Genomic DNA, 72,089 nt, shown 5'->3' with positions numbered 1-72,089 from the left:
CATTAGCCCAGCAAGATGCATGCACAAAATCCTATTGGAGGATAATGCCAAACCAGTGGTTCAACCACAAAGGCGGCTAAATCCAGCCATGAAGGAGGTGGTGCAGAAAGAGGTCACTAAATTACTAGAGGCTGGAATTATTTATCCTATTTCTGATAGCCCCTGGGTGAGCCCTGTCCAAGTTGTCCCCAAGAAGGGAGGCATCACTACAAGACTTTAACATATTTGTGGGTATTTTTTAAGGGGAGTTTTGAAAACCTCCACAGTATATTTTATATGTGACATTTTAATAAACCTCCACAGATTAACAATAAACTCCACTGTTATAATTACCACATAATTAAAACTCCTTAAAAATCCAATAAAACACTGAAGAGAGGGAACGGAAGAGTGAGAGCTCAGAGAAACCCTAAGCTCGCTATAGGCATCTCTACCGCCATCTCCACCGCCGCCTCCGCCGCCGCCTCCGCCGCTATTGCCGCCATCGCTGCCACTAGAGTTCATCTCTTTTCTGCTTCTACCATAAAGCTACTGAGATCGAGCCAAGGCTCCTCCTTCATCAGCGCGTTTACAGATCTAATCGCAACAAGCATTTGAGATCAAGAGAAAGTGCCTCTTCGGTCAATGACGCTCGTGTTCTCCATCGGCATTCTATCCCTTCTGTACGCTCTTCTTTCCACTCATTCTCAATTTGATGGTTCTCCTTCTCTTTTTCCTTGTTTTTTGTTTTTCATTCGCAGATTCTGAATGCTTTGTTATGTGATATAACATTCCATGAGTTTTATTATCTCTTAATGGATAATATTATTTCAAATTCTCAAGCACTCCAAGTGTTTGATGAATTGTTTATTCTCTTAATTGAAATCCTGATAAATTAATTTGCTAATTTTTGAAATTTTATTTTGTGACACTCTTTTATTTTGATACATTTGAAATCCTGATAAATTGATTTTATTTAGAAATAGCTATGTTGCATGAGGTGTTTGTTAAATCTCAAATTGGCTATTTCTATGATCACATAAACTGCACCTCCTCTGCTGAATGAAGAAAATTATCACATGATGCTTAGGTTTTTCCCCAAGACAACTGTGGATGTTTTTGCATTGGTGCTGGAATTTGGAGGCAGTAAGCTTTCATTTCATAATGTATTTCTGTTCAGAAATAGCTATGTACTACTTTTCTTTCTAATCCTGCTCATACTCATCAATTGCAAAACATTTTATATATCAATCACTATAATAATCAACACTACAGAAGAAAGAAAAAAATATAATGTGCTTCAATATTGTATGCTTTTTTGGTGAGCCTCCTTGAAAGTTGGGCCTTCCATTTCGATGCTTGCAGATTTTAAGCCAGGCTGAAGAATCATTTTGTTTCAGCAATGGCAAGTCCTTTATTTTTACTTCAGCTAAATGTTTGTAGTAATTTATTGAATCTTCTTGTGCCATTTTATATAAACACAATGAACAACACATTTCTCATTATATATCGTGTTTGTGTTTTCATTTATTATTCCATTTCCAAACAGCAATTTAATTTCATGTCGCCAGATGCATTGACAGAAGATCAAGTTGCTGAATTCCGAGAAGCTTTTAGCTTCATTGACAAGGACCATGACGGTGTGTATATTTTTCTTTTTTATCCCAAACTCTTTCTTGGATTAAAGAGTTTCGTTTGTTTTTTAAACTGATTTGAATGAAAGTGTATGTATATAGGATTTATTAGCGTGGATGAATTGGCAACCATTATTAAATCATTGGAAGGTAATCCAACAAAAGAAGAAATCCAACATATGATTAGTGAAGTTGATATTGACGGGAGTGGGAGCATAGGTTTTGAAGAGTTCATCAATATCATGGCTACAAAAATGAAGGTAAACATGCCTAATCTGTCTTGGAATTTGGAAACTAAAATTGGTTACTTAATGTTGGATGGATATGGCAGGAAAATTTGGCTGAGGAGCTAAAAGAAGAATTCTATTTAAATTTTATAAATAACTATTTGCTCCTCGTCAAGAAGGATCAACAGGGACACAGGGAAGCAAGTTTAACAAAAACGAGGCTCTCCATAGAATGGTTCAAGTTTAGCTTTTATAGAGCAAGTCAGCAAGGCAAGATCATTATTTTACACACTTCATGAACTTACAGCAAATTCCAAATTAAAGCACTACCACAGGTCCTAAATAAGTGTCCAAATCCAAAATTTCACCTTAAACAGAATCTAGAAAAGTACTGTAAAGCAGCTATTAATTATTCTGGCCTCCTTCTCCTGCATATACAAGGCCAAGAAGGTAGAACATCCTAATTCATAACGTAAATAGTTGATCAATTATGAAGTGCATGTAGAAGTCAATTTCCCCAAGTCTTTTGGTTTTTAAGTTACAACTATCATTCTGATGTAGTTTGCTTAAAAAATAAACTGATCCAAAATCTTTATTGACCACAGAAAATCAACTCAGTTATTATAGTAATGTGATCTTTTTTCTTTTTCACCAGTCTCAGACATTGAATCCCTCAGAACGGAGGCACTGTTTATGAGACTCGATCCTTCGAACCAATTTTTTTTCTTTTTCTTTTTCTGTATCCTAATATTTGAATTTTATTGCATGCAGGTGGCGAAAGTAAATATTAGTGCTGGTGGAACAACTCCTTTACACATTGCAGCTGATTATATTACAATGCTATAATTAAAAGTTTGATTGGTAAGATTTGTCATTGCTAGTTGGTTTGATATTATGCCTGTGTTTGGATTAGCTTATTTTGTGTTCATAACAGTTTATAAGCAAAGTTTTACTAGAGATTTGGGTGAAGAATATTGTTGCACAACTAAAATTATCTGCCAAAAATTTTATCACAACTAAAATTTTATCTTTTTTTTAAGGGTTTGAAGACAAAGGGTGTGAAGTAAGTCCTGTCTCATACCTAAGAGCCGATTTTGTAGAACCCAATGCATTGGTTTGTGTTGGCAAGTATCTGAGTCAATTGTTGCTTGATTTGAATAATTTCATAATGCAGAAAATTGAACTTGCTTTCGTTTGGGGATGAAGCTGAAGAAGAAGAAAAGGAATTGGCATTGGTGAAGTAAAAGATTAAGAGCAGTCATGATGTCTTGAATGATCCCTGTCTTTTGAAGGAAGAACTCCCAACAATGAAATGGTAATATGACCTTTGCTTCCGTTTTCGTTTTTCTTCTCAAGTAGAAGTATTGGTTGATAAATTCCACATACTAATAAGTTGCTGAATATTGTTTTATTTGTTTATACTTTATGGAACTGCTTATGGAACTAAAATCTGTACTACATCGTGATACGAATAATCTCACATGAAAGTCTATATTTTTACAAGAACCTAATGGTGTAAATGCTATATCAAATAACCACAAATATAATATTAGTTGTTTTTATGTTGCAGAGTAAAGCAAGGGATTTGCAGTTAACTGTAAGAGATGCACTAAAAACCAAGAAGGAAAAGCCTCGGAAAGAGTTAGAAACTCCTTTACACATTATGCTAAAACACTGTTGGACTCTCCTTGTAGTGTATTTGTTGGAATAAATGAAGTCTCAGCTCAAAATTGCTGCCGTTGTTGCTATTAGCTAGCTCTGGACTCATTCCATGGTTAGTGCCACCATTGACATTTATACATTTTTTTAGTTTAGTATCATAACTACTTGTAGAGCAATTGGTAATTGACTCTGATTGATGTCACTATACTAGAAGGATAACTTAATATTAATGATATTTAAGCATTTGTATTTGATATAGTAAGAAGTGTATTGTTTTAGAGATTACTAGAGACTTTTATATAATTAGATGATATTAAAATTGTTGTTTTATTTTACTTTTAAAGAAAAACAGTAATAGTTGTGTAGAACAATACCATATGCAATTATGTTTGGAACTCTTGACATTGAGAATTTTTTTGATATATAGAGTTATGTCTTATATTGAGAAATTGTTATAAAAGATTTAGTTTTTAAATTTTGATATTAAAAAATAAATTTTTAATTTGCTAGTATGTAAATGAGATGAGATTAATGAATGATGTGAAATTAAAAATAAATAAATAATTACAGAATTTGTGGGGGTTTGAAAATCTCACAAAATAGTTAATTTTTTTAATTAAAAAATCAATTTGTGGGGGTTTTAAACTGCCACAAAAGTGATTTAAAATCGCCACAAAAATCCAATATTAAACCCCCACTAAACACACACACAAAACCTCCACTAAATAGATTGTGGAGGTTTTTAAAAACCCTCACAAAAGACCTCGTGGCACCTCAAATTTTGGGGGTTTTAGAAACCTCCACAAATCATTTGGTGGGGGTTATAAACCTCCACAAATAAGAGAAAAAACTGTCACAAATAAACAAATACCTTGTAGTGCATGACAGTGGTTCATAATGAAAAAAATGAACTGGTTCCTACAAGAACAGTTACAGGGTGGCGTATGTGTATTGACTACAGAAGGCTCAATACAGCCACCAGAAAGGATCATTTTCTTTTACCATTCATAGACCAAATGCTAGAAAGACTAGCTGGTCATGATTATTACTGCTTTTTGGATGGCTATTCAGGTTACAACCAAATTGCAGTAGATCCTCAAGACCAAGAGAAAACAGCATTCACCTGTCCTTCTGGCGTGTTTGCCTACAGAAGAATGTCTTTTGGTCTGTGTAATGCTCCTGCAACTTTTCAGAGATGCATGTTATCCATCTTCTCTGATATGGTGGAGAAATTCCTGGAAGTCTTCATGGATGACTTCTCAGTATATGGAGACTCATTCAGCTCATGTCTTAACCACCTAGCACTTGTCCTGAAAAGGTGCCAAGAGACTAACCTGGTTTTAAATTGGGAGAAATGTCACTTTATGGTGACTGAAGGAATTGTCCTTGGGCACAAAATTTTAAGCAAGGGAATAGAGGTGGATAAGGCAAAGGTAGAGGTAATTGAAAAATTACCACCACCTGTCAATGTTAAGGCAATCAGAAGCTTTCTGGGACATGCAGGATTCTACAGAAGGTTTATAAAGGATTTTTCGAAAATTGCAAAACCTCTGAGCAACCTACTAGCTGCTGACACACCATTTGTGTTTGACACACAGTGTCTGCAGGCATTTGAGACCCTGAAAGCCAAGTTGGTCACAGCACCAGTCATCTCTGCACCAGACTGGACATTGCCATTCGAACTAATGTGTGATGCCAGTGACCATGCCATTGGTGCAGTGTTGGGACAGAGGCATAACAAGCTTCTGCACGTCATTTATTATGCCAGCCGTATTCTAAATGATGCACAGAAGAATTACACAACCACAGAAAAAGAGTTACTTGCAGTGGTCTATCCCATTGACAAGTTTAGATCCTATCTAGTGGGATCAAAGGTGATTGTGTACACTGACCATGCTGCTCTTAAGTACTTACTCACAAAGCATGATTCAAAACCCAGGCTCATAAGATGGGTGTTGCTTCTGCAATAGTTTGATATAGAAATAAGAGACAGAAAAGGGACAGAGAACCAAGTAGCTGATCATCTGTCCCGAATAGAACCAGTAGCTGGGGCGTCCCTCCCTTCTACTGAGATCTCTGAGACTTTTCCAGATGAGCAACTCTTTGCCATTCAGGAAGCTCCATGGTTTGCAGATATTACAAATTACAAAGCTGTGAGGTTCATACCCCAGGAGTACAGCAGGGTGCAAAGAAAGAAATTAATTTCAGATGCCAAGTACTACCTATGGGATGAGCCATATCTCTTTAAGAGATGTGCAGACGGAATGATCCGCAGATGTGTACCCAGAGAGGAAGCACAAAGGATCCTATGGCACTACCATGGATCACAGTATGGGGGACATTTTGGAAGTGAGCGAACAGCCACTAAGGTCCTCCAATGTGGCTTCTACTGGCCTACTCTCTATAGAGATGCCCGAGAGTTTGTGCGTAACTGTGACAGCTGCCAAAGAGCTGGTAACTTGCCTCACGGATACGCCATGCCTCAACAAAGGATCTTAGAGATTGAATTGTTTGATGTATGGGGGATTGACTTCATGGGTCCGTTCTCACCATCATACTCAAACACTTACATTCTGGTGGCAGTGGACTATGTATCTAAGTGGGTAGAAGCAATTGCTACACCCACTAATGATACTAAGACCGTGCTGAAATTCCTCTAGAAACACATCTTCAGCAGATTTGGTGTTCCCAGAGTCCTAATCAGTGATGGGGGTACTCATTTCTGCAATAAACAGCTCTACTCTGCTATGGTCCGATATGGAATTAGCCACAAAGTGGCAACCCCGTATCATCCACAGACAAATGGGCAAGCTGAAGTCTCTAACAGAGAGCTAAAAAGAATCCTAGAACGGACTGTAATTGCCCGTAGAAAGAATTGGGCAAAGAGCTTGGATGATGCTCTGTAGGCATACAGAACAGCATTCAAGACTCCAATAGGAACCTCTCCATACCAACTTGTGTATGGCAAGGCCTGTCATCTGCCTGTGGAACTGGAACATAAAGCCTACTGGGCAACCAGATTCCTAAACCTGGACGCTAAGTTAGCTGGTGAAAAAAGATTACTCCAGCTAAATGAGCTAGATGAATTTAGACTCAGTGCCTTTGAAAATGCAAAAATTTATAAGGAAAAGGCAAAGAAATGGCATGACAAGAAGTTGTCATCCAGAGTCTTTGAGCTAGGACAAAAAGTTCTGCTCTTCAACTCTAGGCTCAGACTGTTCCCAGGAAAACTTAAATCCCGGTGGAGGGGTCCGTATGTGATTACAGGAGTGTCACCATATGGATATGTTGAGCTTCAGGATACTGATTCTGACAAAAAGTTCATTGTTAATGGACAGAGGATCAATCATTATCTTGAAAGCAACCTTGAGCAAGAATGCTCAAAACTGAGGCTTGAGTGATTCTCAGTGAAGGTCCAGCTAAAGACAATAAAGAAGCGCTTGCTGGGAGGCAACCCAGTCATTAGCAGGTTATCTGTTTTGTTTAATCAAAGTTTGATACATATTCTCAAAGGGCAATCATCAAAATTGAAGGAATTCACAGAGTTACAGAAGGATTCAGTGCAAAATGCAAAGAAAAGGAGCTTGCTGGCGAAAAAATGCCAGTAAGGGGTACTTTGGGCGTTAAACGCCAGAATGGGCACCATTCTGAGCGTTTAACGCCAGTAAAGGTGCTATTTTGGGCGTTAAACGCCAGAATGGGCGCCATTCTAACGCCAGGTGTGCAACATCCTGGGCGTTTAGCAAAACGCCCAGTGATAAAGGGGTTTCTGGCGTTTAACACCAGCCAGGGTACCTGGCTGGGCGTTAAACGCCCAAATTGGCCAACATTTGGGCGTTAAACGCCAGAATGGATACCATTCTGGGCGTTTAACGCCATAAAGGTGGGAGACAGAGATTTTGCTTTCCACTTCAAATTTTTTCAAACTTTCCTGTTTTGATCCATAATTTCCTACATAAATACATTTCAAACTTTCATCATTCACCTTCAAATTTTCAAAATTACATTCATTCTTCAAATCTCTTTCAAATCCTTTCCAAATCTTCTTCAAAAAACTCAAATATCTCTCAATTTCTTTCCATATCTTCTCAAATCTCCTTCAAAATTTTCGAACTCTCTCTCCCTTCCTTATAAATATATGTTCGGCCACACCCCTCTTCCCCACCATTCGAATTTGCTCTCTTCCTCTCTCTCCTCTTTCCTTTCTTTTGCTTGAGGACAAGCAAACCTCTAAGTTTGGTGTGTTTTTCCGTGATCACTAAGTTAAGGCTCATCAAGGTCATGGCCCCCAAAGGAAAACAAACCAATTCAAGAGGCAAGAAAGAGAATACTCCAAAAGACATTTGGAGTCAAGAGAAGTTCTTAACCAAAGAACATGCAGACCATTACCACAAAATAATGGGTCTAAGGTCAGTGATCCCGGAAGTTAAATTTGATCTGAAAGAAGATGAATATCCGGAGATCCAGGAGCAAATTCGAAATAGAGGATGAGAAGTTCTAACCAACCCTGAGACAAAGGTTAGGAGAAATATGGTTCAGGAATTCTACTCAAATCTGTGGCTGACAGATAAGCAGAGAATGACTAGAACCACTTTTCATACCTACAGAACCATGGTCAGAGGGAGAATTATTTACTTCCATCTGGACAAAATAAGAGAGGTCTTCAAATTACCTCAACTACAAGATGATCCTGAATCCTTTAATAGGAGAATGGTGAGAGTAGATAAGGGGTTGGATCAAGTTCTAGAGGACATATGCCTCCCTGGAACCAAGTGGATGACCAATTCAAAAGGTGTCCCAAACCAACTCAAGAGGGGAGATCTCAAACCAGTTGCAAGAGGCTGGTTGGACTTCATAGGGCGTTCTATCTTGCCCACTAGTAACCGTTCTGAGGTTACTATCAAGAGAGCAGTGATGATTCATTGTATTATGCTGGGAAAAGAAGTGGAGATCCATCATCTGATTGCTTGTGAGATTTACACAATTGCAAACAAGAACTCTACTGAAGCCAAACTGGCTTACCCAAGCTTAATCTCTTTGCTATGTAAAGATGCTGGGGTGAAAATGGGAGTAGATGAATTCATCCCAATTGAGCACCCAATCACCAAGAGGTCAATGGAAGGACAAATGCAAGATAACTCTATCAAAAGGAAGGCGCAGGAGTTCCTCCCTGAACTTCCTGAAATTGACTACTGGACTCGTCTAGAAGCATCTGTTGCCAAGCTGCAAGAAGCTATGGAACAAATTAAGGAAGAACAGCAGAATCAAAACTGCATGCTCTGCAAATTGCTGAAGGAACAAGAGAAGCAGGGGCGTGAGCTACAGGAGTTGAAGCGCCAAAAGCTCTCCCTTGAAGGGTCAAATACCCCACAAGTTGAGGGAGCATCCACTTCTCAAAATCAAGGTTGTTGAGTCCTAACTCTGTGATAACCTCTATCATTAGGAGTCTATTTAAATTTTTGCTTTCTATTATTATTAGTCTTATCTTATATCTATTTTTGAGTCTTGTTCTTAATTCATGATTAATAAAAATTTAAGGTTCATGTCTTAAAGCTATGAATGTCCTATGAATCCATCACCTCTCTTAAATGAAAAATGCTTTAATCACAAAAGAACAAGAAGTACAGGATTTTGAATTCATCTTTGAAACTAGTTGAATTAGTTTGATGTGGTGACAATACTTTTTATTTTTTGAATGAATGCTTGAACAGTGCATATGTCTTTTGAATTTGTTGTTTTAAGAATGTTAAAGTTGTTGGCTCTTGAAAGAATGATGAAAAAGGAGAAATGTTATTGAGGATCTGAAAAATCATCAATTTGATTCTTGAAGCAAGAAAAAGCAGTGAACACAAAAAAAACGAAAAAAAAAGAGAGAAGAGGAGAAAGAAAAAGAAAAAGAAATAATAAATTTGTGATCCAAGGCAAAAAGAGTGTGCTTAAGAACCCTGGACACCTCTAATTGGGGACTCTAGCAAAGCTGAGTCACAATCTGAAAAGGTTCACCCAATTATGTGTCTGTGGCATGTATGTATCCGGTGGTAATACTGGAAGACAGAGTGCTTTGGGCCACGGCCAAGACTCATAAAGTAGCTATGTTCAAGAATCATCATACTTAACTAGGAGAATCAATAACACTATCTGAGTTCTGAGTTCCTATAGATGCCAATCATTCTAAATTTCAAAGGATAAAGTGAGATGCCAAAACTGTTCAGAAGCAAAAAGCTACTAGTCCCGCTCATCTAATTGGAGCTAAGTTTCTTTGATAATTTGGAGTCTATAGTATATTCTCTTCTTTTTATTCTATTTTGATTTTCAGTTGCTTGGGGACAAGCAACAATTTAAGTTTGGTGTTGTGATGAGCGGATAATTTATACGCTTTTTGGCATTGTTTTTAGTATGTTTTTAGTATATTTTAGTTAGTTTTTATTACATTTTCATTAGTCTTTAGTTAAAATTCACTTTTCTGGGCTTTACTATGAGTTTGTGTGTTTTTCTGTGATTTCAGGTATTTTCTGGCTGAAATTGAGGGACCTGAGCAAAAATCTGATTTAGAGGCTGAAAAGGACTGCAGATGCTGTTGGATTCTGACCTCCCTACACTCGAAGTGGATTTTCTGGAGCTACAGAAGCCCAATTGGTGCGCTCTCAATTGCATTGGAAAGTAGACATCCTGGACTTTCCAGCAATGTATAATAGTCTATACTTTGTCCGAGATTTGATGGCCCAAACTGGCGTTGAAAATCAGCTTTAGAAATCCCGGCGTTAAACGCCGGAACTGGCACAAAAATTGGAGTTAAACGCCCAAACTGGCATAAAAGCTGGCGTTTAACTCCAAAAAAAGTCTCTACACATAAAAGCTTCAATGCTCAGCCCAAGCACACACCAAGTAGACCCCGGAAGTGGATTTTTACGTCATTTACTCATTTCTGTATACCCTAGGTTATTAGTTCACTATTAATAGGACCTTTTGATATTGTATCTGTACCTCATGACACTTTACACGTTTCTCATTGTATCTTCTATAGCATGAGTATCTAAACCCCATGGTTGAGGGTGAGGAGCTCTGCTGTGTCTTGATGGATTAATGCAATTACTACTATTTTTCATTCAATCATGCTTGCTTCCATTCTAAGATATCACTTGTTCCTAAACCTGATGAATGTGATGATCCGTGACACTCATCATCATTCTCAACTATGAACGTGTGCCTGACAACCACCTCCGTTCAACCTTAGATTGAGTAGATATCTCTTGGACTCCTTAATCAGAATCTTCGTGGTATAAGCTAGAATTGATGGCGGCATTCAAGAAAATCCGGAAGGTCTAAACCTTGTCTGTGGTATTCTGAGTAGGATTCAAGGATTGAATGACTGTGACGAGCTTCAAACTCCTGAGGGCTGGGCGTTAGTGACAGATGCAAAAGAATCACTGGATTCTATTCCAACCCGATTGAGAACCGAAAGATGATTAGCCGTGCTGTGACAGAGCGCATTGAACATTTTCACTGAGAGGATGGGAGGTAGCCATTGACAACAGTGAAACCCTACATACAGCTTGCCATGGAAGGAGTCTTGCGTGCTTGAAGAAGAAGACAGTAGGAAAGCAGAGATTCAGAAGATAGAGCATCTCCAAAACCTCAACCTGTTCCCCATTACTGGAAAACAAGTACTTATTTCATGTTCTTTTCCCTTTTACAATTAACCCTGATAATTATTGATATCCTGACTAAGAGTTACAAGATAACCATAGCTTGCTTCAAGCCGACAATCTCCGTGGGATCGACCCTTACTCACGTAAGGTATTACTTGGACGACCCAGTGCACTTGCTGGTTAGTTGTGCGGGATTGCAAAAGTGTGATTGCAATTTCGTGCACCACTCTGCCTAATTATTTGAAGCTGGGAATTCAAATTTTAGGGAAACCTCTATCTGGGTTCCTCTTTCGTCTACCAATATTATGCATGCACCGCTTCCTGTTTTGTTGGAGAATCCATCTACATAGAGTTCTCATGTAGTTGGTTTTTCCTCCTGATCCCCTGCGTAATCTGCAACGAAGTCGGCGAGGCATTGGGCTTTAATCGCCGTCCGAGTTTCATATCTTAAGTCGAACTCGGAGAGCTCTATTGCCCATTGAACCATTCTCCCTGCAACATCCGTCTTTTGGAGGATTTGCTTCATGGGTTGGTTCGTACGGACTCTTATTGTGTGAGCTTGAAAGTAAGGTCGTAGCCTTCGTGAGGCTACTACTAAGGAGTAGGCAAACTTCTCTAGTTTGTGGTACCTTAGCTCAGAGCCTTGTAGAACTTTACTGATGAAATATACTGGATGTTGGCCGACCTCGTCTTCTCTTATCAGGGCTGATGAGACAGCCTTGTCTGCTGCAGATAAGTATAGGACGAGGTCTTTTCCAGCTACGGGTCGGGTCAGAATAGGAGGTTGGCTTAAGAACTTTTTGAACTCCTGGAACGCCTCCTCGCATTCAGGGGTCCATTCAAACTGACATCCCTTTCTCAATAAGGAGAACAGTGGAAGGGATTTTAGTGCTGATCCTGCCAAAAATCTGGAGAGGGCTGTAAGTCGGCCATTCAGCTGCTGGACCTCTCTCAAACAAGTCGGGCTTTTCATTTCCAGGATAGCTCTACACTTATCGGGATTGGCTTCGATCCCTCTTTGTGTTAGCATAAACCCTAGAAATTTCCCTGCTTCCACCGCGAAGGCGCACTTTGCGGGATTTAGTCTCATCCCGTGCAGCCTTATGGTGTCAAAGACTTGTGAAAGGTCTGACAAGAGGTCGACTTCCTTCTTGGTCTTTACCAACATGTCGTTGACGTATACTTCCATTAGGCTCCCAAGGTGAGGAGCAAACACTTTGTTCATCAGCCTTTGGTATGTGGCCCCTGTATTTTTTAATCCAAATGGCATGACCACATAGCAAAAATTTGCTCTAGGCATGATGAAGGATGTCTTTTCCTGATCTGGCTCATACATCGGGATTTGGTTATACCCCGAGTAGGCATCCATGAACGACAAGTATTGATACCCCGAGCTGGAGTCTACTAGGGTATCAATACTTGGCAGTGGATAAGGGTCCTTGGGACATGCCTTATTCAAGTCGGTATAGTCGACACACATTCTCCATTTGCCATTTTGTTTTTTGACTAGCACTACATTGGCTAGCCATGTTGGGTACTTGACTTCTCTGATGAAGCCAGCTTCTAGGAGCGCCTGTACTTGTTCTTCTACTACTAGGGCTCGTTCTGGGCCGAGTTTGCGTCTTCTTTGTTGTACAAGTCGGGACCCCGGGTAGACCGAGAGTTTGTGGGACATGAGCTCGGGGCCTATCCCAGGCATATCGGAAGCCTTCCAAGCAAAGAGGTCGGAGTTTTCTCTTAGGAGCTTAATCAATCCTTGTTTTAGGGTTTCCCCTAGGTTGGCTCCTATGTGAGTATTTTTTCCTTCCTCTTTGCCGACCTGTATCTCCTCGGTTTTTCCTCCTGGTTGTGGACGCAGCTCTTCTCTGGCCCTTGCACCACCGAGCTCTATTGTGTGAACTTCTCTGCCCTTTCCTCTCAGATTTAGGCTTTCATTATAGCATTTCCTTGCCAATTTCTGATCTCCCCTTACCGTTGCTATTCTCGTTGAGGTCGGGAATTTCATACAAAGGTGGGGAGTGGATACCACCGCTCCGAGTCGATTAAGAGTAGCTCTGCCGATTAAAGCGTTATATGCTGACCCTACATCGACAACTATGAAGTCTACACTCAAAGTTTTTAATTTTTCCCCTTTTTCGAAAGTGGTGTGGAGGGGCAAAAATCCCAGTGGCTTTATTGGTGTGTCGCCTAATCCGTATAAGGTGTCGGGGTAGGCTCTTAATTCTTTCTCATCCAACTCTAGTTTGTCAAAAGCGGGCTTGAAAAGGATGTCCGCTGAGCTTCCTTGGTCCACTAGGGTTCTGTGGAGATAGGCATTTGCTAGGATCATAGTTATTACCACTGGATCATCGTGTCCAGGGATTACTCCTTGCCCGTCTTCTTTTGTGAATGAAATGGTAGGGAGGTCAGATGATTCTCCTCCGACCTGGTAGACTCTCTTGAGATGCCTTTTGCGAGAGGATTTGGTGAGTCCCCCTCCCGCAAATCCTCCTGAGATCATATGGATATGTCTCTCCGGCGTCTGCGATGGTGGGTCTCTTCTATCCATATCATCTCGCTTTCTCTTCCCATGACTGTCCGACCTTTCTATGAGATATCTGTCAAGCCGACCTTCTCTGGCCAGCTTTTCTATCACATTTTTGAGGTTGTAACAGTCATTTATGGAGTGACCATATATTTTATGGTACTCACAGTAGTCGCCGTGGCTCCCCCCTTTTTTGTTTTTAATGGGTCTAGGGGGCGGCAGCCTTTCAGTATTACAAATCTCTCTGTATACATCCACTATAGAAACTTTCAGAGGAGTATAAGAGTGGTATTTTATTGGCCTCTCGAGACCGAGTTCTTCCTTTTTCTTGGTTTCCCTCTCCCTCTCTTTTGTTGAGGGAGGGTGCCCAGGTCGCCAACTCAGGTCTCTCAGCTTAGCATTTTCCTCCATATTGATGTACTTTTCAGCTCTTTCCTGTACATCACTTAGAGAGACGGGGTGTCTTTTAGATATGGACTGTGAGAAGGGACCTTCTCTAAGTCCATTGACTAACCCCATTATGACTGCCTCTGTGGGCAGGTTTTGAATCTCTAAACATGCTTTGTTGAACCTTTCCATATAGGCTCGTAAGGATTCTCCAACCTCCTGTTTTATTCCCAGGAGGCTCGGTGCATGTTTCACTTTGTCTTTCTGGATAGAGAACCTCATCAAAAACTTCCTTGAGAGGTCTTCAAAACTGGTGACCGACCTCGGGGGGAGGCTGTCGAACCACTTCATCGCTGCTTTCGATAGAGTGGTCGGGAAAGCTTTGCATCGCGTAGCGTCGGAAGCATCAGCTAGGTACATCCGACTTTTGAAATTGCTTAAGTGATGCTTCGGATCCGTGGTTCCATCGTAGAGGTCCATATCGGGGCTTTTGAAGTTCCTCGGAACTTTTGCCCTCATTATGTCCTCACTGAAAGGATCCTCCCCTCCTAGGGGCGGTTCTTCTTGCTCGTCACGGGAGTTCCGACCTTTGAGGGAGGATTCTAACTTTAAGAGTTTTCTTTCTAACTCTTTTCGTCATTCCATCTCCTCTTTTAGGTTCTTTTCAGTCTCCTTTTGTCGCTCCCGTTCTTGTTCTAACTGTTCCAGGCGACTGTGGACTAATCCCATGAGTTCAGTTGCATGGGATGGTCCCTCTTTCTCTGATTCGCGCCCTTCTGAAGAGTTTACCTTCGGATTTTTTACTCCGGAGGTACCTTCCCTGTGTTGATCATTGGTTCCTTGGTGGAGGGTCAAGTCTGCATCATTATTACCTGTGTCCAGATTCTCTTGTTCAGAATCTGACTCCACATGACCCTCTTCGGGGGATCTGTCCGCCATCACTGGTTGATCTCTCGGGTCCCCGGCAACGGCGCCAATGTTACGGTGGGTAATCGGAGATTAATGGATTGGATGGTGTTGGTTGGCCCAATCGCTTGAAAGAGGAAGCCTTCGAGTGGGTTTGCACCTCGGGGGCCTCCGTCCGACTTGTTCGTATGAGGAGAAGGGGGTGGTACCTGCAAAGACACTCTGATGCCTAAGTTAGCAAGAGTGTGAGCAGGTCTAGAGAGTATTGGGACTTAGAGATACCTGAGGAGTGTCAGGGTATTTATAGTGGTGATCCAATAACCACCGCTGAAGCAGTTCCACCTTTTAAGGTGGATAACCGTCCCTTTATCTTAGGGAAGTTGAGATATGGCTCCTGGAAGTGGGTAGAGAGATTTTAGGGGCAGTTACTCATTTGAATGAGTGATTATCTGTCAGTTAATCATCGTCCCCGACTTCTTTAGGATTGGTCGTGATAGGAACCGACTTCATAGGGAGGAGGTCGGTTCAAGGCGAGGCTCAATCCTCCTGGATTGGGCCTTTTGTTGGGACTTGGGCCTTATCGTTGGGCCAAGGTATGAACAGTTATATTGTCCTTGTCACACTACTTATTTGGTAATTTTTTTAAGTAAGAGACATAATGAAAGTGTGATAAAATTTTCATGAATCAAACTGAACATTTTTTCCAAATAAAAATAAGATCTCACTGTCACTTTTACTATTTTAGCTTGTATGATTAAATTTTTTTATTATTAAATCTCCAATATAACTTCTGAAATTTAAGTATTATACTAATTTAGTCTTTAAAATTTTAATTGTACTATTATTATTATGAAATTGATCTTTAAATATTATAAGATCCTGCAACTCCTTTAAAACAAAGGATACCATACATCACGGATTATCTAATCTTCAATTCTATTCTCATAATTATAATTCAAAATATTCTTAGAAAAGAATTAGTATTTCAAACTATATCTGCTACCTAGAGCCTACTAGCAATTAGGGCTGGCAATGGATTGGATAGAATAGAATTTAGACTCTATCCTAACTCTATCTGTGGGTTGAAAAGTTTTTTAAAATTCTATTTTATCCTATCCGCGGTTGATAATCTCTCAACCCTAACCCTAAAGTTCTAAACCCTACCCTACCCACAAAAAAATAAAAAAAATTTAAGCAAATATAAAATTAAACCATTCTAAATTTTATACATATTAATAAAATAGAAAATAAAAAACTAAGTTCAAATTAAAACTAAAAGCAATAAAATCTTAAAGAAATCTAACATAAAATTACAAATAATATAATTATCGACTAGTTTAGTAGTTATTTCAAGTTTTTATAAGAGGAATATTGTGAGTTCAACATTCATTTTCTTCACTATATACATTACTTTTACATATATATTATATAATATATTAGAGGTGCAAGTAGGGTAGGATGCCTACAAACAAATTTACATCCTACCCTACCCTACCCGTAGCAAATCAGATAGACAACCCTATCCAAACAAGTTAGTCTAGATTAAATACCCAAAAATAAAATATATATTATCAATCCTATTAGCAACTCCTTGTTGACTTTTACCCTCATATCGCCTTCTTTCACTTTCTCCTTGACTAATGAATTGGGTTTAAGACATTAAAAATGGTTCACTATTACTTTCTATATCCTAAACCCAATTCCTCATACCCAAAAATACCATAGACAAATTATTTTTTATTTTCGTCTCATTTCATGGTTTTGTTTTCTTTTTAATTCTATATGGAGGATTATCTATTCTCCTTTTGATCTAAAGGTAAATTAGTAAAAATCAATAATAATAAAAATTTAATTATATTAAAATTAACAAAATTATGCGTCATTCTAAATTATACTTTTTATTTAGAAATAAAACTGAATTCTTTTTGTAATAGAATTAGAATTTTAAAAAATAAAAAATAAAAATTCCAAACCCAAATTGATACATTTTGAGAACCAAAACGGATTGGACAAATAAAAAAGGACCCACTAGACGCCATGATCCAAAAGCAAAGTCCAAAAAGAAGATGGCATACGACCAGAATGAATTGGGTTCGGAGAAGTCCAAGCAAATAGTAGTAGTTTGGGAGCTCACTCAAGGGTTTGAATCTTGAGTCAGCTTAGGATGTTATAGAATCCGTGATAGTACTGATGTGTTTGATGAGTTGTGTGTTATGTGCGGGACACATTTTTGATACGACACTCGTGTCTAATCATGTTTTAATAAAAAATAATTTTTTTTTTCAAACACGCGTGAACACATCTAAATACCATCACGTGTCCAGTCTTATTTTTGACATATTTTCTTAAAATAAATTTAAATATAATATATATTATTATTTATTAAAATAAAAAAATATTTTAAATACTTGATATAATTAAAATAAGATATTAAAAATAAAAAATTTTAATTTATATTTTAATATCAATAAAATATTAAAATATTATTATGATCTATCTAAAAAATACTTTATATTTTATATGTATGTGTCCCCGTATCATGTAAGATTTTAAAAGAGTAAAGTATACTTTTTGTCCCTGAAGTTTGACAAAAGTTTTAAAAATACTCCTAAGTTTTATTTTGTTTCAATTTTGTCTCAGAAGTTTTCGATTTGTATAAAATATACTCCTAACGGCTAATTTTTCAAAAAATTTAAGACCAATTCAACAACAATTTCATAAGAATAACTATCAACACAAGCAAATCAAGCATAATTTTCATGCATTATTGTTAAATTGGTCTTAATTTTTTTGAAAATTTAGCCAGTAGGGGTATATTTGATGCAAATCGAAAACTTCTGAGATAAAATTGAAACAAAATAAAACTTAGGGGTAATTTTGAAACTTTTGTTAAATTTCAGGGACAAAAAATATACTTTACCCATTTTAAAATTCGCGTGTCGGTGTGTCTGTGCATCATAGTGACTAACCAACTTGGATTAGTCGAGTGATCAGCTCATTCATTTGCTTAAACAAGTGTTGAAAGTTTGAATTCGACTTGTGTATACAATAATTTATTAGTCAACAGCAGAGGGAGTTCAAATTTGCGACAAACTAGTCCTTAGCCTGTTGTAGCGAAAGATAGTATGAACAAAAAAAAATAAAAAGAGCATACCGACTCATACGAAGCATATTCCCTGCGATATCTTCCATTTGAACACTATAAATAAGATGTTGAACACATGTTCAAAGTATGTTATCAAATCCTAATTTTTATATCTCCTGGACTAACAATGACTTGAGAATGGAGTCTCTTGCAAATATTCCATCATTGGTCTATTCGATTGATACTAATTGAAAGTTCGTCATCTTCCTAAAGATGCACATAAAAAGCATGATTAACCTTATGGGTACTCTCATTATGTTCTAACTCGGTATTTGGACGAGTAATTACCCGATTAGATTATGATGAGCGACTTGTCTCTAGTGGATTCCATCACAAGGTGGAGTAGAAAAATAAATATAAAAATATATAAGATTATGATTAGGATTTTAGTCAAATATCCAAACTTTATCATTTATTCTTACACATATTTTGATTGTATGTATTAAGTTTATTAATATAAATCAAAATATTGACAAAAGTATATTTGAAAGGAATAAATAGAAACCACACGAGTATTTGACAAATAGCATTAGAAATTCAACTTCTATAGAAGATCTGCTATTGTGTTTTGCTTCTTGCAGCAGCACTATGAGATCAAGTTAGTACCTAAATATACATAATAATCATATAGTGACCTTTGATCTTCTAAATTTATTGTCTAATCCGAATCAAAGAAACCATATTATCTAAAATCTGTGTACTATACATAATCAAGTCACAGTCTTTTGTTTTTTAAAGGTACTTCAATATTTTTTTTTACTGTTTTTCAATGGTCAATAAACAAATTGTACATCAATTGAGATACTTTACTAATTACTAATAATTAACCCTTCGATTTTTATGCTATTAGGTGAAATAAAAAATGGAGAGAATCCATTCTCATAATAACATATTACAATGTCCCAATCACTTACTTACATAACTTTGGATCCTCAAATTACTCAAAATTTGTAGATAATAATTGCAAAAAAAATAATAAAAACAAAAAAACCCCATGGGTGTAGGCATAACAGTTGTCTGTGTCATGTGCAATTTGACTTACATTCTCAAAAATATATGCCTGACTTGAATATCAGTTTCCCAAGTCCTCGTCAACCATTTCTAAATACATTAAAGTTGTGTTTCCATACGTTAAAGTTGTGTTTCGATGTTATTGGAAACTAGATTAAGATTTGCACATCTAATTTAGTAAGTGATCAGTACATTCCTTCACTTAAATAAATATTAATTAAATTAAAAAATATTATAAATAACAAAAAAAAGAGAAAAAGACAAATAGGTCTCTGACTTTTCAAATTTTTGATAAATTAATCCCTGACAAAATTTAAATACAAAAAAGTTCCTGACTTTAACAAACGGAGGACAATTTAGTCCTTTCGTCTATTTGTCTCTCATACACCTAACGGAATTGGCTGACGTGGCTGAAACGGTGTCCAGGTCTCCGTTACGGTGCCACGTTGGAAGGGAAAAAAAGTTCGAAGGACAAATAAGTCCTTGACGTCATTTTATAAATAAAGTTCGAAGGACAAATAGGTCCTTGAGAATTTTTTTTTCAAAATTAATAAACTCATTTCCTAAATTCTCTCATCTACCTCTCTCCATTTTTATATTTCTCTCTACTATTTTTACTCTATATATAATTATATTTAATATTAGTAATTTGACAAATCAAAATATGTCATTCGATATTTTTTTACAATTAAAATATTTTAAATGTAAAATTATACACATTAAATTATTTTAAATTTTCGATAACGAATGTTAAAATTAATTACTAATAAAAAATTAGACTTTTTCATATAAAAATAATAACTAAAAATCTTATTATTTAATTTTTTATCTGCAGATATCTTGGTCTTCTTAGTCGGAAACTTTTGTCAACTTACGATTTTTTTGTAAAAGTAGTTTGATTTTATAAATCTTTTGTGTCATGCATAATTTATACTGTTAGAACAAAATGAACTATAATTTAAAAAGAATATTCTCGTAATGTTATTATGTATAAAAATACTAATTCTAATATAATACACAAATGTACTAATGCTAACTTAATACATGAATGATGCACAAATGAACTAATGCTAACTTGATGCATAAATGAACTGATGCTAACTAATGCCACTGGTATGATGAAAACTGAACTAATGCAATTTAACAAATTCTAATATAATACACAAATGCACTAAAACTAAACTAATGCAATTTAAGAAAAAGAGTAGAAACATAACAAGCCCAATTTCTACAATTTTAATACAAATAATTTAAATTGTAGAATAAAACAAGTTAACTAGATTTCAAAATACAAGCATAATTTTATCAGAAATTATTTTTAATATGGAAAGAAAATTGGTGTTTTGGTTGAATATTGACATTTGAAGTGTATTACAGTATTGTGGAAATTATTCAACACGCCCCCACGTGTTGGCTAAGATGCTGCCACGTATTCAACACGCCCCCACGTGTTGGTCAGAATGATGCCACGTGTTCACCACGCCCCCCACGTATTGACTTCCCACAAAAAAATCCACTCATCTATAATTACACCACATTCTCCCATTTTCAACAAAAACACCAATATTTTTTCCATACAAAAAAAAAAATTAGCCTAATTTTATAAACTAAATTCTCATAATAGAAGCATAATAGAAGTATAATGAAAAAAAAATTCTCAAGGACCTATTTGTCCTTCGAACTTTATTTGTAAAATGACGTCAATGACTTATTTGTCCTTCGAACTTTTTCCCCCTTCCAACGTGGCACCGTAACGGACACCTGTACACCGTTTCAGCCACGTCAGCCAGTTCCGTTAGGTGTATAAGAGGCAAATAGACGGAAGGACTAAATTGTCCCCCGTTTGTTAAAGTCAGAGACTTTTTTGTATTTAAATTTTGTCAGGAATTAATTTGTCAAAAGTTTGAAAAGTCAGGAATCTATCTGTCTTTTTTTCAAAAAAAAAATAAAGATTTGCACCATATACAAATAGTTAAATTAATTATATTAGGTAGAATAAATTTAAGTCTTATAAAGTAATTAAATTATTTATTTATTTATTAATATTTTTTAAAAGATAGTGCTATGTGGCATAATTTTAAAGTTTGGAGATTTAAAAAAAATATAAAAGTGATTGAAAATAAATAATATAACATAAAAATATAATTGAATTTTATTAATTATGATATATTAAATATATAATAAATAGATATTATACTAATGTTTTGTTGCGTAGTATTGAATTCTGTATTGTTTTAATAATGTTTTGAGTTGCATTTTCGAGAAGATGGGTTTGAGAGCATATTATAATGCAAAAGTTGTTATATTTTCGGTTTTTCACATAGAATTTAATTTCAATTAATGTGTAGAAATGGGCTTTTTAGCACCATAATCATTCAATTGTGTTAAAATATATAAAAAAAATAGTAAAAAGAATTTGATCGTGAAAACATGTATGTAAGAAGTACCATTCTTTGAATAAGGCAACATTTTCATTATATTGTTATCTTTATTAACTTGGCTGTCACGCACTTAAATACCAAATAAGGATGTCCAAAAAAAAAAAAAACCAAATAAGGAAAGATAGACCAATAATAAGTTATTATAACAGTGTTGAGCAATTCTATTGTTTAATGTTTATCATGAACGCCACATAATGATGTAAATGTCCGCCAAGATTCTCTTAGAAGACAATGGACTATTTATATAATATGTACAATAAACTATAAGAATCGAACTCTTGATTTTTCAGATTTAACGCTTTAATACCATATCATAATACCATAAATCCCAAAAATATAAAAAAAGATAACACTGATAATTATATCTCTAATATTCTATAAATTTTCATTGTATGTATTATACAAGTATTCTATTGGCTCCTCATACTTTTCCAAGGTGAATTTATTGAGAAAAAAAAATTTTAAAGTATGTCTTATGGGCACGGACATTATTTAAAGAGCATAGATGAAAAAATATTTGATCATTAAATGTATAAAAAAAATTTAAGTTAATATTTGTGTCAAATTTTTATAATAAATTATTTTTTATATATATTAAAAATAATCATTAAATTAATTATTATATATTTATATATATATATATATATATATATATATATATATATTAATTCACATATTTTTAGTTAAATCACTAATAAAAATAATTAAATTATTTACAATAGTATAATAAAAAAGATTTATGAAATGGTATAGCAATGATTTATTAGTATCGAATTTTTAATGTATACATAGTATGATTAATTTTATAAAAATATTTTAAAAAATTTTAGTTAGTATTTTTAGAACAATTGGTAACAATAATGTTAGCACTAAATTGTTTGAATTCCAAATATATTATTTTCTCCAATTTGTTGAGAAAACTTTTTTTTTATATATAGAAATAACTAAATGGCACTTATAAATGGATTTTGATTCTCTAAATTTTGAATTTCACTTTAGAGAGTAAAGTATGATCTCTCACCATTTATTTTATAGGTGGGACCAAGAATAAATATGAGAGAGAAATTATTCAAGAATAGAAAATCACACTTTATCTTCTAAAGTAAAAATTTAATATTTAGAGGATCCAAATTCCTTATAAATAATAGAAAAAAATATTAGTTTTACAACTAAAAACAAAAATAAATATTTTTTATGTTGAACTATAAATTATAAAGAGACACAATATTCTATCACAAAAAAAAAAATTTAAAAGGTAGAAATAGAAACAAATCTAAATTTTTTTATTTTTAAATTTATATAAATGTGTTATTTTCTCAAGATAAATTTAAAAGTCTTCTTAATCTGTAAATATATTAAGAGAACTTATATGAATATATATTCGTGTACATTACGAAATTAGAGAAGACTGAGCTTATGTACATACCAGAAAATTAACATAAACTTAACGGAAATGAATGTAATAAAATTTTGCCTAAAATGTAGGAACATTGTGTCAACTACTCAACTTCACCTTCAAAATTTTTTCATTTATTTGCTACCCTTAATTTGAAATTTCCACACAAGTGCACAACCAACAAAAAGAGATAAAAAAGTAACCCACTTTTTCTTTCCCAAACTGCACGAAGAAATAATATATTTGTATATTTTAGAATATGTGTAAAAACAGTATTTTAAAAATATTTCTAATCATTCATCCTATTGTTTTGTTTATTTTTAAATATTGTAATAAAAAATAATAAATATACTATAAAATCATACAAATTTTTTAAATCATTTCACGCAATCACAAATTTTACTAATTTGTTTCCTAGTGTTACCATGCTTGATTTGCATTTCTACCACTAATTTGTTATATAATAATATAAATAAAACGGTGATCAAATATATCACAAAACAGACTTATCCTCTTAATTTTTTCTTATACAATTAAGTCATAAAATTAATTTAGGTTCTTTAAATGATTGATTTACTCATCTGTTTAAATAATAAATTTATTAGTCAGTGATATAGATCTTTAAATATATAATAAATTAATCTTTACTCTATTAAATTAAAAAATATTATTTAAAAAAAAACGCGTCATCACCTTCAAATCCTTGAACACAAAACTGTTTGGTCTGTGCCATACTTTTTATTTTAAACCCTTTCCCTAAGTATGTTTGGCAGGAAAAGTGACAATGAATTATGGCTAAATAAATTATGTATATAAATTTGTACATAAAATTAAATTTATAAGATTAATAGTCAAATTAATTTTTAAAAAATAGAGTATTTTTTAAATTTATTTTTAAATTTATTTTTAAAAAATTTTATCAATTAAAATAATCTTTTAAAGATTATAAATTGTTCATATTTATCTTTTAGTTACTCCATTAATAATTTTTGTCAATGATTGACGATGGAAAATATATTAACTGACACTATGACAATATATGTAATAGCTAATATTTCAATTAAATACTGATCAAATATATTCATCAAAATCTCTATCAATTTAGTCTCTTTTTTTAATTATATAAATTATAATGTCAATATAACTTAGCAACTAAATTGATAAATTTTTATAAATATATTTAATCGATATCCAATTAAACATGTTAGATGTTATATATATTGTCAATTAACATTTTATATCATTAATAATTAATAAAAATTATTGATGAAGTGACATTGAAAGACGAATATGATTAATTTATAATTTAAAAATTAAAGACCAATTTAGTTGATAAATTTTTCAAAAGAATAAATTTAAAAAATATTCGATTTTTTAAAAATTAATTTTACTATTAACCCGTATATAATTTGTCTATTAACTCTTATCATATATATATAATGTTTACCTTCACTTCTACGCTGACCCAAACATTACTCTAAGATCAGAATAGATATTTGGTGTTGACTGTTGACTCTTCATATAATGCAACCTACATAAAATAGCCAGACCTCATCAAACTCGGAAAGCTTCTATGAAATTTTATTCCATCAGTGGATTTCTTCAATTTAATGGCACAAAAAAAAAATGAACCACTCGAATTGAAGTTGGAGTTATAAGGCAGCGAAACTCTCTTATTATCACAATATTATTAATTTTTAGGAAAAGTATGAGGAGCCAATGAAATATTTATACAATGTGTACAATGGAGGTTTATGGAGTATTAGAGATATAATCAGTAGTGTTATCTTTTTCCATCAGTTGAAGCTTTTGGGATGAGTGGTATCAGTGGCGGAGCTTGAACCAAAATTTTGGGGGAGCTGGAAATTTAACATAAAAATTTAATAAAAATATTTATATCAAAATAAAATTTATAAATATAATTATTCTTTAAGTTTGTTACTAATAAGATAATAAATAAATAATTCTACAGATAAAAAATATAAAATAGTTTATAATGGTACTCTTCGAGTTTTTAATGACTTAAAATTTTCAATAATTGATTCAGAACTAAACTTTTCAACAATTTCTTTCTCAATGTAAATAACCAAACTATCCGCAAGAAAGTCGTCCTCCATCTTGTTTCTTAACCTTGTCTTTATTATTTTCATTGCTGAAAATGATCGCTCTGTAGTAGCTATAGAAACTGGAAGAGTTAATATCAGACGAATCAATCTATCAATCAAGTAATACACTTTTGACTTTTTTGTTTCTGCTAAACATCTACACAGTTCATGAATAGTTGATAAATTCTTCATTTCTGGATGCTGACAAACATCAAGAATAAAATGTTGAAGCTGAAAAGGCAAATTAATCTTCTCTTGTTCAATAAAGTCTTCGGGATAGTAGCTATCAACAAGAGTAGAAATCTTAGCAATGTCAAAATTTTTGTAAGCATCCTTAGGCATGAGAGTAGATCTCAAACTTAGTAGATCCATTGCTTGATCATTAAATCTGCTATTTAATTCTTATAATTGCTTATCAATTGTGACTAAAAATATCTCCACTCTAAAATAATGCTCAACTGTAATATGATCTTTTTGGTGGTGACGCGAGCGTCCTTGCCTTGCAACATAAGAAGCAGTTAAGTCAGGAATTAGAATATCATGTTGCTCACAAAATGATTTCACATTTTTTAATAATTCCTCCCATCTGTCATCTCTCATGTTTTGGATAAGTGTTTTTGTAGAATGAACTAGTTGCACAGCATTAACTATGTCTTGAGACTGCTTTTGTAAAGCTTGACAAAGAATATCAGTTATTCCCATCATATCTTTCATCAAATGCAAGATCAATACAAACTCAAATGAGGTCAGGGTATTGTAAACACTATCTGCATCGCCACGCTGAGAATAAGTTGATCCATCAACAATAATCTTTTGTAAAACAGTCAACGTTGCACCATACATATTTATCAAACTGCAAACAGAAGAGAAATGAGAACTCCATCGAGTATCACCTGCTCGTTTCAAAGTACCAATTTGATTTGCCCCTTTACCAGTTTCAAGTTCATCAATCTCTAATAAATGGACAATTTCATCTGTCTTGGCAGCATGTAACTCATCATGTCGCCTACTAGAAGAACAAATAATGTTGACGATGAAAGTCAATTTTGAAAAAAATTGATGCACAGGAATAACTTCTCTTGATGCAGCAACTAATGCAAGTTGTAATCGGTGAGCAAAACAGTAGATATAGTAAGCATAAGGACAATCTTTTAAGAATAATGCTTGTAACCCATTCCATTCTCCTCTCATGTTGCTGGCCCATCATATCCTTGACCACGAATATTAGAGACATCAAGACCATGTCGAGAAAGAATACCGCACAATTCTTGTTTTAGAGTTAATGATGTAGTATCTTTGACATGTACAAGATCAAGAAAATGCTCTTGAATAAAACCATGTATATCAACAAATCTCAAAACAAGTGCCATTTGTTCTCTTTTGGATTCATCACGAGCTTCATCTACTACAATGCAAAACTTGGAATCTCCAATTTCTTCACAAATATACTTTCTCACCTTGTTTGAGAGTATATGCAAGATTTCTTTTTGAATTTGATGTGAAGTATATTTAGTATTATATGGAGCATTTTCTAACACAGTTCTTGCAACTTCATCATTGTAAGATGCTATGAGTTTTATCATTTCAAGAAAATTACCTCGATTTTTTTATTCTGGAGTCTCATCATGGCCTCTGAAAGCACAAGCTTGAAATGTAAGCCAACGAGTTGTATCAATAGAGGATTTTACACGCAATCAATTTTTTTGAATATTCTCAGAAGTATGATCCTCAATTACATTTTGGATGTGACTTGCCTGATTCAATAAATCTAGACATGCTCCAACTGCATTATTGTGTGGTGAGCAAGGATCTCCAATATGTTTAAGAAAAGCACAATTCTTTCCATCATTAACTTTTTTCCAATTTCTAAACCCTTTACTAATAAAAATATCTGACCCATTACGTCTACTGGGTTTTTTGCTAACCAAATAACAAAATAAACAATATGCAGCATCTTCAAAAGGTGAATACTCTAACCATGAAGGAAAAATACTAAACCAAGCATATTGAAATCGTCTTGGATGCTTCGTACCAGATAGAGGATAATTGTCAAGATGCTTTTGATATGGATCCCATTTAAGATAAGCTCGTCTAACCTCATCTCTCTAGTTTGGGTGATATTGCCAAATTTGAAGCCGTTTTCCAGGGTCTCGTTCTAAAGAATTAAGGTCAAACTCATCAAATGCAACTCTTTGAACTTTTGAAGGTTGTATCTCACTTTCTTCGTGATTCATTATAGTAGAAGAACTATCTACAGGTGTTGATATTGTAGAAGTTATATGTTCCCCTTCTTGAATATTAGCCTTCCTCTTAAAAAATGCATCAATTCTTTGATTTTTCATCATTATTTTGTATAAAATTTGAATATATATTCTGTAAAATATATAAAAAAAAGTTAGAAGGATAAATATTAAAATTTATAATATTTATTGAATTTTTTTTATGAATTTATCAAAATACAATAATATCAATACTTATTAAATATTATAATACTTTTATCATATAAAAAATTAAATTAAATAAATAGTAAAATATAAAATAATATTAAATTAAATAAATAAAAAATACCTAATTTTTTATATTTGAACTCAAAGGTAAAGGGAGTGTTGCTTGTTGAATAGAGAAGCAAAGCAAGGCAGTAGCGTGTTTCACTATTTTGAGAAGCAAAGGCAGTAGCGTGTTTCACTATTTTGCGATTATAGTAAAGCATTTAAATCAATTGAACTATTTTTCATTTTTGATGAAATATTACTAATTTTTTTATAAAAAGTTTGGGGGGGCCATGGCCCTCTTTTCTGAGTGAAGCTCCGCCACTGAGTGGTATCATGACATGGTATTAGAGCGCTAGATCCGAAAGGTCAAATAATCTTTCGGAAAAATGTTTATTATGCCTAGTATTCGGATGGTTTATAACTCAATAACCCACTGTACACATTGTACAAATAATCCATTGTCTCCCTAGCGAGATCCTAATTTTTATTCATAATAAATATTTTTTAAAAATTAACAATAAATAATTCGTAGATGGTAGTGTGGAGGGTCGTTTCGCACGTTCGTAGTGTGTTAAAAGTTGAATATAGATATATCATTGGTTAAAAAAAATAAATAGATAGCAATGGGAGTTATTATTAGTTATAATAAATTGACCAGTTAAGTCAAATAATAGTGTATGAGACAAAAATAATTATGCAAACAACATGCATGTCTTTTCGAGTAATAAAATTTCATTTGATTTTGTTTAAATTTTTTATAAATATTTTTATTTATCTTATACTATTTTTTTCACTAATAATCAAATTTTAAATTTATTAAATATAAAAATTTTGATATTATATTATAAAATTATTTTTTAAAATTTAAACTAATAAAAAAATATATAAATTATATCTCTAACAACATGAATATAGACTATATTAAATGACTGAAAACATTTGGCCCATATGTAATAACAAGTTATTTAATAAGAGTAGACACTTAAATAATTATCTTATCTTTATTCGAATCTGAATTAGTCTTTATCGAATTAATATCTTGTCCTCATTATTTATTTTTTGTCAGTAAAACCTACGTACGCGTTGATTATATTGTCGACTAAAGAATAATATAGTTTAAATCAGTTCCCTATTAACTAATAATTAAATTAAGATTTATACGATACACAACAAAGAGTTAAATTAATTATATTATCCAGTATAAATTTAAAATATTATAATATTTAGAGATAAATTAGTAAATATAAATACAATTAATATTTTAATAATTGAAAATAGTGTTTAATTTTTTAATTTTATTTTTTATGAACTATAATAATATGTATTTTTAATAATATTATTAAAAATAAATAATATTAAAAAATATAAATTGTTGAATAGAAAAAGAAGTGATATATATGGGACAAAAATTTTATATAACTAATATATACAGTTATATAAAAAATAGAAAATTAACGAATACAATTACACATTCATTTAGTATATAAGTTCAGCAAACTAAAAAAATAAAAATAAAAACTATAGTCATCAATTAAATTCTTCGTATAATTGTGCAAAAAATTAGTGAATAGTAAAAGTGGAGAAAAAAAAATGAGAAAGAGGTATATAAGATTACGTAAAAAATAATAAAAAAATGTATAAAATAAATGTTGATTTATATATATTAAATATAAGGAGTGAATATAAAAAGAGAGAATGAATTAGATTTTGACTCAATTTATAGCTATTAAAAAAAATTAACAATAACATTAATATTGAAAGTATAGAATATTCTATATAAAGGTAAAGAGTAAAAAGTATGAAAAACTAAAGTTAAACATCAATTTTACAATGAAAAATAATGAAAAATGATTATATTAGAAAATAAAATAAATATTAGAACTCAATTATAACTATTAAAGAGACATAATATTAGAAAAGAATTTTATGACATTATATAAGGATAGAAATTATGAGAAGATAAAAATATAATAAAAATTTTATGGCATAATGCAAAAATAAAAAATTATTTCACTTAAATAAATTATTATGTGACAAAATAAAATGAAATTAAATATTTAAAAATGATTGTGAGATTATATTAGTTTCTTTTTTAAATATTACAAATAGATACAGAATTAGAGACACATTTTCTGTATTTGTGAATTTTTCTAAAATTTGAAACAAAAATATATCTCTATTTTTCTATTTCAATTTATTCATCTTTATATTTATATTTTAGATGTAATATCTAATTACAACCTATGCATGTTCTGTAAAAATTCATACATATTTATATTTGTTGATAATATTATTTGAGAATTATATAAAAAATTAAAAAAAGTGGATATAAATAATTTCAGAATATAGATATACTCCAACACACACTGGAATAATTTCTCTTTATAAGTTACTTCAATTTTTTGTTTCCACTTTTCCTAACAAGTATAAATAAGTCAATATTTAAAAGAAAAAAGAACTATAAGGACAAAAAATATTATTTATTATTTATTTTAAATATTAAAAATTATGTATTTGCCATTTTTGTGTTATTTTTAAGGATTAATTAATTTATATTGCATGCCTGTATAAATTTTCATACTATATCATCTCATCAATAGTTAATTACCATAATCTTCTATTATTTACTTACTGCTTAGTCGTTTATGTATATCCTTAAATTTATAATTGACTGTACAACTTAATTTTAAACTATCAACATACTAATTTACTCTTTTTTAAACATCATAAATAGAAGTGTGTGATTACTAATTCCTATAATGCTAAATGTTGTAATAATGACTATTATTGAACAATATCTTTTTGATCTTTGAAACAAAAATTTATAGAGAAATAAACTATTAAAATAGTACTGAAAGTTCATAATGTTCATAAAAACAACTTCGAAAAATATGAATGATAATAATAAATCTCAAAATAATTTAAAAAATTATAAAAATATTATATTTTTATTAGTATCAAATAACTTTTGTATTTAACAAATAACTTATTTATTTGATCTAAATTTTTTAAAAAATATTTGTATAACTATTAAGAAGGTGAACACAAAATATCAAAATAAAATTGGATCTATAGATTTTTTAATTTTTTTAAAAAATTAGTCATTCAAAAAAAAAATTAAATTCACTTGGTGTAAAATATCAAATTTTAAAAATAAATATATATTTTTTTCTAATAATTCTTAAAAAGATCACATAAAAAATCTGATTTCTAAAATCCTTTTGTAAATATATACTTAATATCTAATTATTTTTGTCATATTTTTAGATTTTTTATAATCTTATTTGTTGTTTGTATTTTTTAAAATTATTTTTCTTAATTAGCAATATAAACATTCGACTAATAATTTAGAGTAAAATTCTTCTCCGGTCCCTACCATTTATGAAAAAGACCTAACGCTCCCTAACCATTAGAAAATAACAACACGGTCCTTATTCATTCTCTCAATGGGATCGAAAGATTTTTTTGGCGCTCCCTGACCATTAAGCTCTTTCGGTTACTTTTTACCCAAAAACCAACAAGAAGTCCTTTTAGTCACATGGATAGAATGAATAAGGACTGTACTATTATTTTTTAATGGTCAGGGAACGTCAGGTCCTTAGTTAGGACCGGAAAAGAAATTTACTCAATAATTTAAATATTCTTTAAAATGTTGTGTTTGTTTTTATTGTATTTCTATGTCAAAAACAATTCAAATGTCCTATAAATTGGCATGCACTAAGTCATCCCAAACCGCACCAACCAAAAGAACACAAAACATGGAGAATAAACCATCACACTTTTCATCTCTCTTATTCCTTCTAATTTTCCTTGTGTTATTTTCCACTGCAAATTGTGGTATTGTTACTTACTGGGGCCAAGGTGATGAACAACTTCATGAAGGAACATTATCAGAAGCATGTAACTCAGGACTTTATCAAATTGTCAACATAGCATTCCTAAGTAAATTTGGGAATCGCAATAGACCACCCCATGTGAATCTAGCAAGTCACTGTAACAATGTTCCTAATTGCCACAAAAAAGTGGGCAAAGGCATAAAAAATTGCCAAAGTAAAAATGTCAGTGTCTTGCTCTCAATTGGAGGTGCTAGTGAAGGCTATCGATTATCATCTGCTCATCATGCTAACCGTTTAGCGGATTACTTATGGAATAACTTTTTGGGGGGACAATCAAGCCAAAGGTATGTAACTCAAAAACTAAAAAATATATATGTGCATCCTTAAAATTAGTTCAATTCAACTAGGTATTCTTTAAAAATGGTACAATATTCAGCATTTTATTACAATAATTTAAAAAAATTAAAATAAACACATCTAAAAATTATAAATAAATTTATTGTCTTTTTAAAATTAAATACACATTTAAAATACAATCTAAAAAAACTAAAATTTAAAATTTAAATTTTAAATTTCTATTTCAGATTTAATATATTTAATTATTAATATATTATAATTTAAATACATATCTAAAAATCAAATTATTCAAAATTCAAAATTTTGATTTTAAAATTATAAAATAAATCTTAAACCATCAAATTATGAACTAAACCCGTACAAATTACTCAAAGAAGCAGAGAGAAGTCACGTTTGCCCCCACATCGAAAACCCAGAGGCGCACATTGAGAAGTCATCCTCAGCCGTCGTTCATCCGCGCCATCTTCCTCTTCTGCGCTCATCCTCAACGCTGCCTTCCTCCTTCTCGGCGTTCATTCACAACGCCACATTTCCCTTCGTCAACACTCATCTTCGTCACCGTCTTCCTCCTCCTCGTCACCGTTTTTAAGAAAAAGGTTTTAGAATAGAAAAGAATAAGAGAGATAATTTTTAAGAAGAAAAGATACAATTTCTAATTTTTTGTTTATCAATTACATTTCTATTAAAATTAGTAGTATCAAAAGATATTTTAAATTTAATATTATCAAGAAAAAATAAAAAAAATTATATAAGGACTAATTTGATTAATTTTTAAAATTTCAAGGATGAAAATGACTTAAGTTTGAACTTTCAAGAACTATTTTAATTATAAATAATTTTTTTACATATCAAGTGCCACGTGGCATGCCACGTGACATGCCACGTGTCACTGATCTAACACGTGGCATGCCAGGTGTCACTGAGCTGACACGTCAACCAATCATCTTGTGACACGTGGCATTAGCCCTCCACGTCATCATCCAAGTGACGGAAGGACTAACGTGACCAATCGTGTGCCTTTCGGGAACGATTTCGACTAACTTTATCTTTTGAGGACCGAAATGGAGATTGGGATATCTTTCAGGGACGATTTTGGCTATTTACTCAATTTATTTTATTTAAGAAATTAAAGTCGTTATTATTTATCTTATTATATTTATAGTATTTTAGAATTATTTATTTATCTCTTATCAATGATTTGGAAGGTATAATTTAAAAATTTATTGTTAGTCAATAAATTATTACATACTTAAAATAGTATTCAAACTCTAAAAAAATTATTTAAATAAAAGATTAAACTAATCAATAATCAATTGACTAATTCAAATTGATTAAATATAAAAAATTTAAAAATAAAAAGATCATAAAGTTGTATTTTTTTATTTAATTTGAGTCCTATCTAATATGGAATCCACGGCAATCCAACACCTAATATAGTTGAAAGACACATATGCTTTCTTTTACTTATGCAATTTTTGTCATGTATTATTATTGGCAATTAAAATCACAAAAATATTATATACAATAATTTAAAATAATTTAGTTAATGGCTAGTAATTTAAAATAATTTATTAAAAAAGATAGATTAAACAGACGAATCATAAATATTGAGTTACTATAATATTTACCATAGAATAATTTAATATGCATGTGGTGCAATTTATCATAATAATAATAATAATAATAAATCATTATGAAGAAATATGTATAAAATATTCAAAATTTGCATAATATAAGTAGAAAATAAAATTTGTCTATAACAGAAAAAATATTAATTTTAAGACTTTAATTTGTTCATTTATTTATCAGTAATACTTCAGTTGATTTTAATAATTTTTTGTTTTAGACAAAATAGTTTCTAACAAAAAATAACAATAAATTGGTATTTGATCTTTTAGAGTATTAGATAAATTAAAATTTTTATTTAAATATAAAAATTAATTTGTGTTAAAAATAACTAATTTACTTTTAGGTGTATTATTTGTTAGCTTTGCAAGTAGTTCTATTTTCATAGATATATAGTTTTATTTTGCAGGTATATATTGTGAAATTAAAAAAGAAAATAATATTTTATAAATACTAGTTATAGCAACAAAATCAAGAAACAAAAGTAATTGACTTTTTTTCCCTATAGACTATGCATGCAAAATAAGGATAAAAGAGATTTTAATCATAATGACATTTTTTATGATTAAATTAATTATTTTTTTACTTTTCGTAAGCTTTAAAATATAAATATTAATAAAAAATATTTTTATTTTAATTCAAATAAAATATTAAAAAAATTAAATTAATAAAAATAAAAAATATAAATTTTATGCTTTAGTTCAAATTCAGTAAAAAATATATATTTTACTAAATTTATGAATTTAAAACATAACGATTAATAATTTTATAAAATTTATTATTTAATTTATTATCATCTAAAGAATTATTATCGACACTTTTGACTTTGAAAAGATACATATAAGATATAGCCCTCCGTGTGACATAAGAAACATGAGCTCAAACTGTAACAGTCCAGACCATCCGCTAGTACGATATTATCCGCTTTAGCACAAAAAGTCTCACTGTTTTGCCTTTGACGATAGGGATGATAACCGAAACCCCCCACACTCACTCGTCAAAACGCGTCATGCTACATGCTAGGGAGAGGTATCCACACCCTTATAAGACATGCTAGCACGATATTGTCCGCTATAGCGCACAAGGCCTCACGGTTTTGCCTTTAACGATAGGGATGATAGCCGAAACCCTCCACACTCACTCGTCAAAACGCGTCATAATATGGAGAGGTATCCATACCTCTATAAGGCATGGTTCGTTCCCCTCCCCAACCGATGTGGAACCTTACATTTTCGGTCTTTTCTTTAAATCTGGTCTAATTCGAGGATCTTTGATGCACTATTAAAAAACTGGTACCTGCAAAAGAGGAGTTAGTTTCACTCACAGATCATTAAAATCGAACCACATTCGATTTGCTAAAAATCGACAAAAGAGTATGCCATATCACTAATTCCACCTCAAATCAAACAATTGATATAATAATAAATTACTTATAATTGATTTAATTTAATCACTCAAACAAAACAAATTGAGAAATAAAAAAGAAACTATGATAGCTTCATAGTTAAGTGACCAAAAATTTAATTTGATATATATGAATTAACTAAATCAATTAGTATGATATATGAAATCAATTAGTTGTATAATTTATCTATTACAATTTATTTAATTTAATAATTAAAAAAAACTAAATTTTTTTTTTCAATAACATGCCACGATAATTTTATTATTAAGTATAAAAATCTGATGACTTTAATAATATATAATAGGCAATAAATTATATTTTGGTTATTGCATGTTAGAATAAAAAAATTAATTTCATTTTTTTTAAATTGCTTTGGTGTTTGTACATACTATACCAATTAGAATAAACCAAAAGAGTTGATTACAATGTGTCAAAATCGTGTTATATAAGAAAATATTTTTAATAAAAAATTATAACACAGTGAAATTTTTTATTAAAAATTTATATAATTTTTCTATTTTATATAATTAATACAGAACAATATTTTTCAAACATAGCGTATAAATACAGTATATTTATAAGCACAGTATTATTGGTTTGGTTTATGTTTTTGGTCGCAGTAATAACAGTATTTTGGTTTGGTTGACTGAGGAGTCTAGGAATAGAAACAATGGAGAACCAAGATGAAATAAAACAAATAAATAATTTTTTTTAACTACAAATAAAAGTTTTTTTTTTTTTTTCGGTAAATCTACAAATAAAAGTTTTACTATAAAACATTAATATGACCCAGTTCCTACATGGCCCATTTACTGTTGCTACTTGCTAGTGCATGATCAATCAGCATCTTTTTTATTCTTTTTAGTAGAAGGAATTAAGGAAACAAAGAAGGAACGTCATTTAACCAAAAAAAAAAAAAAAAAGTAGGAACGTCAACTTGACCTGAGAAAATAACTTTTTCGCAAAAAGGTGAAGAAAAGTCAAGCTTTTGCACTTGTAAAACAACAAAATAAATGCTAATAATAAATAACCAATGAAGATATTTAATAATATTTGATGATTAAATTAATGCATTAGAGACTTCTTATCATTATATACTCCTAAGTGATACTTTTATTGAAAGTGATGAATGTTATTTTCTGTAGAAATGATGTAATATCTTAATTATTAGCCTAACTTAAATTAATTATTTTATTTATTCATTTTATTTGAATTGAAAAAAACTATGACTTAAAATGGTAGTTAGTTACAAGAAAAAAACTTGTTAAAAGATATTACTAATAATAATTTTATGTTATACTTTTAAAATATTTGATAATTAAATTTAAATTTTATTTTATCCAAGTATCATACTATAATGGAAAGCACAACAAACTGAATTGGACAATAATTTGGTCCAAAAAAACAAAAGTAGTCCAGAGAAAAATCAGAGATAGAATTGGAAGAGACTATCATTTTATATATTAATATTTATTTATCTCAGATGGAATTGAAAGAGACTGTCATTAAAATGGTGGTGACACGAAAAAAATTTGTTGATCAATGAGTTAAGCTTTTTCACCAATTCATGAGTTCAAAATATTTTTTATTTAATTTTTTGTATGCTTTCTTTTTGTCTTTATTAGCATTACTTTTTCACTATCAGCCTCATAATTGCTATGGTTTCTTCCGTACACAACAAATGCATAGGTTCTGAATCTTTTCACAAAAAGTCCCGTACATTTCATATTTAAAAAATTATTATATTTATTTAAAATAAGAGTAAAAATGATTAAATTTATTTTTAAAATATTCTTTCATAATATATAATTTATAAAATAAAATATTTAAAATAACTTTTATGGTGTTCAAATTATTTTTTTAAAAGGGTAAAATATAATTTTTGTCTCTAAAATTTGACAAAAATTTTAAAAATATTCTTAAGTTTTATTTTATTTTAATTTTATCCTAAAAATTTTCGATTTGCATCAAATATAGTCCTAACGGCTAATTTTTTTAAAAATTTAAGACCAATTCAACAATCATTTTATGAGAACAACCTTCAACACAAATAAATCAAGCATAATTCTTATGCATTATTGTTAAGTTGGTCTTAAATTTTTTGAAAATTTAGCTGTCGAGGGTATATTTGATACAAATAAAAAACTTTTGGAACAAAATTGAAACAAAATAAAAGTTAGGAGTATTTTTTAAATTTTTGCCAAATTTCAAAAAAAAAATATATTTTATTCTTTTTAAAATATCTTTTATTATATATAATTTATAAAATAAAATATTTTGTTATTTATTATCTTGATTAATTTTAAATTTATTATTATTACTATATCTATATAAGAAAACGGGGAATTAGTTCCTATTAATATACTAATTTTAATTATGCAAATAACAATTTTTTTTGAAATTATTGTTATTCCCCCACTCTATCCCTCCTTATTATGATTATTAAAGTATTTCAATAGACGAGTATTTACTTAAAAAAATTCTCCAAATTAGACCTAGGCGAGTATTTTAATAGACGAGTATTTTTTTTTTTGAATGAGTAGTGAGTAGGTGTTGTGGAATGAATATTTGGAAGTGGAGGGAGGGGATGGAGCGGGGCGGAAAACACACACTACTACCTACTACTACACACTGCATTTGCTTTTTCATTTGACAGATAATAAACATGTACCACCAAATCCAATCAAATGATGGCTCTTATTCGCTGCTACAATTTCTTTTTGCACTTTCCAGCTTTTCAATTGCTTCACTCATCCTCTCAGATTGCTCAGGGACTACCAATCACGCCCTATTTAAACACCCGCACTACTGCATGATCAATGTAATGAGGCAAAAATAATACCCTTCAATTACTCTATTTAATTAATTCACACCATTAATTATTTTTTATTTAATTACACCACAAATTAATTTAAAATTTATATAAATCAAGTCTCAAAAATATCTCCTTTATTATTAATTTATTATATTTACAATCATATAATTTTTGTTCCAAATAAAAGTTTGAAATTCTTATAAATATTTTCAAATTGTCACAGTATATTTTATAAAAGAAACTAATATATATACCCAAGTCTTGCAAGAAATAATATACAAAAATATATAAAATATTATTTTTAATTTTTGAAATGAAAACACACATAACAATTATTGCTATAAAGTTATGCAAAATTTATTAAATTCAAAAAAGCATAACAATTTGGACTTAATTAAAGAACATCAGGACAATGACTTGGGATTGTGAGGAGTCCAATCAAATTTGACTCAAATATTATTTAATTTGTTTTTATTTATTATTTTCTATAATATTTTTAATTTGACATATTAAGAATTAACTTTTTGTAGATCAAAGATTTATTCAAAATTTTGTTTCTAATCAATATATTATTGCATACGTAAAGAAATATCTAAATTCTTGATACTTACTTTAAATAGAATAGTAAATTAATTATTAAGCCAACTTAAATTAATTATTTTTATTTATTCATTTTATTTGAATTGAACAAAAAAACTATGACTTAATAAGGTAGCATAAAAGTGGATGGTCCTATCTCTAACTTTGTATACCGCCATTCTTACATAGTTGCCTATTAAAATAATAAAATAATTTTGATCAAATTAAAGCTATAAGCATCCCAAAAAAATAGTAAAATTAAAAAAATAACTTTTGTTAAAATTTATTACAAAATTATTTACTAAAATGCTTTTATTTAATAAGTAATTTATTTTGTAAATATTTTATTATCAAAAGAGTAAAAAGTAAAAAATGACACTAGATCAATATTTGTATATTTATATTTTTTTAATAAAGTAATTAATTATTAAAATAATCAATATTTTTAAGAATTAAACATTTTCTGTCATTCTAAAATATTTGTATTTTGCTTTTAGTTTTTATAAAATTATTTTTTAGTCTAATTTCCAATAAAATTAAAAAATAACCTATTTTAATCGTTATTATTATTATTTTATTTCATTAAGCATTTATGATAGATGTTAAATGTTGATATGACAGTCTTGTTCTAATAGCATTTCAACTTGTCACATAAACAATTAAGACTTGCAACAAGTTTCTTTTTGGTAACCATTTTAATGTTTCACATCTGAACAATCAATACTGTTTCTAAAAATAAATAAATATATAAAATGTGTACTTATATGAAAGTATATAAAATTCTACATAATTAGAATAACTTTTTTTTAAGTAACTCATGAAAATTAATAGTTAATTTTGCATATCTATAACTTCTTTTTTACTTCAATGAAGTAAAAATCTAAATTTATTAGATTGTTTTAAATTGAAATTTATTACACTATTTTTATAAATTGATATATGTTATTATTTCTCCATAAATCGAATAATCTGTCACCATTTACTGATTTACTAGATAAAATTTGCAAACATGAAAACTTAAGAGAAGATTAAATTAAATTATGTTAAGCAAATACAACTTCCTTGGGGCAAAACTACACAAGGCATTTCTCACTAAAGAGGCCTGTTCAGTATTTATGGTGAAACACTGGAGCTGCAGGTTTGAAAATGAGATTCATGGTGCTCCCAATATACCCTCAACTTAATTCTCACCACTTTTACTTATATGTCAAATGCATATTTATGAGTTCAAAATTCATGATTAATTTATTCGGCTCATTCATTCAAATAAATAATTTTAGTAATAATATAACATAACTTAATATAATAATACATTTTTTAATAATTTTTTGATAAATAACAGAGTAAAAAGCGCTCAAGAAAAAACAGACTATAAAATAAAAAACAATTGAAGGCCCAGATAAAATAAAAAATAAAAACAAATTATAATTAAACATGGAACTCATTGGCATCACAAGGATATATCTCTCAATTTGACTATAAATCAAAGCAGAATAGACACAGAGTTTTAGAATTAAAAGCTTAACATAATGACGTTCTCTACCAAAATATATAAACTAAAACAAGACAATATACTTCTCTATTTAATCCTTGTATTTTAGACCAGCCCTCCTCTCCAATAATCTTGCTGTGCCTCAACGGGGAGGACCTAGAAAAATCAAACAAAAACAAGATGTGGCTGTAAAATGAACAGTAACACTAATAGAAGTTAAAATATGGGTATGGAGAACATGTAATTAAAAATGTATCTGAACAATTTTACCTTCATCGCCAGCTAGCAAAGCTCGAAATCTCTTGATGAATTCTTCACAATTTGGGATCAATTTTACACGCAAAACATCTGCTGAAGCAGCAGAAGGGACAAATTTGAGAATATCTAACATGCTCAACATTTTATCTCCCGTGGCCTTCGCATTATGTTGCCGGAAATAGTCAAGCAGCTCAGTCGGGTCGTGCCGGTAATATTGGTTGAAACACCTTTCAAGTATCAATATTTGTTCCTTGGCCCAATCTTCTTCCTTAGATAAATCAAATTCAAATTCTACGGCCTTCTTTACTATGTAGATGATATTAGTCATCAGTGACACTCCCTGGAGCTGATAAACATAGGTCTTTTTGAAGCTGGATTCAAGAGAGGCTTCAAGCTTGTTGATGTTCCAATATATATACCTTGAAATCAGACGTTTTCTTTTAGTCAGAATTTCAACTTCACCATTGGGGTATGTTTGGAGAAGTGATTTCAAGATTTTTTTATCCTTGAAGGCAGAGTGAAGGCGGTTCATTGCTTGGGCAGTGATGGGATGAACCTCACATGAATAGGAGGTTCCGATTTCGGAAGGCACCTCCTCCTCCCTAAAGAAATAATCTCTGGTTGTCTCTCCCAATTTCCTTTCCAGCTCCACCATATCGGCCAACATGGAGACATCCTCCGGAAACAGCGCCCGCCACATAGCAGTGAATTCACGTATTGCTTGAAAAGTTAAAAAAACCTCATAGGAATACATCAACTCAGACATCTCATCATGGACAGCACGTACCAATTCTTTCTTCACATCCGAGCAGAATTCCATAAAACACTGCTTGATGAAGGGAGAGGTGCCGAAGATTCCATGATAGAAGACCTGCTCATTGGGAATGAGCACCTTGAATACAATGGTGAAGTGTTTAATACACTTCTTGATGGTACTCATCTGGGTAGCAGTTCTGTCCGGCCTTAACTCTGATTTGCACAGCTTCAAGAACTCTCTCCGATTTCTTGAGTACATTTCAATCTGCCTCATGGATGTCATGCCATCCTTTGGTAACGCGAGAAATTCCATCTCTCGCCGAGTCCTATCAAAGGTGAGGATTTGGCTTTCCATGGTTAACTCTGGAATTCTGTCTTTCCAACCATTGATGTAAGTCACAAAAATACGCCGTAACTGCCGAACAAATTCCTGATCCTTATCGTTAAGATTCCACAGCCGAGTCAAGTCATGTGAAGTTGGACTTACAAGCTCCATTCTAGCTTCAGGGACGCTAATGGTGATGTTGTCAATAGATGGTTCCTCACGGCTGTCAGCATGTTTTTCTTTACAGGAGGAAAGGATGATCAGTAAAAAACTGAACATTGCTCCTAAGAAACCAAACCACCATCTTGATACGGTAAGCTCCACCACAAGCTCTACCAAAAAGAACTTCATAAGTTCTTCAACAAATTGGTAGTTCTTCTGAAGTGATAGGACAAAGTTCATCACCGCAAATCCAGCTAGCGATAAAATATCACCGTATCCTCTTTGTCTTTGTTCTTGTTCTTCTCCTCTTCTTGAAAAGTAAGTATAGAAAAAAATCACCAAGAGGGAGATGAACACACCACAGGCTTTGAATTGACGCCGATAGTGTAACACTTTTCCCTGATAAACTTTCAACAGAGGGAGAGCAAATGGAAGCACAACAACAGAGGCAAAAAAAAGGCCTCGCCCAAGGTTCCATGAATTTCCCTCTCCCAGCTTGAACCTTGGATAAAAGCCTGTTAGTGCAATCGCAGCTCCAATTACACACATTATCCACCAGAAAAATCGGTACCGCAGCACCCAGTTTTGAACCCATGCTTCAAACTTGTTGGGTCCATTGACAGGGGCTGCATTACCGGTTTCCATATTAAAGGAAGAAGAAGAAAAAGTGTTTGTATGGAAGAAGAAGAAGAAGAAGAAGAAGAAAGAAGAAGAAGAAGAAGAAAGAGTGATGTTAAACGATATGTGTGTTCGTACCGGGTGAAGGTGTGTTTGTACCGGGTGAATGGAGTTAAGTAATGGAAGAATAAGAAAAAGTGAAATTAGCTGAGACGTGTTTGTATGGAATGAAGCCAAGCAAATGATTTTAAGTTACTATAATTAATTAATTTCACTGTAAATTTTTTCTGACGAAAATTTAAAATTAGTGAATTTCACTTATCATGTCAATAGAACTATTATTTGCTTAATGAAATACACGGGGCAATGTGAGAAGAGAAAATTTTGAACCAAAGAGAGTATTGAGAGGGCCAGAGATATTGAAAGGAGAAAAACTTATTGGGGTTTTCATTCGTGACTAATTATTGATGTGCGTATGCGTATATACTATATACACTAAAATGTTGTTCCAATATAAAAATTAACTGGTATATATCTATTGATACTAATACTTGTTACATTTATCTTGAAAAATTTCGGGTATAAAAAGTAAAAAATCCATTATATATTTCTTGATAAAATACTGCTCCATTCTCTACTTTTAATAGTCCAGGTAATCTTTTTTTAAGCTCATATTAGTGAATTCTATTTGTATGAGAAAAAACTAATATACAAGTGTATTTAAATAAAATTCGTAACACTATGTTACATGCATAAAAAAACATTAAATAATTAATATAAATGGTTTTTATTGTAATCACACCAACAATAATTACTAACTATATTACATTCAGTTATATATTTAGACTGAAATGTAACTATTTCGGGTTATGATAGTGTGCTATTAAGAAATCAAATAGCATTGTTCAAGAAAATGGAAAAACTAATTAAAGACTCAAATCTCATAATGTAGATAATTAGCACTTCTTTTGCAAAGAATTTTCCAATGGCACCAATCTAGTAGATAAGATCATAAGGAGCATATTAGTCCCCAGAATAACGACTAAGAGTTAATCTAGTAACAATATAGTTTGCCTTTGTTCAAATTTTGCAATCCACAAAAATTGCAACCTACAATATCATCATTTACAACATTTCGGCATTCCCCCTATCTCCATCTAACATGGTCTAAATGCGTTCTTTAGGGTTCAATACAGTAAATTTTAAAATGCACTTGTCTGCCAAAAAAGAATTATTGTATATAGAGAATTATTGAAACGCAGAAGTAGACTTCTGAAAAAAAGATACAATAAAAATAAGGAAAGTGTAAGGCGAAAGACATCAAGGTTCTAGAACGAAATGAAATGTGTAAGTAACATGTACAATAATTCCATAATTACACATAAAATAAGGGAAATATTCTTAGCTTCACTTAATAGAACAAAAGTCTTTATGCACCACGTAGAACCTTACATTTGAGATTAATATGGAGAGAAGGGGGAAGGTTCCTATCATTTATCAGGGTTCTAACTCAGGTGCATACTTCCCTGAAAAAAAAAAGTGTTTCATGAATGGTCAATTTAATTAGCTTTCAAAAAAATAAATTAGAAAAAAGGTCGAAAAATTGGAAAGTATGATACTAATTTCAATACCTGCATAGCTCACCTTATCTGCATAATAATTGTGCATAAAATTGTAAGCATCATTAGCTGTTTCAAGACAATTGGTGAAGCACATTATTAAACTTATCAACACAATATATATATACAGAAGAATAGGAAATAGTAAGACAGGTGTTCTAAACATTAGTATGCAATGAGATTAATTAAGTAGTGATCTTTGATATCATCATCCAGATAGGACCAAAAGATGACAGTGCTCCATAAGTTTTATGTCAATTGTATTTCTTGTTTTATTGTCAAAGGAAACTAACAGCAATGAATTGTCAAAGAAAACAATTTAGCACACTTTTGCAAACTTAAATCAAAATTCTAGAATCACCACCATTTTTTAACAAAGAATTAAAAACACTTTTGGAAACAAAGACTCTGACAACAACATTTACTCTAGGAATCTGTACATTCCCAAAGGGCGAAAAAATTAATCAAATATCAGCACTCCAAAGAAACTAATAGGACGTTATTCTGCATTACACTGTTCAGGTTTCAATAAAAAATTGCAAGTTTCCAGATCACAAAATTCTGTAAACCCAGGCCTGTGCATGAAGTCAAACTTGAACCTAATGGAAAGAGGGTAAAATCATTTGATTTTAATAGTGAAAAATTGTGTTACTTTGCTTTTGAAACTTGAAAGGAACTGGAATAGTGTGATTTTGAACTTTCTTCGCTGAAGTTACACATTGAAAAGCAAGTGCATCCAAAGGCTAAATATTACACAGTACAAATATTGCCTTTTAAAGAAACTAATACCAACCAAGAATGAATTTAAGTCTTGAATGTGAGTAAACCTGTTATCTAAAGGAACAGATAGTGCACAATTTTGATTTCTCACATATTGTTAAGAACAAAATGTGTCCTGGCAAATGTAACATGAGATGTATGGCTCAGCTAAGCTACAAAAAAACCACTCAAATAGTGAACATGCCAACAATAACCTGAAGAGAACTTTTAAGTTCAAAGCAAAACATAAAATCCAACCCAAGATTAACAAAACCACTTACTCTAAATGCAAAATAAGTTAACACAATTCAGTAAACCACTCACAGAATTTGAAGACAGCCTACATTTAGGTAAAGGTAAAGCTCTCACCAAGGTGACATGACAATTACAATATTCAAGTCCGAATCATTGCATGTAAAGGTTTAGTTAATGATATTATTTTGCATCAAAATATTATTCGAATGCAACTTTTTTTTTAGGAAACTGAGATCCACAGAGAGCACAATCCAGCAGGACCAAAACCTAAATCAACTCTACATATTCAGGTGCACTCAGTCAGTCATGAATTAATAAATTGTCCCTATATATTGACCTGTTCATATCTACAAATACTTTGTCCACTAGTTAGAATAAACACTCCTTCATTGTTTCTTCTGCCATTGATTCCAGTCTCCTCATTCCTCACCAGTTCTTTTTATAACAACAATCATAGTAAATCGATTATCATACTCACAATGCTTTTGAAGAAATTCAATTGCATCCTCCTTATCTCTAAATTGCAAACTCAACCACAAAATTGAAAACCATGACAAACAAATCAAATCTAACAAAGGCCTCAACTACTCTTTAAAAAGGCATTGGACATACTAACAAAGTATTTAATTAAAATCGAGATAACAAATTCATAAGGAATCATTAAGAAACAACCAAGAATTCAGGCAGTCTAACTACAATGCAACTCTTTCAGGTGTAACCCAAATTATTTGGAGTTGGTTTAGCTACATAGGTCTATTAAAATGAAAATTGTGGAAACCCATGCACTAGTCCCAAAATTAAAATAGCAACAATCATAGAACAAAGCGTTCCGTGATCCTTTCTAGCAGAAGGATAAAGTTGCTTTCAAATGTACAATTCAAGTTAGCTCCAACAGCAACTCAATATCTTAATCATTGCTATTTATTCTAACTTGAAACAAAATAAAGATTTCAAAGTTTTGGCTCCTAATGAAAATTTCATCAACCACATATAGCCGTGAAAACTTTATCAAGTTCATGACAACCAATTCCTATTGTTAAGCCTGCAAGTTAAAGTGAATTTCCCCTAAATGCTTAACAGAAATTCATACATAACATAGCAATGAAGCATATAATGCTTCTATTGACCTATTCAATTCAATGAGTTAGAAATTGTAAAGAAGAAAGCAATATTACTATGAAGAATGAAAAGGGAACATTGCAATTCAACCAAGATTTGAGTATACGATAAATTTATAGCTCACAACTTCACAATCACATTTCACATAATCAGACAGAAGCCATAAATTAACATAATAATATTCAATATAACATTTTATATGAAGCTGAGCAGCAGAGAAAGCAGGACACAAACTCAATAATCTAAATTAACAAATTCAGTAATAAAAAATGCACTAAAATCTGGCGACGAATTCGGGACAAAAAATAACAAATTGAGGATCGACTCAGCCTACCTGCAAGTAGAGGTGTCAATGTGCTTGGCCCTACATTATAGGGCCAAAAGAACAGGAGGCCCTATAACCAATAAGACCAAATTTTCAAAAAGCTCGTAGGGCCAAAAGCCCTCACGGGCCAAAAGCCCTAGGCCAACCCGTGGGCCACCTAATCCTCTTCTTTTTTTTAACTTGCTCTCTATTTCAACAACACATATAAAACCTATTAAAAGCCATTGGCTTCTTCTATCCCTTTGTCATTTTTTATGTGTAGAAAATAAAGAAGTTGAAAAATAAATATCAAATAATGTGCATTGTTCGTATTAAATCCAACTTGAACAGAAACTTAAGCAGGAGTCTCAGAAACAGTCTCATTATCCATGTTTATAAATTTCATAATCATATCCAAATAATGTGTATTAAAATTCTACAGCAGCAACAATATTCATTGATTCATATTAATTAATCTTATCTAAATATGCATATGCAACTGCTACTACACTAGTCCCTTCAGCTACACATACACTGATTGGATTGCCTTCAAATTTGGTGGAGATCAACTAGACCCACTTAACAACTAGCACCCTAGCTCGAATTTTAGCTTGATCAACCAAAATTCAACAAATGAAACCAATATAATAACTAGCAAGCAGCTACAATCAAAATTACATGCAACTTCAATTTCTAGCAAATCAAGTCAGTCCTAATACACAGGCTCAGAGACTGATTGGTAAAAAGTTAATTTTGAAAACAGCCCAAAATGCATTTCAACATGAAAAATGAAGAACAAAGAAAACAGAGACATATGTAGTTGTTGATAACTAACACAGACATAATTTTTTTTCCCTGCTATTTTGGATTGTATGGAATAGAAGTTGCAGATTCAAGAGATCACAAAGGGATGCAAAACTCAATGACCCAGATCACGTAAGAGAAAGAAAAAGATGAAAAGAAACAGAACAAGAAGTTAAAAGTAACAAATTGAATTTAGAAACAATAAGCAAGCAAAGAGAGAGATGAAATGAAAGAAGGTAAAGCGTGGATATCAAAAAGCAAAAAGGAAGGAGAACAAGGAGAACAAGCTAAAAGCAAGAAGCAAGCAAAAACGAAACTAAGAATATATTTCAATCTTTCCTTCACATAAACCAATTCTCTATTTTTAAGGTAAAGTCGACAAAGGATTTCCTATTTTCTATTGTTATATCATGCTTTCACTTTTTTTCATATATTGTTCTTTAGAAAATAAATCACTGAATAACAAAATATAAAATCAATCATGGAAGATAGAAAATGAAACCAAATACCAATTCTGATATGCCCTAAAGTACTGAAAATGAGGAAAAAAAGGAAAACCAAGTAGATCTCATCGGTTCACATGAATTACTTTTGAAGAGTAGGTAACATGCAAATTGAATATCGTTGCATTAAATTATTTTTGAGGTTCAAGGTAATTCATATCCCCAAAAGTTTTTTGAAAGTGTTACCTTGCTTAGCTTACCGGAAATGCTTATTGACACATCTTGCTATATGCCTTTTTCTGCTAGTCACGCCTATTAGCAACCTACAACAAAATATAGTCAGTTAAATGAAGCTACAGGTAATACCAAAGTTTTGTTGTAGCAAGATATGCAATGTGCTGAAATTTCAAATAATACAAAAACAAGCCATTAGAGCACATACTTTATTAATCCTAATTTGTGATTTAAAAAAATTCTAATTTGTGATTAAAAATACATGAGCAACTTTGATCTTATGAAGAACAGCCCATCTTTCAATTCTACAATTGGTTTCGTCACTCATTAAAAATTTAATAACAAAACAAAAACAAAATACTTACTAAATAAATAAAAAGAAAAATGTAAGAATATCAAAGGTTAAAGAGTATTAGAGATAAAATAATAATAAAGAAAACTCCTTTTCCTTCCCATGAGTTGGCACTTTACAACAAGGTGGAATTAACCCAGCATATCTGTAAGAATTGCACCCACCATCTGCATAAGCCGTCCAGTATCTTCCTATGTTCTCTCCGTTAATCCATACCTGACCTTCCCCATGCTTCCCATGTCTAAAGCCAATGGTTCATGTCCATCAGGTGCATCGGAATAAACCTGAAGTGTTCATTTATCATGGTATTAGTAAGCTTATATATAGTTGTTAATATTCAAGTTCCTAATCCACATTTAAAGAAACTATTGTTACCTTGTGCCATTTCAATTAGCTAGAGAATATATCTGATGAAGTGTTTTTATGAAATCAAGTTCTAGTGGGTTCAGTTTGAAAATTTATACACTCTATATAAACAACTACCGCTAGATATATATACTATATGATGGTACGTACATGCACCAAAAATAAGATAACTGACAATGCCAAAGAGCATTGGAAAACTGATAGTTAGATTAACATAAGCAAAAAGAAGGGAACTTAACCAAGGAGGAGCATAATGAATGGTATGAGTGATATTCTCATATGTTGATATGCAGTTCTTAGTTGCTGGACACAAAGCTAATGATGAAGGATTTTTCTACTCTCCAAGATAATTGGGATTTTGTTCCACTGCACAAAAAGACCCGCCTCAATTCTCAATTCTCATCACTCAAACATGCAATAATGGAAAATATGAAATCTCGTTAAGATATTCCAAATCTGGATTAAAATAATGTTATGAAAAATTAACAACTTTCAATGGTGATATGAGAAACAGGGGAAAAAGGGAACACAGCGTAGGGGTTACCTGAAATTGAAGATGGCATCAAAGGTTGTTATTTCACTACTTCTCAATGAGTTCCCTTCAAAATGCTAAAAAAAAATTGCCAACTTTAGAAATTTCAGAGAAGTAAAATTATGCCACAAATAAAGTTGGAGTTGAAAGGATCATAACATTATATTCAAGTCAATATAACTATTTTTGCTGAAAATAGCATCACATGAATCAAGTGTTTTCAGATCAGAACTACAGGGCTTCAATTACTTCCTAAAGGAAAATATATTTTCATTTAGCAATGCATTTGAATACACTGCACTACTCATAAAAAGAAAAGGCAAAACCACAATCTTTAAACTCGGTTTTAATAGTTTGTATCAATGTATTATATCCCGAAAGCATCTAAGACACTTCCATGATGAAGCAAGATAAGCAAAAAAAAAAAAAAAAAAAATTATCCAAGACACTTCAATAAAATGAGGGATAAAAAATAGTGCGGTTGAATAATTTTGAGTTTTTATTTAAGAAAACCATAAAGCATTTTATCTGTGATCCTAAGTGTTAATTGTACAGAGTTATCTTTATTTTAACTATTAGTAAAACAACATGGAAATTGAATTGAAGCCTTAAATATGAAATGCTTGAAAGAAAGATCAGCTAGCATATGAGATAATTCTACTAAACACAAACAGAATAGCCGCAATGCATATTTATTTATTTATTTATCCCAAACAATATAGTTTAAATAGAAACCAAGAACACCTACTCAAGAAGACATGCTTAAATATAATTTTTAGCTTACTTTTAAAACAACTAAAATGGTTATTTTGTCACGACAAGAATTATAGTGTTAAAAAGGATAAGGATATATGGTATAGTTAAATCCCACAAAAGTCAAAAGACAGTAAAATTTGAAATGAAAAATGTCCAACTTCTAAAACAAAGATAGAAGGAAAGGATATATGGTATAGTTAAAACACCATGCTTTATTTTCAAGCTTACTGGGTCAAGAAAAAGCAGTTAGAATCTAAAAGTTGCATTTCCCAGAATCTGCTTCTCCTATGTTTGTAGTAAAAAAGCCAAATGAAAATCTTTAGTTTAGAAGGGATGATTTTCTTTTGAAGCAATACAGTTATTATGAACTCATATAATGATTCTTCTTCACACAAACAAAAGCATACTACATAAGTGCATATGAAAGAACCTATCTCCTTAGCATCTTGAGCACTTATTGTTAAGAGTTCATATATATATATACACACACTAAATCAATACTTTGCCATCACATGCATAAACAGTTAAATACTATTGGAATAAGTGAGTTTTAAAATTTACTAAAAGCCTAAATACAACAAGAAAAGAAGTAAGGAAACACCAAACTTACAGCTACAATGACGCAGTGGATACCGAAAGGGTATCAAATTCTAAAGTTTACATGTTTACTCACTGAATCGATTGTGAGTTGAGTTTTACTATTTAAGTTTAACTAAGTTCCACAATTAGAAACCACAAATAAAGATCTATTTTGCATATTCCAATTATCGAAAATCAATTCTTCTAGGTTGTTGATGTTGGATAAAATTACTAAACTAACATCTTCCTTTAAAGGAATCATGGACAATCCCAATCAGGAAAGATTGCTTTCAACCTGTTTTTTCTTAATTCAAACGCATAAAACACACAGAATTAGTCTTCATCTCAAGTCATTGTTCTTACCAAAGCAGTTCACACACAAATCATCTATACTTAATGGAAATTAACGTAACCTCAACCGGGCGATCAGCGAGTGGTCAAGTCACTGCCTAAACCAAATGCCTCCATCTGTGGACTAAGAATTTTCTCTTCTCTTCTCTTCTTTCAGCATAAAAATCCAAGGGGCCGTTTTTGTTCTGCAACAGCAGCGGGAGAACTTCCTAAACCAACTGTATCTGCAGCTTCAAAAATGAAAGACAAAGAGTGAAGCTTGGAAATGATTCCACAATGGCACCAAAAGCCCTAACTAAATGACACCATTTGTTCATACAAACAATCATAGAAAAAGAAAAAATAAACTCAAACAAACAAAACAAAACAAAACAAAAATAATTTTGAGAAAGGGGTGGGGGCTAAACAAACCGAAACCACTTGTCCGACCTGGTCGAACAAATCGTAGAAGTTCTCGTCGACCTCAGGGTCCAGATCCCCGATGTACAACGACACCGTAACGAGCTGCTTCGACGCGTTCGCAGCACCCGCCGCCGCCGTCGGTAAAGGAGCGGCTGTGACGCTGTTCTGCGGATCCAATAGCGTCGTGGCCTCCATCACCATCGTCACCTCACTCCTCTTCCTTTCTCTCGACGTAGCCTCCTTCTTTCCAATCTATCACCGTCGTTGCCACCTTCTTCTCCTTCGTCGGTCGTGGTTCCTTTTGTCACTGTGCTGTTTTCTTCTTCTCTGCTTCGTTCTGCCCCTCTTTCTCTCTCTCTCCCTCTCTCTCCCTCCCTCTCTCCTTTTTGTATTATCAGCAGTCACCGTTACTGCTTCCATCAGCAGCGAGCTCCTTGCTTGCTTCTTCCTCGCTGATGTCTGATGATATCTCCATGTATTTTGAACCACCACTCAATCAGAGAGAAAGAGAACGCAAGAAAGAAAGAAGAGAAAGAGAGATACACAAAATATAGCAAAGAATTGATTTTTAAACCTGAATTAAATCTGTGCACTCAAAAAAGAAAGACAGCGCTTAAAATTTGTTTTCAAATTCTAATATCAAAAGCAGAAAGATTGAGCTCAACTCAATCATTCTTTTTAAACAGTATATTGGAAACAATTAAACAAATTTAGTTTGGAAGGTAAGATTTTCTTTTGAAGCAGCACATTCATTATGAACTCATAAACTGATTCTGTCTGATTTTGGTTAGTTTTCTTCCTTAAATCAGATCCATTTAAAACTCGATTCATTAGTTTTTCACTCATCCTAACAAATCCGATCCAATTTTAATAGTTATGATTACGATTATATCTCTATTTTTATATTTTATTCTTATTCTCGATATCTTATTTTATTATTATTAAATGGGCAAAAAACGCAAATGAGCCAAGGGGAACTCAATTTTACGCAAATCCGCCAAATAAAACTTTGCTATCACAATTCACCGGATCAAAAATTTATATAATTCGAATCAATAAGATTCGAATTATCCTCACACATAATTCGAATTGATAAAATTCGAATTAGTATTCGACAATGTAAGCAGGTAGTTCGAGCTAAGTTGTCTCGAATTAGGCATGCAAACTCACACGTAATTCGAACTGATTCGTCTCGAATTAGGCATGAAAAATCACAAGTAATTCGAATCAATATGATTCGAACTACCAAAGCATAAATCGAACTATATTAATTCGAATTAGTAGGATTTGGTGAAGAACTTCATATTTCGAGACATATAGACTCGAATTATTCACAATGAGTAATTCGAATGTAATTGATTCGAATTATATGTATATGGTGCGAATGAAGTTGATTCGAATTAGTTTGGAGCCGTTTTCTATATATATGTTGTGAAATCATGGAGCTGTGAACAAAGAGGTGAGATGGCTAGTGAGGATAGTTTTCTAGTGCTAATACACCACAGAGGATCGATTAAGAGAAAAACTCGGTCTGGGGTGAAGTTCACGGATAAGAATCCTCTATGTATTATCATGAGCCCCGCGACCAGTTACGATGGTCTCGTGAGCTCTGTGCTTGGCAAACTTGGTCTGGAAGGAGTGAAGAGAGTTAAGAAGTTTTTCTATCGCATTCCAACCACAAATTTTTATCATAACCATGCATTTAATGGAACTCTACTATTTGGTAGAAATATAAATGATAACAATTGCACAACATTCATTACACCAACAAACCAAGCCCTTCAGTCTAAGTTAAATATCCCAAATCCACAATCTCAAGTTGAAGAAGGAAAAATGAGAGGAAATAAAAAATTTTACGTTGTTTTTCGTGGCAAGGTTCCTGGAATCTACACAAATTGGCCCCAATGCCACGATCAAGTTAACGGAGTTAGTGGCAACCTCCACAAGTCCTATCACACTTTTGAAGAAGCACGCCGAGCATGGGAGCAATTTATGGAGCATGAGCACGAGCAGTTCATGAAGAATACCCAAAAATTGCCAATATCAAATGCTCTGGGTCAAGACCAACTAATTTACGATAATGAGCCACCTATTCAATCTAATCCCCAACATATTTCTCCACAATCTCTCATTTTTCGGGGTCTAACACAGTTTCAACACATGCACGAATCTAAAAATATTCAACTTCAGAACAATCAATATTGGAATAAAGGAAGAAGAATGCTACATGAGCCCTTGCAGAGTGGTGCTATATTGATTCTGGTCATTATTAGCATATTTGTACTACACTTAACTCTTTTTAGGAAGTAAGTACTCAATGCTATGTATTTATCCTTTTACTTGTATCCAGTAAAGTTATATTTATTTTCTCATGTAACGTTTTCTAGTTATCTCAATGTTAAATTTTCACTTAATGTCATGTTATGTCTTTACTTATTAAAAAAGGGGCTTTTTTACTGAAATGCGCATGGAAAAATCTTTAAATCCCAATATACGCACGGTTTGATTTTTCTCCTCAAATACGCACGGACATTTTGCTTGGGTCAGCCACGAAATGGTTCTAGACAGCAAGTCAAGCATGGTGAGCACGAAATGGTGCATTGGGTCTGACACGGGTTATATCTTCTGTAGCAAGCACGAGATGGGAGACCTATGATACACACGAAATAGTGGAATTCATATATGAAACACACGAAATGGACTAACTCAATGCAGGCACACACGAAATGGGTCATTTTGCTTATGGCAGGCACGAATTGGTGTGTCTCTCTTATACTTTCCTTTGTGGGTTGTTGTGTTCATGGTTGCTTTCTTGGGTCTTCTTGGTTGTGGCTTCCAGTGCCTTCTTATCAAGCAGCTCATTTCCTTGCCTTATTTTCTGGTTAGTAATAATATTCTATTAATTAATATCTCATTTCTATTTGCATTATTTTTTTTTTTTACTTTTTGGGTTATGTTGAGGGTACAGTTCAAATAGTATAGTCTATCTCATACTTTCTACGAGGTTGTAAACTTGAATCTCTCTATCTTCGAGTATAGAAAAATTTTGTCATTTCAACTATATAGTTTGTTGGTTAATTGATATTAATTATTTTTTAGTTAAAATTAATTATTTTTCTATTTCGCATAACTTGCAATCACTTCGTCTTCTTTCTTATTTCATTCTTTTTTCAGTTATTTCTCTACTTTTATTAATTTTTTTATCTCTTTGTATCTTTTTTCATTTATTAAATTAATTATGTATTACTTTTATTTTTTTCTCTATAAAATTGCAAGAAAAAATGATTCATAATTAACCATGCCAAAAATTCTTCCATTTTTATGATAACTATAAAAAAAGTGGTTATAACTTTTTTTAACAATTTGTGATAGTATAAAAGATGTTTATTTACACTGGATTAAAGCACTCAAAGAAAGATTAAGAATAAATGGAGTATATATTTTTTTGCATTCATATGTTTACATACAAAAATTAAGAATGAAGCGATTTTTAAGGTAAAAAAAAAATATACTTTAGAAGGGATGAAGAGAAAAAAAAATAGTCTTAACTTATATGATTTAGTACTCACTACGTACTCTGTGATATACTGTATTCTGACATACAATTCAGACTCAAATTTTAACAAACATAAATAGAAAATTCATTATATGCATACATTATAAATAAAAAATTTAACTTATTATTAAAATGGTTGTTGACAAACTTGAAATGGTTTTCACCACGCCCCCAACTCGTGTCTGTTGTCCCTGATTTGGTCTGTCCATTTCGCTACTGACAAACTTGAAATGGTTTTTCCATTTCGTGCCTGCCCTAAATGAAATGGTCCTCCCATTTCGTGGCCACCATGCCAGAAACCCATTTCGTGCCTGCCATGCTAGAAATGGCACTGCGCATTTTGAAAAATATTTTTACATATGCGCATTTTGGGAATTAAAGAATTTTTCATGCGCATTTCAGTAAAAAAGCCTTTATTGATTATTAAACTCATAGTAATATCGGTGGGGAATTGCGGGTTAATTTGATCCTTTATTGATTTCGTATCAATATAAATTGTTATATTGTCAAAGAGATGAAACACTAATACCATTGATTAATTCCAGTAATAGTATTTAAATTTATTTTTTATGAACAAACATTAAGTGTTTCACATACTATGAACAAACACTAATACCCTTTTTCAATGATCATACTTGAGTACAACAAGTCTTTTACTCCAACACAGTACTTACACACTCTGCCACCACTTTACAGGGAGAACCTTACAAAAAGCCCAAAATGCAAATTTTACCCTTGCAACCCAAATACTCCACGGATAAAACAAAACTTGTTTTGGGTAGGACTAAATCGCAAACATAGATGAGAAAAATAAATTCTGCTCATTAATTTTAACACAACATCATTAACAAACTCACAAGCAAAAAGTGGAATTTCTTAGTAACCATCCACGAAAATTATTGAAAGACATTAATTAAGTTGACACAATTATATCCCGAAAATTAGCATCACAATTAAATTTGCATTCCATCAACAGTAATTACGATGCTAAATTAAATAAGTACTACATTTAACATAATACATTATAAGTGCATAAACCTTAACAATTCACCATTAATTATAAAGTCTTAACTACCAAATATAAAACTAAAACAGAGCAAACACGGGACTTCCACAAATTGCAAACACAACTAACCGAACATCAAATCAACCACACATACAAATAACTTCATAACTTAATCCAAACAACAAATTAATCAACCTGATTCGCCTGCAATATGGGCGCTAACAACGGCTCCATAGCTTGCCTTTAACTTCTCATAATCTTCCTCCAATTGGCTCACCCTTGCCCGGAGAGGGTTGTTGGCATCGCGAAACCGCTTTACCTTGGCGTAGTTATAGTCGCGAATCTCCTTCTTTGTTACATCAAGGACGAGTCCTAGCATCTCAAAGGCTGCATCTTTTCTGGCAGCTTTTTCCTCCAGCGAGAATCGACCCTTAGCAAATAGTTCGCCATCAAATGGGTCACCCGGAATCACCACATTGAACCCAAAGAATGGGCCATCGTCTTTCATAAAGCGTTCTTGCTTGAAAAAACAGGGACCCGAAATTCGAGCCTCGTGGCAAACCTTGACAAGCCACTCCTCCATGTCGTTCACAATGGCAAACTCAAAGTTTAGCTCCTCCGCCGGAATAACAGGAAGCCCTTGCATCAGAACCCAAAAACAAACAGCAAAATTTACCCACAATCAACTTTTGTAAAGGGACACCTAACTTCCCAATTTTAAAAAATTAACAGATAGAGGGACTAAAGTTTAAAAACTCTACATGCAACAACCGGACGACGGCGAACACCTCGACAAAACAAAGAGGGTTTATTTCCAGAAAGAGCGTCGCGGTTGCCGCCACTAATTTCAGCACGGGCAGCCTCCTGCGAAGAAATGCATGACATTCTTGACTTGAAACACATAGATGCATGTTCGTAGCTATTGAAGCATTCAAACTCCGGAAAGGTAAAGTTAGCGACCTGTTCATTGGCCTCTTCCCATAAAAACACCAGGATGATGTCCCTTAGTCACAGCAAAGAAGAGGAAACGCTTAAGACTTTCATCCATCTTGTTCTACACTTCTACAACTCACTCAGTGTAGATTGGAGTGGAACTAAAAATATCCAATTCTTTGAGGCGGAACTAGAAATATATATTCAACTTAATGGATCTAAAGGCTTCTTATTTTTCATTTTAAATGGGACCTTGGATTATTACAGCATGTGGCCTTCAAACACAATATATTATGGCTTGTTAACAATTTTACTTGCCCCAGATCTGTTACTTTTTTGGTTGGCTCAGTTGCCAAAACAAAAATGATTCTCACATGCCCCAAACAACAAAACATTTCTCATGACCCAACTTAGAGGCCCATCATATTTCCACAAAATTATTTTAGAAGAGCCTTTATCCGCCAATGAGCCTTGGCTCTAGTGGCATTTCTCCCCTCTCTCCACCTCAAGGTCTAGGGTTCAAACCCTAGAGGATGCAATTGAGGAAAAAATGTGATAAATATGTGAGGAGTGTGTGGGTGTGTTGTGTACCTAGGATTGGGGGTTGTCCAATCCATTGGGGTACCTAGGACTCACCGTTGATGTAGTTATTGTTTCCATTATCAAACAATGAATCTCCAAATATGAATAGGGCTATGTGGTAAGCAATAATAAGAAGCATGGCTTTGATGGGAAAAGGAGTAACCAATAATAATAATAATAATATTGAGTATGAAATAGCAAAGATAGAAGGTGAATATAGACATAGTTAGTTACACTTGCAATAATGCAATATTCAAGTGTAGCTCCCTTCTTAGTTCTTATAATTTGTGATTTTCTCTAATTAATGTGTTGCTGGTGGCATTCATGCATATTCAAATTTGGAGTTTGATATATAAACTACATTAGGAATCATGATTTATTAATTATGACATTGCTTGCCGTCCAAGGTTTCTCTTTTTTTTTTAACTTTTATTTTTTTTTTTATTCGAGAATAAATTAATTATTTTTCACCATGTGAATTTTTTGAGTTATAGTTCCTACTCTAACGTTAAATACAATAATGTCATATTTATGTGGACAAACATTGAAATAAATAATTGATAAAAATGGATATATTTTGAAAAAAAAAAAAGATATATAAACACGAGTTATAAATCAAATAATATAATCTCTCTTTTTTATTTAGAGGTATCAGGTTGAATTTTACTCCTAATTTAAAAAAAAAATGCATAAACAGCTAAAGATGCCAAAGGAGTCAAAGATCTTTTTAAATTGGGATATCCAGTGATAATTCTGTTATTTTTTTTCTTTTATTTTTCTATTGCTTCAGTTATTTTCAATTGAGAAAAATTGTGGAATACATTACACTTGTTGCATATATGTCATATTCATGATCTCATACAAGTTATTATCATCTTTGCATTACAACTTTTTAATTAAAAATATTATTAAATAATAGAAAAAAGAACTGTAGTAAACTAATAATAGCTAAAAAAGACAAACGAGCCCATAAAAAAAATTCTAGAATGCAATTTTAATTTAATGTTGTATATACCTAGTCAATGAATCCGTTACACTAGCAATGGCAACTCGCAGTTGACTTTTTAATTTCGGAAATGTTTGATAATCAAAGAAAATCAGTCAAAAATAGTCATAATTTATCTTATTTAGTATTTATTAATTATTGCGATAATTAATAAATGTTAAATAATGTAATTTCTGGTTATTTTTTGTCTTCCTAACTGTTACGATGGGTAACCAGAGATTAATGCGATGGATGGCTTTGGTAGGCCCAACCGTCCGCGGATGGTGGCTTCCGAGCTGGTTTGCGCGTTGGAGCCTCCTTCCGACTTGTGCTCGTGAGTGAATGGGGAGTGGTACCTGCAAAGACACTCCGATGCCTAAGTTAGCAAGGGTGTGAGCAGGTCTAGAGAGTATTGGGCTTAGAGATACCTGAGGGGTGTCAGTGTAGTTGTAGTGGTGAGCCAATAACCACCGTTGGAGTAGTGCCATATTTTTAGGGTGTTAACCGTCCCATTATCTTAGGGAGGTTAAGATATGGCTTGATTAAAGTAGTTAGAGAGATTTTAGGGGCAGTTACTCATTTGAATGAGTGCTTATCTGCCAACTATTCTCCGTCCCGACTTCTTGGGAGTAAGTCGGGTTTGACACCGACTTCTAAGTGTGAAGGTTGGTGTTTAGTAAGGCTCAATCCTCTGGACTAGGCCTCTTATTTGGACCTGGGCCTTTATTATTGGGCCAGGGTAGGAACAGTGCCCCTACTTGAGCCCAAGATCTTTATAGGACTTGGGTTCAAGTATTTTACTCGGGATCGTAGTCGACTTGTTGGAGGACCGACGTGATTTTCTGAAACCGACGTGACTTTTCGTGTCTCTTCGGTTCTGACGGTTACGTCTAATCGAGCGTCGTGTCCGTTAGGGATGTGCGTAGACTTTGGTAACGGTGCATTCTCATTAATGACTGCCCCGCTTTTACCATTATGCCCCTTAGTATGTTTATAAATACTTTCCCTCTCTTTCATTTTTTCGTTTCTGCAATTTTTCAAATTTCTTCTTGCTTTGTTCGTGCTTCATTCTTGCATTCGGAGACCTCTGCTTCTTTCAACCTTCGGATAAAGGTTAGCGTTTTACTTTTATGACATGCTTTGTGATTGCATGCTTTTATTTTCTTTGGAGAGGGAGAAGTGACGTTGTAGGCTTTCGTATCCCCTTAGGGACTCTCGTTTTTTATTCTTTTTCCTTTTTCCTTTATAGGTTTTCGTCGTGTTTTTAGAAAATGTCTTCTATAGAGGCTCTTTCTCAATGGGTTGATGTCACAGTCCTAAGAGAGGAACCTTTGGTTGATGCGGAGTTTATTACTCATCTTCGTACTCACCACAGGATTTGTGTTTCTGAGGATGACGAGCCGAAGTATGAGTTGGTAGTCCCGGGTCCAGAAGACCGGGTTTGCTTTGGGAGGGCCAATGAGGCGTCTTCTCATTTCTTCTTTATGTATGAATGTATGATCACCCGTCTGGGTGTCTTCCTTCCTTTTTCGGATTTTGAAATGTCTGTTTTGCACCACTGTCGAGTTGCCCCTACCCAACTTCACCCCAACTCTTGGGGTTTTCTGAAAATTTATCAATTTATTAGTCAAGCTTTGGACTTCCCGACTTCTTTGAGGATTTTTTTTTTCTTTTCCACATGACTAAGCCCTTAGTGGGCTAAACAACAAACAGCAATGGGTGTCCTTCCGAGCCATACAAGGTCGGAGGATTTTCACCCTTTTTGACGAATCCTTCCATGACTTCAAAAATTATTTTTTCAAAGTGCAAGCTGTAGAGGGTCACCACCCCTTTTTTCTGGATGATAACTCTTCCCCTCGCTTTCCCTTATATTGGCTGGAGGCCTCCCCTTGTGAGAAATATGGTCTGGACGACCTGGATGAAGTAGAGGCTGCCATTGTGGGGTTCCTCCGAGAAGTGTGGGGGAGGGCCCCATATTTGGATACTAAGAAGTTTCTCCAAGGGTCTCCGACCTTTGTCCAGGCGCAGCTAGGTAGCTTTTTGTTTTTAAATTTCCGACTTATCAACTGATCATTCCGACTTGTTTGATTCTTTAGCTATTGTTTTTCTCTTTCAGAAATGGCTAAGACAAATGTTCAAGAATCTTTCCAAAGAGTCCAGGAGGCCAAGGCCAAGTCTCGCGCTCGGGCCGGTGGTGCCAGGGTTATCTCTCCTCCTCCTCCTCCTTGGAACGTTGGGACTCTTTCCAAGCCTGTCGTAATTTCTTCTTCAGCTCCCCCCAAATCGCTCCCCGTTGTCCGACCTTCCCCTGATCCAAAGAAGCGCAAGACTTTAGAGTCTGGTGCTTCTGGTGAGGTTAAGGCGGATGCTATTGAGTTTGTCCGAAAGAATATCTATCCCCATGTTCGTATAGGCATGGATGATATGTCTGTTCGGGGCCACCTTACCACTATGGTCGAGGAGAGTCTCAAGGCGGCGGGGGTTTGTGGTAAGCTCTTGGATATCTTTGAGAAGGCTCCCCTCATCTCTTTAGGGACGACCTCGAAGGTCAAGGAGCTAGAGGGAAGGCTTCGCTCATATCAGGAGCATGAGGGAGAGTTGAAGAAGGAGATTGCCAAGCTGAGGGAGGAGAGAGATACCTTTCGGGAGAAGGGGAAGGCTTTGCAGGCCCAGTACAACATGGAGATGGAGTTGAGGAAAACGGCGCAGGCCAGCTATCAAAGCTTATTCAAGCATCTTGTGTCTGTGAAGAATGATCTGCTGAATTCTCGGAAGGCATATGATGAGTTGGAGGACTCAATTGCTGATGGCGCCGAGGAGTCTTGGAGGATTTTCTTGGAGCAAATCAGGGTGATTGCTCCCGACTTGGATCTTTCTCCTTTACATCCTGACAAAGTTGTTATTGATGGTTCCATCGTGGATCCTCCTGCCCCCGTAATTGTTTCCGAGTCAGAATTGAAGACTCGGGGGCAGAGGATTATTGAGTCCCCTCCTCATTCCAATGGCGCTCCTCCTGATTCCGGTGGTGGTGATCTTTCTAAAAAATGACTTGTGGCTATTTGGGGTCCGGCCTGTGGGCCCCCGTTTTTTAAACTTTTTATTTATTTGAACAATTTTCTTTGGCCCTTTGAGGCCGTAAACAAAATATTTTACGCGTGCCCTTTTTAATAAGGGTTTTAACTTAACAAAATAAATACCCTTTTTTGGATAAGGGTTTAAGTTACCTTATGCGTGTATGATTTTCTGAATTCCCCTTGACCTTTTCTTGAAAACCTTTCTTTTTGCTTGTTTGTTTTTCTGAGCTTTTTTTGTTTAAGGGCTTTTGGGACAGCCTTTAAACTTCTTCCTAGGTTTTCTTATCTCTTTTTGTTATCCCTCATACTCAACTTAGTTTTAGTGAGTTCTTATGACTTAGGTTATTTTTGCGATGCGTTTTTCTTCTACTCGGTCCTTCACTCCGATTTATGGATCGAAGTATTTCCGAGCTTTTCTACCCGGGATCTCATTTCGACTTATGAGTCGGATTTGTTCCTGAGTTTTTACGATCGACTTCTTATAACCTCTTTACACCGACTTGTACCTCGTCGTTTTATCCTGACGACCTTTTAGGTCGGTTCATGAGATTTTCACGTTTTGTCGAGCTTAAGTCGGCGCGTTTCGTAGAAAGACTTAAAAAATAAAAAATGAAAAGGATTTTATAAGAGATATCGTAGATGAAAAAGATCTTTATTAATCGGGGAGGTACCTTTTTTGCTACTAAGGGTTTTGATAATCTATTTCCCTTAGCCTCTACTATGATGCCTCGTTAAAAACCCTTCTCCAGAAAAAACCCTTTTGGGAAAAAATCATGAAGTTGGGAAAAGAGTACATCAGGGAATAGAGTTCGCTTTTAACTATAGTACCTTTTCATGTTACAAGCATGCCACGACCTCGGGAACTCAGTGTCGTTCAGGTCGATTATTTTGTAATAACCTTTTCCTAAAACTTCATTGACTTTGTATGGTCCCTTCCAATTTGCGGCGAGCTTTCCTTCTCCTGATTTGTTGACTCCAATGTCGTTTCTGATTAAGACCAAATCATCTGGAGCAAATGTTCTTCGAATGACTTTTTTGTTGTACCTTGTAGTCATCCTTTGCTTCAACGCTGCTTCTCTTATCTGGGCATCTTCTCGGACTTCGGGGAGCAGGTCGAGCTCCTCTTTGTGCCCCTGTATGTTTCCGATCTCGTCGTGGAGAATTACCCTTGGGCTTTGCTCATTGATTTCTATTGGTATCATTGCCTCCACACCATAGACTAATCGGAAGGGTGTTTCTCCAGTGGCAGATTGGGGTGTTGTCCTGTAAGCCCATAGCACTTGAGGGAGCTCTTCAGCCCAAGCCCCTTTTGCTTCTTGCAGCCTCTTCTTTAGTCCTGCCAGTATGATTTTGTTGGCTGCCTCGGCTTGCCCATTGGCTTGTGGGTGCTCCACCGAGGTGAACTGATGTTTGATTTTCATACTGGCTACTAAGCTTCTGAAGGTAGCATCGGTGAATTGGGTTCCATTATCCATAGTGATGGAATAAGGTATCCCATATCTTGTGATGATATTTTTGTAGAGGAACCTCCGACTTCTTTGAGCGGTGATGGTGGCCAATGTTTCTGCTTCTATCCACTTTGTGAAATAATCTATTCCCACGATCAGGTATTTGACTTGTCCAGGCGCTTGGGGAAAAGGACCTAACAAATCCATTCCCCATTTTGCAAAAGGCCATGGAGAAGTGATACTGATAAGCTCTTCTGGTGGAGCCACGTGGAAATTTGCATGCATTTGACATGGTTGACATTTTTTCACAAATTCTGTGGCATCTTTCTGCAAGATCGGCCAATAGAATCCGGCTCGGATTACTTTCCTGGCTAGTGACCTTGCTCCGAGATGATTTCCGCAGATTCCACTATGTACTTCCTCCAATACCTCGGTGGTTCTCGAAGTCGGTACACACTTTAACAATGGTGTTGATATCCCCCTTCTGTAGAGGATATTTCTCACCAAGGTGTAGTGTTGTGCTTCCCTTCGGATCTTTTTAGCTTCTTTCTCCTCGTTAGGGAGGATGTCGAATTTCATGTATTCAACTAAGGGGTTCATCCATCCGAGGTTTAAACCGCCTACCTCAAGTACTTCTTGTTTATCTTTTATTATTGAGGGTTCCTGGAGGGTTTCTTGGATCAGGCTTCTGTTGTTCCCTCCTGGTTTGGTACTTGCTAACTTGGATAGGGCGTCTGCTCTGCTGTTTAGATCCCGAGTTATGTGTTTGACCTCGGTTTCCTCAAAATGCCTGAGATACTCCAAAGTTTTTTCCAAGTACCTCTTCATATTTGGGTCTTTTGCCTGGTATTCTCCTCTTATCTGGGAGATTATCACTTGTGAGTCGCTGTATATCATCACCTTTGTAGCACCGACTTCTTCTGCTAGTTTTAGTCCAGCAATCAAGGCTTCATATTCTGCCTGATTATTTGAAGCCGGAAATTCAAATTTTAAGAAAATCTCTATCTGGGTTCCTCTTTCATCCGCCAATATTATGCCTGCGCCGCTTCCCGTTTTGTTGGAGGATCCATCTACATAGAGTTCCCATGTAGTTGGTTTTTCCTCTTGATCCCCTGCGTATTCTGCAACGAAGTCGGCGAGGCATTGAGCTTTGATCGCTGTCCGAGTTTCATATCTTAAGTCGAACTCGGAGAGCTCTATTGTCCATTGAACCATTCTCCCTGCAACATCTGTTTTTTGGAGGATTTGCTTCATTGGTTGGTTCGTACGGACTCTTATGGTGTGAGCTTGAAAGTAAGGCCGTAACCTTCGCGAGGCTACTACCAAGGAGTAAACAAACTTTTCTAGTTTGTGGTACCTTAGTTCGGGGCCTTGTAGAACTTTACTGATGAAGTAGACTGGATGTTGTCTGACCTCGTCTTCTTTTATCAGGGCTGACGAGACAGCCTTGTTTGCTACGGATAAGTATAGGACGAGGTCTTTCCCAGGTACGGGTCGGGTTAGAATAGGAGGTTGGCTTAAAAACTTTTTGAACTCCTGGAATGCCTCCTCGCATTCAGGAGTCCATTCGAACTGGCATCCCTTCCTTAATAAGGAAAATAGTGGAAGGGATTTCAGTGCCGATCCTGACAGAAATCTGGAGAGGGCTGCGAGTCGGCCATTTAGCTGCTGGACTTCTCTCAAACAAGTCGGACTTTTCATTTCTAGAATGGCTCTACACTTGTCGGGATTGGCTTCGATCCCTCTTTGTGTTAGCATAAATCCTAGAAATTTCCCTGCTTCCACTGCGAAGGCGCACTTTGCGGGATTTAGTCTCATCCCGTGCAGCCTTATAGTGTCGAAGACTTGCGAGAGGTCTGTCAAGAGGTCATCTTCTTTCTTTGTTTTTACCAGCATGTCGTCGACGTATACTTCCATTAGACTCCCCAGGTGAGGGGAAAACACTTTATTCATCAACCTTTGATATGTGGCCCCCGCATTCTTTAATCCGAATGGCATGACCACGTAGCAAAAATTAGCTCTGGGTGTGATGAATGATGTTTTCTCTTGGTCTGGCTCATACATTGGGATTTGATTATATCCCGAGTAGGCGTCCATAAATGATAAGTATTGGTACCCCGAGCTAGAGTCTACTAGGGTATCAATACTTGGCAAGGGGTAAGGGTCCTTAGGACATGCCTTATTTAAGTCGGTGTAGTCGACACACATTCTCCATTTGTCATTCTGTTTTTTGACTAGCACTACATTGGCTAGCCATGTTGGGTACTTGACTTCTCTGATGAAGCCAGCTTCCAGGAGCGCATGTACTTGTTCTTCCACTATTAGGGCTCGTTCTGGGCCGAGCTTGCGTCTTCTTTGTTGTACAGGTCGGGATCCTGGATAAACCGAGAGCTTGTGGGACATGAGCTCGGGGTCAATCCCAGGCATGTCAGAGGCCTTCCAGGCGAAGAGGTCGGAATTATCTCTTAGGAGCTTAGTCAACCCTTGTTTTAGAGTTTCCCCTAGGTTGGCTCCTATATGAGTGTTCTTCACTTCCTCTTTACCAACCTGTATTTCCTCGGTTTTTCCTCCCGGTTGTGGTCGCAGCTCTTCTCTGGCCCTTGCGCCACCGAGCTCTATTGTGTTAACTTCTCTGCCCTTTCCCCTTAGGTTTAGGCTTTCATTGTAGCACTTCCTTGCCAATTTTTGATCTCCCCTTACTGTTGCTATTCCCGCTGAGGTCGGGAATTTCATGCAGAGGTGAGGAGTAGATACCACTGCTCCGAGTCGATTGAGGGTAGCTCTGCCGATTAGAGCATTATATGCTGACCCCACATCGATGACTATGAAGTCTATACTCAGAGTCTTTGATTTTTTCCCTTTTCCAAAAGTAGTGTGAAGGGGTAAAAATCCTAGTGGTTTTATTGGCGTGTCCCCTAATCCGTATAGGGTGTCGGGGTAAGCTCTTAATTCTTTCTCATCTAACCCTAGCTTGTCGAAGGCGGGCTTAAAAAGGATGTCCGCCGAGCTTCCTTGGTCCACCAGGGTTCTGTGGAGATGGGCATTTGCTAGGATCATGGTTATCACTATTGGATCATCATGTCCAGGGATTATTCCTCGCCCATCTTCTTTTGTGAATGAAATGGTAGGGAGGTCGGATGGCTCTTCCCCGACCTGATAGACTCTTTTGAGATGTCTTTTGCGAGAGGATTTGGTGAGTCCTCCTCCCGCAAACCCTCCTGAGATCATGTGGATATGTCTCTCTGGTGTCTGCGGTGGTGGGTCTCTTCTATCCATGTCGTCTCGCTTTCTCTTTCCGTGACCGTCCGACCTCTCTATGAGATATCTATCAAGCCGACCTTCTCTAGCCAGATTTTCTATCACATTTTTAAGGTCGTAACAGTCGTTTGTGGAGTGACCATATATCTTATGGTACTCGCAGTAATCGTTGCGGCTTCCCCCTTTTTTATTTTTAATGGGTCTAGGGGGTGGCAATCTCTCAGTCTTACAAATCTCTCTGTATACGTCCACTATAGAGACTTTCAGAGGAGTATAAGAGTGATACTTTCTTGGCCTTTCGAGACCGAGTTCTTCCTTTTTCTTGGTTTCCCTTTCCCTCTCTTTTGTTGAGGGAGGGGGTCCGGGTCGCCAACTCAGGTCTCTTAATTTGGCGTTTTCCTCCATGTTGATGTACTTTTCAGCTCTTTCCTGTACATCACTCAAGGAGGTGGGGTGTCTTTTGGATATGGACTGCGAGAAAGGACCTTCCCTAAGTCCATTGACTAACCCCATTATTACTGCTTCGGTGGGTAGGTCTTGAATCTCCAAACATGCTTTGTTGAACCTTTCCATATAGGTTCATAAAGATTCTCCGACCTCCTGTTTTATTCCCAGGAGGCTCGGTGCATGTTTCACTTTGTCTTTCTAGGTTGAGAACCTCATCAAAAACTTCCTCGAGAGGTCTTCAAAACTAGTAACCGACCTCGGGGGGAGGCTATCGAACCACTTCATCGCTGCTTTCGATAGAGTGGTCGGGAAGGCCTTGCATCGTGTAGCGTCGGAAGCGTCAGCTAGGTACATCCGACTTTTGAAGTTGCTCAGGTGATGCTTCGGATCCGTGGTCCCGTCATAGAGGTCCATGTCAGGGCTTTTGAAGTTTCTCGGAACTTTAGCCCTCATGATGTCCTCGCTGAAGGGATCCTCCCCACCTAAGGGTGGTTCTTCTTGTTCATCGCGGGAGTTGCGACTTTTGAGGGAGGATTCCAACTGTAAGAGCTTTCTTTCTAACTCTTTTCGTCATTCCATCTCCTCTTTTAGGCTCTTTTCAGTTTCCTTTTGTCGTTCTCGCTCCTGCTCTAATTGTTCCAGGCGGCTGTGGACTAATCCCATGAGTTCAGTTACATGGGGTGGTCCTTCTTTTTCTGATTCGCGCCCTTCTGAGGAGTTCACCTTCGGATTCTTTACTCCGGAAGTGCCTTCCCTGTGTTGATTATCGATTTCTTGGTGGAGGGTGAGGTCCACATCGTTGTTGCCTGTGTCCAGATTCTCTTGTTCAGAGTCTGTCTCCACATGGCCTTCTTCGTGGGATCTATCTGCCATCGTTGGATGATCTCTCAGGTCCCCGGCAACGGCGCCAATGTTACGATGGGTAACCGAAGATTAATGCGATGGATGGCTTTGGTAGGCCCAACCGTCCGCGGATGGTGGCTTCCGAGCTGGTTTGCGCGTTGGAGCCTCCTTCCGACTTGTGCTCGTGAGTGAATGGGGGGTGGTACCTGCAAAGACACTCCGATGCCTAAGTTAGCAAGGGTGTGAGCAGGTCTAGAGAGTATTGGGCTTAGAGATACCTGAGGGGTGTCAGTGTATTTGTAGTGGTGAGCCAATAATCACCGTTGGAGTAGTGCCATATTTTTAGGGTGTTAACCGTCCCATTATCTTAGGGAGGTTAAGATATGGCTTGATTAAAGTAGTTAGAGAGATTTTAGGGGCAGTTACTCATTTGAATGAGTGCTTATCTGCTAACTATTCTCCGTCCCGACTTCTTGGGAGTAAGTCGGGTTTGACACCGACTTCTAAGTGTGAAGGTTGGTGTTTAGTAAGGCTCAATCCTCTAGACTAAGCCTCTTATTTGGACCTGGGCCTTTATTATTGGGCCAGGGTAGGAACACTAACATTACTCAATTAATTTAATATTGTATATGATCAATTAATGCCTCACTATCATAGTAGTAAATTAAGCTACAATTACATTTTTAGGTAAATTTTTTGGTATCTATAATTTTAATGTCGAAATTTCTTAACTTGCCCTTAATGATAAATTTTAAATATTTAAAAATTATTTACTTTTTAAATTTAATATTAATTTTTTTTAGTAAATTAGGTAGATATATATAAATACCATAGCTTGCACCTACATTTTAATTCATAATTGAAAAATATATTGTGGCAACAAAGGGAAAAACAAGAATGAATTGGAAAACAAAGTATTGGGCTTAGAAGAAATCACTAATAGTGTAAGGCCCAAGAAAGTGAGAGTTAGTTGTGTAAGCCCACATCCTAGTTGCCAATTGTTTATAAGCACTTTCTGTAAGATGGTATGAGTCCCAAAACAAATATTCATTGGGTTTGTCACATAACTCAAAATGCTTATTCCCTCTTTTACCCCCACAACTGTACTCTCCTCTAAATGCTCCACTCCCACAGCATGCTGATTTTCCTTCCTTCAAACCTACATCAAATCAAATACTTAATTAATTAACCAAAAATTTAAATTATTAATTATATTTAATTTTCATCTATTCACAATGTAAAAGTATTTTAATTTATACAGAATTCTAATCATATGTTATATTATCATATATAAATAAAAAACGTATAAAATTTTGATTGACCGAAAATTAAAGGTATGTTTAGTTTTATAGTTTTTGTTTTTTTATTTTTATTTTCAGTCTTTTCTAATTTTAAAATTATGTGAAAAAAAAGAGAAAACATGAGATAAAAACACAAAATATAATTTTATTATTTTTACTATTTTTTAATAAAATTCTAAAAGTAAAATAAAAAATAAAAACGCAAACTAAACACTCGTAAGATTCTTTTTCATAATAAGCACATAACAATTAAACTCTTGAAATCTAAAATTCATAAGGGTAATTCAATCTAAACAATAATTAATTAAGGACTACTAACCATATTTAAAGGGGTGGTTGATCATTTGAGTTACATCAGCATTGAAATCATAGAGAGAATATTTGAAGCCCTTTAGCTGCTTCTCCAATTTAAAGAGAGCCAAAGATAGAGCTTGATTATGTAATTTTGCAAGTGATGAAAGTTGTTGTAAGCAGCTTCCATTTCCATCTGAATTTATTATTCTGATCCCTGGAAGACAACCCAATGGTGGCAAGTTCATGAACACAAACTTTCTAGCCCCTTTCTTATATATTCCCTGCCAATACACCATACCAATATACCATGCATCAGCATTTAATTTATATTTACACTTATTACAAATACTTTTGAATAACCCTAATCATCAATATAATAAGTTAATTAATTAGAAAAGCAAGCAGATTGTCATACTATATGCTGTGATCGACTATGCTACGTATACATTAAAATTAACCGCTAAAGTCAGCCATTATTATAAAATATATATTGGAATATAAGTATGTATTAAAAATAAATTAAATTATATATATTTATAAACAAATATATTAATAATTGATTTTAGTATACGAACGAATAATATTTTTTATGATAATAAAATTAAAGATATATTGTTTGCATATTCCACAACTAGAGTTAACTTAAGAGTAGTGTATTAGGGAAAATGAAAGGAAAGAAATAATTTTTTTTCTCACAAAATTTCTGTATATAATTAAAATTAATTAAAGAATTAAAGCTTTTCTTAACCTTATAATAAAAGACTAAATCTAAACCTTAATTATTTGTAAAAATATTTTCTAAAACTATACAATATTTTTTTTTATCAAGTTGACCTTAATGATGATAATAATATAATAATAGAATAATTATATTATACCCTTTTGTTAACTAGCAACTATTTATCTTATATATAATATTATAATTACAAATAATTATTTTAATATCACTTTTCAATTGAAATTAAATATCTAGACAGTAAATGATTATTATCTAACTCTCATATGAAGAAAATGATTATTAGCCATCACCAACTAAAAAAGTTTATAGGATCCTTATCTTATATTTCTAAGATCCCATTATGTGCCATAATCTAACTCTATATTTGAACATATATATAGAGGGGCCATAATTTAGAACTTTATATACCTTGATAATGGAAGTGATGTTACCAACCACCATGCCAACATATTGTGAGTGAGAGAAAGAATTAAGAACATCAGATTGAGTCAAGAATGGGCTAAGGTAATCGTTGGTTCCAATGCTAAACATGTATACACCTCTTGATAACAACATTTTAGCTTCATAACTTCCTAACTTGTGCTCCAACCATGTTGCTACTTTCTTGAAGTGATCTCTAGCTTGTGTTTTCAGAGGTATTACCTGAAAAATAAAATTAATGTTACAAATTATCAAAGAATTATAATATTAGCTAGTAATTCCTGAAACATATATAATCATTCATTTACGTGTCTCTTTCTATCAGTTTAAATTTTTTAAAAAAGTAATATTATGATATAGTATCAGAATTTTTATGATAAAAAAATTTAGAATTTGATAATTGATAAATTCCAAAAAAAAAAAAAAGAATTTTAGCTTAAGGTTAATGAAAAAAAAATAAAAAATTTAAACAAATTAAAAAAAACTCTTATTTAATGGAACGTATTAGATATGTAATTATTTATGTGGCTTCTCCTATTAATTTAAATTTTTTGGAGAAATAGTATTATTACAGTTCGTAGTTGTCTTTTTTTTTTTTTTACATTTAGTTCCTAATTTCTTTTATTAAGTTGACTGAAATAAAAAATAAAATTTAAAATGAAAACATCAATAATAAAAGTAATAATTATCCTCTAAGAAATAATTCATCAGCTCCACTACTATTTTGATGTGACTATGAAATAGAGACATTTGAGGTTATAAATTACTTGCACAATATATATCAACAATATGTTTGGAAAGAAAATAAAGTAAAGGGAAAAAAAATATGAAATGAGAACTGATGAGATCGTCTTAGTCTTATTTGTTGGCCACATAGAAGAAAAAATAGAGAAAAAGTGTGTAAGCTAAGGTTATATCACTTTCATTTCTAATTATATTTTCCGTGAATTTAATTTTCTAGCACTTTTCCTTAGATTTCGCATCATAAATTGTAAGGTAAGGTTATAACATAATGCAATAATTGATGTATAATTTATGAAAATTTGAACAAAATTGATTTTTGATTTGTGGAGTATGTATATGATTTTTCAGAAAACGTCATAAATGTTCTTCATAAAATTTAAAAAGCAATTATAGTTAATTAGTTATATATCATTTTCATGGAATCGACTTCTATCCATGAAATGACTCCTACCAGATCATTTTTCCACACACACTGTCTATCTTTTGTCTTTGAAATTCTTTCAAAATTATCTCTATCATGCATTTCATTTATAATTTCATGGTCAAATAATTAATTAAATTGATTGGTTGGGCCATGAGTGATTTATTGATTCTGGTCTTGTTTGGTGTCATGGGTCCAATGACTACTTGTGCTTGTACTGCTTCTTGTCTTTGAATCACAGTTGTACTTGATGTTTGACCTATCACTCCACCTTTTTCATGGGCTCTCAACTTTCAGAAAAATTTGTGAACGGAAAAAATATTATTTCTATTAATATTAGAGGCAACTTAGTGGCAACTTGTGATCGATATTAATTAGTGTATTTTATGTCTTTTGATAGAAAGAATACAGAAATATTAACAAGAAATAATTTATTTTTTATTAATTTTTTTAGAATTATTATATTTTTTATTATTAATTTTTTACCAAAATTTTATATAAAAAAATTAAAAGTTAATTAGACTTTCATAATTTATTTTAATTTATCACCAAATAAAAAATAAGAATACTAATTTTTGTGTCTCTATCTTTTGTACCTTATTTTCAGTGTCTTGTCTTATATATTTTCATCACTAAATGTAAGCCTTTGTGCTATTCTATAAATACTAAAGATTTATAAAATATTGTTTTGCAATTTTGTTTTTAAGTTTTATAAGATGGTTTTTGATTTGCGTTTTCTTTAAAAACATTGTATAATTTACTTTTACCATAAAGTGTATTTAACTATTGCAAATAAATAAATAAATAAAAATGGTAGCTTCACATTAATCACATAATTTTTGTTCTTAATATATCCACTAGTGCTATATTCCTTTTTCTTTGCGTGTCTATGTTATGAATACAAATAATAATTCTTTCTCCACCCTAGCTTCTAAAATTGATATTAATCAATTAAGTTAAAGAAGAATATTAGAGAGTCAAGACCAGTAATTAATCATTAATATTTAAAAATATAAATTAAAAATATATTATTAAATTATTAAACTAAAATAATTAAATTAATAACTAAAAGTGTTAATAAAAAATAACAAATTCTACTGGTTTTTGAACTTTTCTTATAAGCTAATTAATCTATAATGTGAACGTGGTTATCTAGCTAGCATTATAGTCATCTATATATGCTTGGCGGCAAAGTAGTGTACGTAGCATATAATTTATAATTTGGTCAATTACTAACAGCTATATCACTAGCTATGTTCATATAAAAACTTGTTCAAAGTTCCATTAATTAAGCTAAGCTTTATACAGTAATAACTAATAACATGTGAATGAAATAGTAGCAGGTGCATTCGGACCAAGGAAAAAGCTCATCATGT

General features: G+C 33.3%; 4 protein-coding genes, 1 long non-coding RNA gene and 1 pseudogene across 9 annotated transcripts in view; 1 reads left to right on the top strand and 5 right to left on the bottom strand.

The window, feature by feature from the left end:
- Window positions 1-624: 624 nt before the first annotated feature.
- Window positions 625-2,631, top strand: LOC107626749 (calmodulin-like). Its single transcript, XM_088505444.1, has 6 exons — window positions 625-662; window positions 1,070-1,145; window positions 1,529-1,619; window positions 1,716-1,873; window positions 1,945-2,110; window positions 2,612-2,631. The coding sequence occupies exons 1-6, from the start codon at window positions 625-627 to the stop codon at window positions 2,629-2,631; spliced, it is 549 nt and encodes a 182-aa protein (XP_088361570.1).
- A 22,321-nt stretch (window positions 2,632-24,952) lies between these two features.
- LOC107626748 (uncharacterized) lies at window positions 24,953-27,408 on the bottom strand (annotated as a pseudogene).
- Window positions 27,409-39,707: 12,299 nt separating this feature from the next.
- LOC107624777 (uncharacterized) lies at window positions 39,708-41,814 on the bottom strand. The gene is made up of 2 exons (XM_016327232.3): window positions 39,939-41,814; window positions 39,708-39,824 (listed from the first exon to the last, which is right to left on the bottom strand). Exons 1-2 carry the CDS (start codon window positions 41,812-41,814, stop codon window positions 39,811-39,813), a joined length of 1,890 nt encoding a protein of 629 aa, XP_016182718.1. The 3' UTR covers window positions 39,708-39,810.
- Window positions 41,815-42,794: 980 nt separating this feature from the next.
- On the bottom strand, window positions 42,795-51,451 carry LOC107624778 (uncharacterized). Of its 5 annotated transcripts, XR_002357010.2 has the most exons (9): window positions 50,690-51,451; window positions 50,323-50,484; window positions 48,587-48,651; window positions 48,282-48,408; window positions 47,841-47,960; window positions 47,337-47,413; window positions 43,419-43,475; window positions 43,240-43,313; window positions 42,795-43,059 (listed from the first exon to the last, which is right to left on the bottom strand). It is a non-coding gene; the product is annotated as an uncharacterized LOC107624778 (long non-coding RNA). The 5 variants fall into 5 exon arrangements; XR_002357009.2 differs by having other exon boundaries at window positions 43,006-43,313; window positions 50,672-51,451; XR_001616959.3 differs by having other exon boundaries at window positions 43,006-43,313.
- Window positions 51,452-55,414: 3,963 nt separating this feature from the next.
- On the bottom strand, window positions 55,415-56,788 carry LOC148572977 (uncharacterized). The gene is made up of 2 exons (XM_088505609.1): window positions 55,986-56,788; window positions 55,415-55,863 (listed from the first exon to the last, which is right to left on the bottom strand). Exons 1-2 carry the CDS (start codon window positions 56,125-56,127, stop codon window positions 55,415-55,417), a joined length of 591 nt encoding a protein of 196 aa, XP_088361735.1. The 5' UTR covers window positions 56,128-56,788.
- Window positions 56,789-67,612: 10,824 nt separating this feature from the next.
- Window positions 67,613-72,089, bottom strand: part of GLIP5 (GDSL-motif lipase 5) — a 5,757-nt gene continuing 1,280 nt past the window's right edge. The window contains exons 3-5 of the mRNA XM_016327231.3: window positions 69,537-69,770; window positions 68,415-68,670; window positions 67,613-67,953 (exon numbers count right to left, since the gene is read on the bottom strand). Coding sequence (XP_016182717.1) covers window positions 67,718-67,953; window positions 68,415-68,670; window positions 69,537-69,770 — 726 coding nt within the window. The 3' untranslated portion in view covers window positions 67,613-67,717. The remainder of the gene's footprint in view (window positions 67,954-68,414; window positions 68,671-69,536; window positions 69,771-72,089) is intronic.

The sequence above is a fragment of the Arachis ipaensis genome, chromosome B2, assembly GCF_059453495.1.
Source record: "Arachis ipaensis isolate K30076 ecotype BB chromosome B2, ASM5945349v1, whole genome shotgun sequence".
NCBI lineage: Eukaryota > Viridiplantae > Streptophyta > Magnoliopsida > Fabales > Fabaceae > Arachis > Arachis ipaensis.
This window is presented reverse-complemented; position numbering and strand designations above follow the sequence as displayed.

Bases quoted from the DNA above. Each gene is read 5' to 3' on its own strand.
- LOC107626749 (XM_088505444.1), top strand. From the start codon at position 625: ATGACGCTCGTGTTCTCCATCGGCATTCTATCCCTTCT. The intron at 1,874-1,944 runs GTAAACATGCCT...TGGATATGGCAG, and splicing joins TCATGGCTACAAAAATGAAG to GAAAATTTGGCTGAGGAGCT. The intron at 2,111-2,611 runs GCAAGATCATTA...TATTGCATGCAG, and splicing joins TTATAGAGCAAGTCAGCAAG to GTGGCGAAAGTAAATATTAG.
- LOC148572977 (XM_088505609.1), bottom strand. From the start codon at position 56,127: ATGTGTTTCAAGTCAAGAATGTCATGCATTTCTTCGCAGGAGGCTGCC. The intron at 55,864-55,985 runs GTAGAGTTTTTA...TTCTGATGCAAG, and splicing joins CCGTCGTCCGGTTGTTGCAT to GGCTTCCTGTTATTCCGGCG.
- LOC107624777 (XM_016327232.3), bottom strand. From the start codon at position 41,814: ATGGAAACCGGTAATGCAGCCCCTGTCAATGGACCCAACAAGTTTGAA.